The 52528-nt window shown below is 40.4% G+C and overlaps 1 protein-coding gene across 3 annotated transcripts; it reads right to left on the minus strand.

Moving 5' to 3' along the window:
- Window positions 1–1849: 1849 nt before the first annotated feature.
- Window positions 1850–41674, minus strand: Cysltr2 (cysteinyl leukotriene receptor 2). Of its 3 annotated transcripts, XM_048800919.1 has the most exons (4): window positions 41507–41632; window positions 17206–17267; window positions 8733–9555; window positions 1850–7337 (listed from the first exon to the last, which is right to left on the minus strand). In XM_048800919.1, the coding sequence occupies exons 3-4, from the start codon at window positions 9537–9539 to the stop codon at window positions 7050–7052; spliced, it is 1095 nt and encodes a 364-aa protein (XP_048656876.1). In that variant the 5' UTR covers window positions 9540–9555; window positions 17206–17267; window positions 41507–41632; the 3' UTR covers window positions 1850–7049. The 3 variants fall into 3 exon arrangements, with proteins under 3 accessions (XP_048656876.1, XP_048656875.1, XP_015339510.2); XM_048800918.1 differs by lacking the exon at window positions 17206–17267 and having other exon boundaries at window positions 41507–41674; XM_015484024.2 differs by lacking the exon at window positions 17206–17267 and having other exon boundaries at window positions 7198–9555; window positions 41507–41674.
- Between the last annotated feature and the right edge of the window lie 10854 nt (window positions 41675–52528).

The raw sequence follows: 52528 nt of genomic DNA on the forward strand, positions 1-52528 counted from the left end.
GCTGGGTCAAATGGTGGTTCCATTCCCAGTTTTCCAAGAAATCTCCATACTGCTTTCCAAATTGGCTGCACCAATCTGCAGTCCCACCAGCAATGTACAAGTGTACCCTTGGTAGTAAAATTCTTAAAAAAAAAAAAAATTCCTAGAATCTCTGTTTCCACCAAAATGGAGATTACAAAAGATAAGCAGAGCATAGAATCCCCAAGAAATGGATTCTGATCCAGCCTATGGTTCTCATTGACGAATGGACTAGAATGCGTGCACGTGCAGAAGCACACACACACACACGCACACACACACACAGATGCCTAAATCAAAGCCTGTTTAGAGTAGTATCCAGAGATATGGGAATAAAACCAGAAGACTGTTGCATCACAAATCTCACAAAAATAAAGTATAGCAAGGATAAATAGTGGTCAACTCTATTTAATGCAACAGAAAACATGTAAATTGAGACAAATGATGGGATTACTAGATTTAAAAAACATACTGACTGCTGGTACCTTTGGCAAAGCCAGTTTGAGTACAGTTAGAAAAAGCTGGATGGGAGAGGATAGAAGTGTGAGTGGAGACGGGCCTTCTTACTGGGAAATGTCACAGATTTACACCAAGTTCATAATTAAATTCCAAGTAACTCATAACCTTATTTATTTTCCCACAAAGAAGCTAAAAGCTTTCATTTCTGATTGTGTGGAGGATGATATTCCTTCAAATCCGGACCTGAGAAGAACTATATAGTCTTAACTTTTAAGTGCATTACACTATAAAGTATAGAATAAAGGGAAAGCTCCAGAGAGACAGAAAACAAAGTGAAAATTTGAACCCTGAGAAGGGCAGGGCCAACATACACGTTCACAGTGAGGCTTTTCTAAATTCTACTAAACTTGAGTTCTTGCTATTTTGATGACTTCATGGGGTGGGGAAACCTAGGGATGGATAAAGTCTAGATCCCACCCAAGATGAAAGTCTACTAGAACCGCTGTGTAACAAAACAGCCTGCGACTCAGTGGTCTCAGTCAACAATAGATTACTCTAAGGCTGACAAGGCTTCCCTGGGAAGCCCTCACATGGAGCATGTGGTGGGGTTGCAGCCAGATGGAGGTTGGGGCTGAAGTCATCTAAAGGCTTGGCCATCCGCCAGCAAGGGTTCACTCTTAGGACAGGACGTAGTGCTGGCTATTGGCTGGATATCAGCTGGGGACGTCAACCAAATCGTCTTCACGTTACCTCTCCAGGTAGCTTGGTCATTTCACAGAATGGTGGTTGAATTCCGAGAGGGAGCATCCTAAGAGCCAGTTTTAGGAAACTCAGGCAGAAGCCTCATGGCTTGTTGTTCTAGACACAGAAGTCACTTCTGCTGCATCTTATTGGCCAAACAAGTCATTAAGCCCAGCCCATGTTTAAAAGAACAGAACTAAATTCTACTTTTTAAATTTTTATTGATGCATATTTATTACACAGATTAATGGCTTCCACTGAGGCATGTTCACACATGCATATGACATAATTTGATCCATTTTAGTTCCCAAGACCTCACCTTGTAGATTGTACTTCCTGATGTGAGGAGCAGAGTGCAATTTTAAGTTCGAGACGGACTCGATGGTGTTCATTTTTGGACAAGATCTGTTACACCTCCTGAATAAAATGAAATGGAAGACTCCACGCTCAGCATAATGGCCTGTGAGAAACAGACCTGTGTCCCAAAGGAACAGCAATGCACATTGCCTGTCTGGAACCCTCCCTCCACTGGGTGATGACAAAAAATCATCTGTCCTGAAATTTTTTGATCATAATTTTGATCATGGGAGAATTTATAGCCAGAATTCATACTTCCGATGTGGTATTTTTAAAAAAAAACAAGTGTGGAATCTGATTTATTGTGGTCCCAGGATCACATTCCGATGCATCCCCAAACACCAAAAACATGGTAGGTATAAATGCAAAACTTCTCTCAAAGAAAGTCGAGATAAGCCTTGAAAATCCTCACGAAGAAAGTTCCAAAGAACAGGGACCCATAGTTCAAAAATCACAAAACATACCACATCACCATGGGTAAAGATGGCGAAATGATAGATGGTAGAATCAGACCATTAGAGACTTCATGGTGGAATTATTAGATCCAGAGTATAAAATAAGCACATTTATGAGATTATAGGCCCAGGCCTATAATCCCAGTGACTTGGGAGGCTGAGACAGAAGGACTATAAATTTGAGGTCAACCTCAGCAATCTAGCAAGACCCTCAGCAACTTAGAGAGACCCTGTCTTTAAAAAATAAAAAGCATCGAGGATATAGCTCTGTGACAAAGCACCCTTGAGTTCAATCCACAGTGACAACATTTAATTAGTTAGACATTCATTTCTAGAAATGAAAAGTCAAATGCAATCATCTCTCCTTATCCTTGGGGAATTGGTTCCAGGACTCGACACCAACACTAAAATCTTCGAATGTTCAAATCCCTTGTATAAAATAGGGTAGTTATTTGCATATAACCTACACAATTCTTCCCATGTACTTCAAATCATCTTTGGATTATTTACGACACCTTATACAATGTAAATGCTATATAAATAGCTGTTATACTGTATTGTTTAGAGAATAGCAACAAGAAAAAACCTGTATGTATTTATCACAGACATTTTTTTCAAATATTTTTCCATCAGCTGTTGGTTGAATCCATGGATGCAGAACCTGCAGATATGGAGAGATAACTGTAATAGAAATTGAAAAATGCAAAATAGAAATGAAAAAAGAAATGGATTTACACTGAATTAGTCGTGACTGAATCCAAATTAGGTTAATAAAAGAGAAACCTATACCTCAACATATCTTGGTACTATTTCACAACACAAAAGACAGAGAGAAGATCCTAATGACAATCAAGGAAAAAAAAACTCATTTGTGAGGCAGTATCACATGACAGTTTAGTGCGGTGGATAAGAGTGTAAGGGTGAAGGGTAGTTGGTAGGAACCTGAGCTCTGGAACATATTGGCTAGGTTTCAATACTGGTTCTATGAACTGCAAAATTGCAAGTACATTTTGGCAAGTTACCTCTCTATGACTCAGTATCCTCCTCTCTAAAGAATAATCAATAATATTTTCCATTCATTTTATTATCTGAAAAATGCACACACACTTTTGGGAAGAGACCTAACTTTAGTAAATCCTAGCCTTTGCTATTCAAGGAATGACAGCAACAAGCTGCAGAGGAGAGTGACCCTGGCTAGCAACCTGGAATTCTGAATTTATCTTTATCACTGTTCACTCTTTCTTCTTGCATTTTGGACTGCCCACCTGTTATCAATTTTCTTTTGCCAAGAGTACAAACTTTGTAATTGCCTTTAGTGAGTGAGGGTTTATTTGCAGTTAACTCCTTAAATTTTCTTTCCTTGAAAGTCGCATGAAACCCCTAGGTTTAAACAGGTTAAAAAATCAGACTATCTCAAACACTTCCCATGGGAGTTCACGCACACTGTTGGCAGAGGTATGAATTGGTAAAACCAGTTGAGAAAAGAGTAATACCCAGAAAATATAGATCTGGAGAATATTTTATATGCATGCACAGAGAGACATGTATAAGAATATTCATAGGAGCATCATTCCTAATAGCAAAATATGGACAATAACCCAAATCTCCATTAACAGAAATATGGATAATTAAATTGTGCTAGTCATCTTAGCAGCAGTGCCTTGACTGAATCTCAAAATATAAAGATGAGTGAGGGAAAAATGGTTTCTATATTATTCCATTTCTAAAAAATGCAAAAATATACAAAGCTAAATAATATTTTCCATGGGATACATTTTTGTGATAAAATGGTAAATAGAAGCAAAAGAATCATTAGCATGAAATTCAGACTGATGTTGATCTCTGAGATCAGGGATATGGAAATGATTATGACAGTACTAGTAATATTTTTTTTCTCATGCCTGGGAGTAAGAACAGAGGTGACAATTTTATTCTTATTTACACATTTTTGTTTGTATGAAATATCTTGTAAATAAAAGATAAGTGGAAACTTCTAGTCAAAATGACTTCATAGAATCATACTTAATTTCAAGAACATTAATTAATATCAAGATGTTAAGCACCTGTCCCATCAGGCGAATGGGGAATTCAGTCTTATGCATTACAAATGTCCCCCAATTTGAAAGTCATACAACAGTTGGATATTCCCTAACTTGCAGGTTATGCAAAACTTGAGGTCCTGCAAGAGTCAGTTCATCAGGGAGACCTCTGGTCATCAGCCACAGTTCCACACCCATCCACAGAGCCATGCTATAGATCATCTTTATGTCCAGTACACCCCACTGTGTCTACCCCACAGTTGGGATGCAGAGGCTTAGGGGCTGGGGTCTGGAGGCTCCTGGGCTTGGAGTTCAGTCTCCTCAGCACATCATACAACTAACCTTTCACAGGCCTTTCTAGTTCCCCATGTGAATCAGCCTCTGTTTTCAGGTTGTGCTTCTTTCATCTCTCAGTGGATCTTTATGCCGGTGCTATACTTTAATTATTAGAGTGTCAAAATATATATCAACATTGTAATAAGCCCTTTGTCATTGTATTTCTCCTTGTGGCTTTTTTTAGCCCTAAGTAGCTGCCCCATCTATTGTGGAAGAAAAGACTTGAAATGAAGCTCTCTCATCTTCAGATGCCTTGGGCTACCCCCACCTCCCCATTCTCCCTTGCTGGGTCTCTATTTTCAAACTCTTCTCCAAAAAGAAAAGTGAGCTGGGTAGCGGTGGTGCATGCCAGTAATCCCAGTGACTTGGGAGGCTGAAGCAGGAGGATCACAAGTGCAAAGCCAGCCCCAGCAACTTAGCAAGGCCCTAAGGAATTCAGAGAGATCCTGTCTCAACTGTCTCAAAATAAAATACAAAAAAGTGCTCGAGAGGTGGCATAGTGTTTAAGTTCCCCTGAATTCAACCCCTGGTACCAAAAAAGAAAAAGAAAAGAAAAGAAAACTGAATTCTTAACTGAATTCTTTAAAGAAAGCCATCATCTTTGCCAATCTCCTTTCATAACCCATTTTTGGCCAGTATAACATCATCTCTACTTGAGAATAAATTGTAATGATGAAATCTACAACAGAGAATTGTTCATTTAACATAGTTACAGAATATAACTGGCACTTGCTTCTTAGGTCCCCATTGAAAAAGCACCCTTCCAGAATCATAATTCTGCCAAAGTTTGCACAACAGAACTCCTTTCTCCCAGTTGAGCAATTTGTAGGTTTGCTTGAGGAGATATTGAGTCCCTCAAACAAAAAGATCTGGAATCTCTTGGCTTTTACTTTCTTAAATAAAGACTGCTGGGTTTGTTTCCTTTCCCAGGGGTGACATTTTTTTTTAACCAAATCAGAGGCTTCTCCTTGGTTGGAAAGAGGAAAAGTCTTGGGGAAAGGGAAAAATAATTCACTAAGCTTCTCCCCGCCCCCTCTCTTTTCCATATCAATGTTCTTATTCCTTAAAAAATTAAGAATTCATTTGAATTTTAAAATTAATTTAACTTAATTTATTTTATTTTATTTCAGCAACACACATTCACAGACAGTTCAACAGTTCTGAGAAGGGAAATCTAAAATCCCCACCTCACTCTCCCACACCCAACTTCTATTCAGAGATAATCTCTGTCCATTCTTCTTGTTGCTGTTTCTGGTATTTACCTCCTATCGCTAAATAACATACTGTACAGCTGTTTATTATTTCCCAGCTTCAGCTGGGATGCTTTTTCTCTGATGAAAGATGGGAACTCAGGTTTCTTACACCCATCTCTCACACATGCACATCATCTCCCCTATTTCCTGAAAAAAATGATATCACAGTATTTCTGTATGTATATTACTCACTTTGTAACTATTATTCACAGCTGAGCCATGTAGTGTACTGTGGTTATTTTCCTTCTCTGATCAAGTTTCTTTTTCACTGCAATTGTGTACAATGAGTCAAAATGCATTTTGCTATCATATATACTTACTAATTAAAATAAATTAAGAAAAGAAAAGAAAAAAAGAAACATTGCTCACTACAAGATCACAAAAATTTACACTTACATCCCCTTGTAAGAATCTTGGATTGATTTTTTCATCAATTTTGAATTGGTTTTTGTTTATGGTGTGAGGTGAGGGTTCCAATAAATTCTTGAGCCTCTTCATATGGACATCCAGTTGTTCCACTGTTATTTGTATTTGTTATATATATATTTCAGAATTAAGATAAAGTGAAAATATTTTCTTGCTAAAGAAAAAAAATAGAGAATTCATCATTTTATTAAGCTGTGTTAAAAAAAAACTATTGAAGAAAGATCTTTAGGCAAAAAGATAAGATCCCAGATGAATCTCAGAGATGCAGAGTAGAACAAAAAATAATGAAACTTGCAAATAGATGAATAAATTAAATGAAATTTAATCATAATTAATGCAAGGATGATAAAAAATGTTGAGGTCTTTCATTCTGAAAAGGCCTCTATCTACTCTCTCATTTATTTGCTGGTGTCTTTCACATGAGGGCCTTTTCCTCAAGTGTGCAGTGGTCACTGATGGCCGTTCATAATCAGGGGTGATGTCATAACAGGTTGATTTGATACTCTTGTGAGTGAAAGGGATTCACTGCATTGTAGGCTCTGAAGTCAGGTAGAAAACAAAGCAGATGTCCAGCTTTGAGGCTAGAGGATTCCCAACCTCTGTCAGCCTTTTTTCTAGGATTGTGTAGTTTCCCTGTAAGCAGAAGCCCCAGGGTCCTGCCTTGACAGGCATCTGTCTGTCATCATTCTGGTCGCCAAATAAGGGAAGGGCACTGGGTCCTCACTTTATCATGAAAGCTGTCTTAGTCGCTCCAGAGCTTCAGAACATCACTTCCCTCCAGCCCTCCACTGTGTCAGGGATCAACTCCAAAGAAAAAAAAAATCTTTATTTTCTTGTGAGAATGAGGAGGAGCATATTCCTGGTGGGAGAGGGGAGCTCCTATTCAGCCTTCCAAAAAGTGTCCCTGGAGGTTTGCAAGGGTCCAGTGGGTAGAGTACCTGGTCAGCCCTTCTGCAGGGAGGTTTTTAAACTCTCACTAGCTGTTTAAACTGAGGCACACTTCTCAAAGTCTCTGAGCTCCCATTTCTCCATCTGTGAAATGAAAACTCCTCCAGAGTTGAGATGGGAGGGGAATGAATGTGAAGTGCCTGGCACAGTCTGCCTGGCACAGGGAGGGCACTCAGCTGTTGGCAGTGCAGTGTCCTTGATAGTGGTTGTTGGTAGTGGTTGGCAGGATCCTTAGCCTGGTTTCTGTGGACAGAAAGGATCTCCTCCCACGTCCGGTGCTTTAGTTTCCACTCTCTGCTCATGTCCTGCTGAAGCATAAACAGGACTTCAGGGGTGCAGCAGCCTTTGCACCTGGCTTTCCACTCCTCCCTTTCCCTGAGTGCGCAATCCAAACCCTTAGCATCACCTCCTTTACTTTGGCTCCCATCCCAGGGAACCCACAGCGGGAGTAGTGATTGCAGTGACATCAGTCCAAACCCAGGTCTCAAAGTAAAACAGATAGTGTCCATGACCCTGCCTTCTCGCCTGTTCCATGCCTAATTTCTCCACCCTCTACATAGTGCCCCGGCTCCCCCTCCTACTCCTCCTGTCCTTCCTAACCCCAGAGCAAGAAAGAGGCAAGGGAAACATTCCTTGTGCCTTCATTGTGCAAGAACCCTTCTCCCAGGGCAAAATGAAATTCCTCTTTCCCCTCTCTGACCTCAATTCTTCCCCCTGCTTCTCTCCCACTGTCCTTGTTTGGGGCCTTGGTAATTGCTTTATTACAGGGCATCCTTTCTCTTCACAATATCTTTGCCTGAATTCTTTTTTTCTCCCCCCTCTGGTACCCAGGATTGAACCCAGGGATGCTTAACCACTGACCCACATCCCCAGACCTTTTTCTATTTTATTTAGAGACAGGGTCTCGCTGAGTTGCTAAATGCCTTATTAAGTTACTGAGGCTGGCTTTGAACTCACAATCCTCCTGCCTCAGCCTGTGGAGCCACTGGGATTACAGGCATGCCCCACCATACCCAGCCTCTGCCTGAATTTTAGGATGCACTTCTTCTCTGGGGATGCACTTGTGATGTTCTGGGGCCTCTGGTATATTTGTAATGGGCTGTATCTCCAAGATTTATAGGGATGGGGAGCTGGATATGCTGGGGAAGTTAGAGATGTTTTAAAATTAAGAATGTAGAATGCCTGATGGGCCAGAGATCTGGATACAGAATCTGATGGAAAGCAGGCTCCACTGTGCTTGACATTTTCCCCCCAGTCTGAGATTTCAGCATTTAAGACTCTACTAGGGGGTTTCTCCTCCTACATCGTTTAGACTCAGCCACTGAAACTACACCCAATGAAATGTCCTAAGTAGGTCTTATTAACAAAGGTCATGGTTAATAAGACATGGACATCACATTTGTCAAGAGTGACGTAATGACAATGTCATCTGGATGCTGAGTGAATGAAGGTGGACACAATGGTACGTGAAGGAGCCTCATCTAAGGACCTTACACCCTCGTTTCCATTTTCAGCCACGCACAAACAGGAGAGCTGCACTTTGTCGTTGCCCTCTGTAGGTGTTCTTTTCTGAACACAGCCCTTAATTTATCCTTGAAATTCTCCCCAGCAAAGTAATAGAGGAAAGGATTGAAGCAGGTGTTGGCTGCCGCCAAGGCCAATGTGATGACCACGGCTTTGTGCAGCCCGTCCCTGCACACCTTCTCATCCCAGGTGACCAGGTGGAGGGTCCTCAGCGAGTGATAAGGCAGGAAACACAGGAGGAAGATGATCAAGGTGATGATGATGGTGATCATAGCCTTCCTGTGAGAAGCCCGCAGACCCAATTCCGAGAGCTTCACCTTCGACAGGACTCGGATGATCAGCAGATAAGAGATGGTGAGTGTGAAGAACGGCAGCAGGAAGCCCACCACCAAGGCAACGTAGTTCATGATCAGCAGATTGTTAATTTTTTTTGGATCCAGATCCAAGCATGATATGAGCTCGCCCTTTGGCTCGGAGCCTCTCTTCAGCAGCATTCCTGAGGCAATCATGATAAAGAGCCATATGATCCCACAGAGGATCCAAGCCGTCCTGAAGCTGGTGACATGGAGAAGCCGGAAGGGGTGAACGGTGGCCAGGAAACGCACAACGCTGAGCACAGTCAGGAAATAAATGCTGGTGTACATGTTGACGTATAAGGAGTATGACATGATTCTGCAGGTCAGGTCCCCAAATATCCAGTTGGAGCCTCTGAAATAGTAGTCAGCCCTGAAGGGCAGAGTACTTGTGAACAGGAGATCGGAAATGGCCAGGTTGAGCATGAAGACATTCACAGATGAGGATTTCTTATAAGTCTGCAGGAAAACATATATGGACAAGCCATTTCCCAAGGATCCCCAGACAAATATGATTAGGTAGGTGATGGGGTAAAATTGTCTCTTGAAGGTTTCAGTCGTGCAGTTCCCCATGTCCTGGGTTTCATTTGATGCCATTTCTGATGTGGAGCTGGACAGAAGCCAGGACATGAGTTTTCTCTCCCAGCTGTGTTAAAAAGGAACATACACAAAAAGTTACTTTAGGCATTTTCTTTTTCCTTCTTGCTCATCGATTACATCTTTCCGGGTTGTGATGAAATAGTAGAGAAATGTAATGAAATAGAGAGAAATAGTAGATTTTCCTTGAATCTCAAATTGAAAAATATTGGTATGTCTTTACAATAGGCTGTATTATATTTCATGATAAGTTTCCTAATGTATAATATAGAGAATAACCATTATTTGGCTGGAGCCTCCAACTTGGGGAACTTTTGGCCTCGTGCTCATGTTGGTATGAGTGCCTTCCTGCGATACTGCAGCCTGAATCCCCTGGACAGCAGATTCCTCATCAGAACTCGTGGGAGGCAAAGGGAAATGGCATGGCATTTCTCAAGTGCTTAAAAGACCTTCCAGACTAGAATTCTCTATCAAGCAAAAATATCCCTCAGGCATAAAGGGGAGATAAAGACTTCTCAGATGGCGAGAAAACTAAGGGATTTGTTTTGTTTATTTGTTTGCTTTTTAACCACCAGAACTACAATAAAAGAAAGGGTAAAGGTAGCCCTTTAAACAGGAGGGAATTAAAAACAAGAATAAAACTTAGAGCAATCAGAAAAAGTAGACTTCCCTTCTTAATACACTCCGATGGGGTTTTATATGGATGTAGAGGAATTATTTAAGATAACTATATTATCCATGAGGAAGACTAAAGAGACATAAAGGAAGGTCAAGTTTCCTCACTTCATTTGTGCTGAGAGCCACGGCCGAGTCTGTATGGCCCCTGGCATTTTGCCAACAGTATTGATTGACAGGCGAGGCATTACTATCCGCCTCTGCCGCAACTTTTGAGTTCTCGCACTATTTTGGAGTTCTCGTGGGGATTTCCGGGGATTCCCCGAGAGTTCCCATTGGTTGGGGAAGTGCAGGAGGAGGGATTTCCGAGAGAGATTTTCCGGCTGGGGGTTTCTGGAGAAGCCTCGTGGCGTTCGGGAGGATTCCCCGGGAGCTGTGTGAAGTGTTTTCCTGCAGTTTAAAAATAAAGTTTGTTCCTGCTTCAGTGGCTCGTGATTTGTGCCCAGCCAGACTGCGGCACATTTGAATGGATAAAATTATGGTGCTAATAGACTGTGATGAGTAATGTTTGCATAATGAGACAAGTAGGTCATCAAGAAAAAAGCTATACGAAGAGATGTACTCAAAAACCCTACAGAAAAATAAAAAAGGAATTACAAAATATTTCAAATAACCAACATGAAGGCAGGGAAAAGATGAGACAAACAGAAAACAGAAAAAAAATGGCAAATTTATCCCCAATATCCAATAGTTACATTAAATATAAATGGTCTAAGTATACCAATTAAAAGAGAGATTGGCTGACTGGATTATAAAAAATATGACCCAACTATCTACTCTCTACAAGAAATTCACCTCAAATAGCGGTATTGGCAGGTTGAAAGTAACAGGAAAGGAAAATACATGTCATTCAAATCAAAGAAAGTTAGGAATGGCTCTATCAGTGTAAGATAAAGTGAACTACAGAGCAAAGCAAGTTATCAGAGACAAAGAGGAGCATTATATAAAGATAAGAGCATTGTCTACCAAGAAGACTCACAAGTTCCAAAAGGGTATTAGTCAAACAAGAATTGCAAGATATGTGGAGCAAAAGCTGGCAGAATTGAAAGGAGAATTGACACTAGTATGGCAATATGTAAATCAATGGATGTGTAACTGATGTGATTCTGCAATCTGTATTTGGGGTAAAAATGGGAGCTCATAACCCACTTGAATCAAAGTGTGAAATATGATATATCAAGAATTATGTAATGTTTTGAACAGCCAACAATAAAAAATTAAAAAAAAAAAAGAAAGGAGAATTGAATAAATCCACAATTACAGTTGGTGACCTCAAGGCCCTCACTGAACAATGGATAGAGAAAATAGACAAAAACTCAGCAAGAATACAGAAAAACCGAAAACACCCCTAACCAACAGAATTTATTTGACACTTAGAGAACACGTCATCCAACAAGAGCAGGATGCACATTCTCTTCAAGTGACCACAGAACATACACCAAGATAAGCCACATCTCAGGATACAAAGCAAATCTCAACAGGTTTAAAGAAATTGAAATCATACAGAATGGGTCCTCTAACCACAATGGAATCAAGCTAGAAACCAACAGCAGAAAGGAGGAAAATCTATCAACACCTGGAAACTAAAAAGAAAATTCTAAATAATTCCTGGGTCAAAGAGAAAGTCTCAAGGCAAATGGAAATAGTTTGAGCTCTTTTTTTTTTCTATTCATATCCCTTTAATTTCTTTCTTTTGCAGGAAATCTCAAGGGAAGCTAAATAATATATTTAACTGAATAAAAATGAAAGTATAACAAAATTTGTAAGACAGTAAAAGTGATATTAAGAGGAAAGTATATAATACTAAATGTATATATTATAAAATAAAAAAGTCTCAAATCAATAAGGTAAGTTCCACTTCAAGCCAGCCTCAGCAACTTAGCAAGGCCCTGAGCAACATAGTGAGTGCCTGTCTCAAAATAAAACATAAAAAGATAAAGGGATGAGGATGTGGTTCAGTGGTTAAGCACTCCTGGGTTCAATCTCTGGTACCAAAAACAAAACAAAACAAAAAAAAAACTAAAAATAAAGCCATAAAAAAACCAAAAAAAAAAAAAAAACCCCAAAAACTACCACCAACAAAACAAATCCAAGGAAGGAGGAAATAAAGAGTAGAAGTCATGAAATTAGAAACAAAAATAGAGAGAAATCAATGAAATGAGGGTTATTTTAAAGATCAATACAATTGGCAAACCTCTAGAAAGTCTGTAAAAAATAGAGCAACAACAAATTACCATTATATGAAACAAGAGATATCACTAAACGAATCTGAGACAAAGAAAGAATCACAACAGAATACTATGAACAACTCTATAGATATAATTCGACACTTTGTATTTTAGGAGGAATTAGTCCATGGACTAATGGAGATGGACTAATTCCTCTTAAAATATAAAGTGTCCCAGCTTACCCAATGTTAAATCAGTGATTTGAATAGCTCAATAACTATTAAGGGAATTAAAAATGTTTACTTTAATATTCTCAAAAAAGAAATCTCTAGATCCAGATGATTTCACAAAAGAACTCTATCAACTATTTAAGTAAGAATTAACATCAATTACACACTTTCTCTTCCAGAAAATAGAAAAAAACCAAGATTATTCTAAAATTTGTATGAAAGAGTATGCTTTCTATTTATCTTATGAAGTCATTACTACTCTGATACCAAAACCACACAAAGACAACATAAAATAAGACAAAACAAAACAAAACCTACAGGTCAATATCCTCTATGAATATAGATGCAACATACACTTAGCAAAATATTAATAAATAAAATCTATCACAGTGTAAAAAGAATTATATACCACGACCAATTGGGATTTATTCCATGGATACAAAACTGATTTGATATTCAAAAATAGTCAAGTAGTCCATACTAACTGACTAAAGAAGAAAAACCACATTGATCACATAAATTAATACGAAAAGCATATGACAACATTCATGATCAAATCCCTTAGAAACAGAGTAATAGAGAAGAATTTCCTCAACTTGAGAAAAAAATATATATATGAAAATCCTACAGGTAATGGAAAAAGACTGAAGCCTTCCCCTCAGATTAGGAACAATACAAGGATGTTCAGTCTCACTGCTCTTATTCAATATAGTGCTGTAAATTCTAACTGGTGAAATAAGGCAAAAAAGAGATAAATATCACACAGATCAGAAAGGAAGAAACACAATACCCTCTAGTTTCAGATGACATAATTGTATATATAGAAAATATCAAGGGATCTATCTGCAAAACACATGCATACACACACACACACACACACATGTATGCACACACACCTTCTAGAACTAATATGTGAATGCAGCGAAATTGTAGAATACAAGAGAAACATACAAAAATTAATTATCTTCCCATAATATCAAAAGGGAACACGTAGACCCACTAAAATTACAAATGCAATCCCTTTTTTAAAAAATATTTTTTTCATTGTCAATGGACCTTTATTTTATTTATTTATTCTTATGTGGTGCTGAGAATAGAACCCAGTGCAGCACACATGCTAGGCATGTGCTCTGCCACTGAGCCACAACCCCAGCCCACAAATGCAATCCCTTTATACTCACTCAAAAACCAGATGAAATGCTTAGGTATGACTCTAACAAGACTTGTACAGGACTTTCCTGCTGAAAACTACAAAATGCTGATGAAAGAAAACAAAGTTCTAAAGGAACAGAGAAACAGCCCTGTTCATGGATTGGAAGACTCAACAGCATAAATATTGTCAGCCTTCTCCAAATTGATGGAAAGAATTAATGAACATCTCAATAAAATTCTCATCTCATCTCAATAAAAAGTTAGATTTTTTTTTTTTAGAAATGAACAAGATTATTCTAAAATTTGCATGGAAAGGCAAAGGAACTAGCATAACTAAAACATTTTAAAAAGAATAAAGCAGGAATAATCCATTTACCTAATTTTAAGACTTATTTTATAGCTACAGTAATCAAGACTATGTGGTACCGGCTGAAGAACAGACAAGAAGATCAATAGAACAGAATAGAAATCCCAGAGATACACTTACACAAATATGCCCAAGTGATTTTTGACAAAGATGAAAAAGGCAATTAACTGGAGAAAAGAGTCTTTCAAAGATGCCGAGCAATAGGATGCCCGTGAGCAAAAGTATAAACCTTGAACTAAACCTCACACCTTAAACAAACATTAATTAAGATGAAACATGAACTTAACACAAAATGTAAAATTATAAAATATTTAGGAAAAAAACAGGAGAAAATCTTTGGAATCTAGAGCTAGGCAGAACCAAAAACAGAAAAATCAACAAATTGGACTTCATCAAGATGAAAACTTTTTGCTCTACAAAAAAGTCTTATTAAGGGACACAAGCACAAGCTACAGATGGTATGAGAATATTTGCAAACTGCATATTTAACAAAGGAATATATGAAGAACTCTCAAAACTTAACAGTTAAAAATACCATTAGAGGGCTGGGGATATAGCTCAGTTGATAGAGTGTTTGCCTTGTATGCACAAGGCCCTGGGTTTGATCCCCAGCACCCCTCCCCCAAATATGATTAGAAAATGTACAAAAGACATAAGGGGACATTTCAGAGAATATACACATAACAGACAAGCACATGAACGATTGATTGATATCACTAAACCTTAGGGAAATGTAAATTAAAATCACAATGAAATATCACTATGAACCTGTTAGAATGGCTAACATGTAAAATAGTGACATCACCATTTACAAAGAAACTGGATCACTCATGTATCACTGGTGATAATGTAAAATGATACATACAGTCATTTTGGAAAACAATTTCAGCAATTTCTTTATAACTAAACATGCAACTGCCATATAATCCGATAATTGTGTCCCAGGCATTTACACCAGGGAAGTGAAACTTACTTTCTTTTTCAAAAGAAAACCTGTCTATGAGTGATTACAGCAGCTTTATGTGTAGTAGCCCCAAAGTTGAAATACCCAGCTATCCTTCAATGGTTAGACAAACTGTGGTACATATATACCATGGAGTATTACTCAGCAATGAAAGAGAACTATTGATACATAAAATAACTAGGATAAATCTCCAGGGAATTGTGTTGCATGAAAAAACAAACAATCTCAAAAGATCACCTGCAGTATGAGTCCATTTATATAACACACTTGGAATGACAAAATTATAGAAATGAGAAGATTAGATCAGTAGTTGCCAGGAATTAAGAAAGCAGCAAGGGTAGGAAGAAAGTAGATGTAGGTATAAAAGGGCAATTTGAGAAATCTTTATAGTAGTGGAACTATTATGTATCATTAATTGTATTAAAGTCAATATCCTGTTTGTGATATTATACTATAGTTTTACAAGAAGTTACCACAGGGAAAAAGGGTACAAGGGATTTCTGTGTTATTTCTTACGCCTGTATAGGAATATGTAATTATCTCAAAAAGAAAAGATTAACTAAAATTAAAAGTTTAAGTGTGGTTTGAACCGAATATCCTGGGATGGTTACAGAATTTCATCTCAAAAGAACTGCTCCATAATTCTTTTGTTAGATCCATAAGGTCCTCCCCCCTCCCCCTCACCCCTGCAACCTGTCCACACTCCATAGCTGCAGAAATAATCTCAGGAAAGTGGGAGAAGACCCTCAGGGGCCCCACCTCAATTAGTAAGGAAGGCGGCTTATTCAATTACAAGTGTGTGTCAGGGGTCCCAGGCTGGGGAACAGTGACAGGAATAGAGTTTCACCAAGATCCACCTGAAGTCCTTGCTGCCTGGAACAAGTGCCCTCCCCTCCAGCATACCCCTGAGACCCCTGCCCATGGCTGAGAGAAGTTCACCCTGAAAGGAGAGCTAACAGTTTGTGAGAACCTTCAGCGGAGTGTTCATCTTTCTCTCCTAGGAATAAATCTTCTGAAGGTTTTAGTTATGATTGGACTTGTAAATCTGATAAGTTGGAAAGTTTGTTTTCTAGCTTCTAGCATCTCTTTTATGATCTATTGTCCTGAATGTTGTTTGTCAGTAAGAGGAAAAAATCTATAAGGAATGGCCAAGCAGAAGCCCCCTAAGTCTGCCGTCCATCTGACCCCTGGGCTGGGAGTTCAGCATTCTTTGCACAAACTGTCCTTTGGATAAACTTTGTGTCATCATTTCAAAACTTTAAGAACTTCCTCTGCCTTATCTTTGTGACTGTGAGAACTACTTTATTTCATTTTTTTTTAGCCCTGATTGGAGACAAGTGACCTTTGCCCAAATTCTAGAGACACAAAGTCCAACAGGAGCCACCTTTACAATCCACTGCAGCGTTAGTGGGCTCTGCTCAACCGGAAACTGCCCTCCTCCAGGCCAGACACCTCTGCCTTCAGCTTCCTCCCTGTAACCCGGGTCTACGTGGTTATGTCCCTCTGATGGGTACAATTTCACCAGTGACAATCTGAAATTGCAACGGCTACTTCGGGGGACCCTGATATAGACTATTTACATGAGGGACACTTTCAAACAAAAAGTGAAGAGATCTTCATGAGAAGATTGTCTTGTTTACCAAGAGATATTCTTTTTTTTTTCCTTTTTCTTTTTTTCTGAGAGATTGTTTTGTTTAGAGTTGGAGACACAGTAGCCGCCCTTTATGTCCCTTCTTTGGGGATTATTAAGTGCTGACTTTTCAATTATGTTAATTGGTAAAGTTGCCAAAGACCTAAATCATTTTTGAAAAATATTTATTTTTTAGTTGTAGGTGGACACAATACCTTTATTCTATCTTTTCGTGGTGCAGAGGATGGAACCCAGTGTCTCATGCATGCTAGGTGAGCGCTCTACCTCTGAGCCACAACCCCAGCCCCTTAAATCATTTTTAATACAAGTTTTTTTGTGTGTTATCTTTGTAATTTGCTCTTCTCTAGATAACTTTATTCCCTCTCTTTTCGGAGGGCGCCTAATTAGGCTTTTTCAGTGCTAATTTTCTTTTTCATCTGAAGCAGTCTCCTCTTTTTCTCTATTCCGCTTCCCCTCTGTTCTCCTGTCCTAGGAAATTAATGGTCACCTTACCCAAGAGTCCTTCACTTTTTATGTGCACATTCTTAGAAGATCCAGATAACCAGTCAAAATCTCTGGAAAAAAAAAAGAGTTATTAAACTTTGTATCTTTCTGTGGAGCTTGAAAGTATATTTGCATGAGAGTCTTCATTATTGTAAGAAAAGAAAAAAAAAAAAAGCATGATCTTCAAGTTAAAAGAAGTATAATTTTTTGCCATGAGTCACAGTCTTCAGAAAATTACCTTACTATGAAAATTAATAACAGCACAGTATTTTGATTTGGACAAGGCCAGGGTTGAAATTCTTTTGATTAAACTGGATTTCCTACATTGGTCGTATGCTTCTACTATTTTCATAACTTATTTAAAACTAATATTATACATATAAAAATTATATTAATACTAATGAATGCCCTTTCAAAGGTTTAATTTTATGAAATTCTTACAATGTGATAAGTCATGAGGATTTAATGTGTTAGCTAAAATTCTATTTCCTGATCCTTAACTAACTTTAAGGTTTTAGACAAAGGGTTAATTAAAAAGTTTGCCTAGGTGATTTCTAAATAAGGAAAAGATACAAATACTGATTATTAAGATCGTTTTTAACTTTATTTTTTTTAATGGCAATAGACTAACAAAATAAGCAGAAGCCTTTGAATGATAGTACATGTTTATACATCAAAATTGCTTAAATTGTATGAAATAAATGTTACTAGACATCATCTAAACCATTTCTCTCTGTGTGTATAGAAAAGGAAGGTTGACAACTTGGGTGAAAGATGATTATTAATATAAATGGTTAATTCAGAGTGCTATGATTTGAATATGGATAGTAACCCCCAAAGGTTCATGGTCTTGTTCCACAGGGTGGGGCTATTGAGAGGTGCCACAGACTTTTAGGAGATAGGGACTAGTGGAGGATCCTTAAGTCGCAGGGGATGAGCCCTTGGAAGGGGATTGGAAACCCTGATCTCCTCTTCCTTTTTTTTTTTTTTTCCCCTTACTGGCTAATGAGATGAGCAATTCGCTCTACCATGTACTCCTCTCTTAATATTCTGAGACCCAAATCAGCCATTTAATCATGGACTGGAACCACCAAAATAAATCTTTTCTCTTATTATAAGCTAATTGCCTTAAGTATTTTATTATAGTAATGGAAAGGTGACTAATATATAAAGAAATACAAATATACATACAGGATAATGAATATGATTTTCTGGTTAATTAGGAACGTTAGTAAAGTTGAAACTATTTATAGAGATAGTAAATTTAATATGACACACATTGATTTATTTAGTAGATTTAATTTAAAAGCTGTAGTTAACACTTCAAATTCATTATTTATTTGTTTACTTATATATTTGTGTGTGCCTAAATTGATACATGTAAAGGCATGTTAATAGAGTCTTTATTACAGATTATTAATGAATAATGTACAAAAAGTAAAATTAGAATTTGGGTCTTTTAAAATATAAAATGATTAAGTTTTTATGTCCGTGTGAATAAAGGTTTCTTTGCAACATAAAATATTGTTAACTTTCAATCCTTTTGACATAGTTTTAAATAATTTTTAAAAAGATTTCTTGTTTTAACAAAAATAAAAATTCCTGTTAACTATTGTTAACTCTGTGTTTTCACAATGTTGCCTATAGTTATTTCTTGACCCTAGATATATATGCCTTGTATCTGTGTCCTCGAGAAACTATTCTTGATTCTTTTATTCACAAATTCAGGGCCTCAAATTGGAATAATCAAGCTATTTGGAGCCTTAACTATCTTTGAGTTTATTACAATGGTCACTAACAAAGATTTTCTTCTTTACCCTATGACAAAAAGGACAAAGGGAACAATTAGAAATCTAAATATCCTTTGACATTTAAAAGTATTAAACTATTACAAGCTGGGTGCAGTGGCACATGCCTATAATCCTAGACACTCAAGAAGTTGAGGCAAGAGAATCACAAGTTCAAAGCCTGCCTGGGCAACTTAGCAAAATCCTATCTAAAAAAAATTATATATATATATATATATATATATATAATATTTTATATAATAAAATATATTTATTATATTAATATTATGTATAATATTAATATAATAAATTATATATATGTATAAAATTAAAGGGTTGGGGATGTAGCTCAGTGGTAGAATGTCCTGAGTCCAACCTCCAGTAGGGAAAAAAGTAAAAGAAAGATAATTCTGGATTGCTTAGTCACCCAATCTCTCATGAAGTTTTATTATTCATGAAACATCAGCATGCATTGCCAACACTCTAAACCCAGTGATCCTCCTTTCCTCATCTGTAGAAAAATGTGCCTATGATTGGGTACCTCTGTGAGGGAACTATCCATATCTTACAGGAAACTTCTAGAGTCTCTTTGGATACCTCTGACTTAACTTTGATGTTGGTTCATACTAAAACACAAAAGCTAGGAATTGTCATGTAGGTTATGCTATTGTTGACGTTTCCCTTGAAATGCAGCTTTTCCTATAAATAAAATAAGTTCCAATGGCTAAATCAATTGCCCTCCCACAGACCTGCCAGCTGACAAAAGATAAAAGGAAACATACTTATATTTATTTAAGGTACGTGAATTTAGATGAGTCAGTCCATGCATTCAAAACACTTTAGAAATAAAAAGATCTCCTGAGACTAAAAAAAAAAAAAAAAGAAAGAAAAACCTCTCTAAAATAGACGATGGATAAGAAACCTTGAGCGACTTGCCATTACCTAGGGAGAGAGCTATAATGAAAATAAAGTTTAGCAAAGCTTCTTCATGATATTACTACAAGAGCAGAGATAAACTGACAATGATCTTAAACCAACATCCAAGGGATGATTAAAGGGTATTTCCAAGGATGTCCCAATGCATGCCCTGCCCAGATTGGCACAATCATGCTAAGGCTAGAGAAGTAAAATGTGATGACCCACGGCTGGAGACCACTTTGAACTTCTCCTACAGGCCTATGAAGATGTTCTGGTTATTGTCGTCTATTCTCATGCCGCAGTCCGGCTGCAGCAAAATAACCGGGGGGTGACGAATAACTTGTGTAAGTTGATACAGCAGGAGTGGAAGCCGTTTATTGCAGGACAGGAGCAGTATTTATACATTCCACACAGCTTATCTAATTAGCATAAACTAGATACATCAGTCAACCAATCAGGAATCTCCACACTTAATGGCTTGTTTTTGTTACTTCTCAAACCACTCCCTCTGGCATTTTGCCAGGCACCATCCAGACTTGTTTACAAACTCTAACATTCCCCTGGCAAAATGCCAGGTGTTATTTTGACTTGTTTACAGACTCTAACATTCTCAGAATGTACTAAGGCTTTTCTTTGCTGGAGCACCATGTCTATGATGGTATAAAACTTTTGTTTCATTTTGTTTTCCCAATTTGGGAAATCCCAGCTCTCCTCTCCAGGAAGAGAGGCAGACACATATTTCACTGGTATAATTAGTAAATAACAGTGAAGTTTTACCTTCTACATGGAAACTTCTCTGTCCTTATCATCAACAAACACCACAAAAAGTGATGAGGACTAAAGGAATTCAAAAGCCCTCAAATGACCAAGGGCCACTGGATTCCATTGGCCTGACCGCGGTGAGCTCAGCCTCCTGCAGGTCAAGCACATTATCTCCTTCTGGGACAGAAGAGGCTGCCCCGTGTATTCAGGATTGCTTCTAGTCCTCGATTCTGTCCTGTTACAATCTGAGGGGAAGATTGCCAGGAAGCTCTAGTTTCAAAATAGCCCCCTAAGCAGCCTCTGTGTGATCTGAACCCGAGACTTTTGTTGTTTTGGAAAAGACAACAGAAAAAAAGCCCTTAGACCCTGATGGAAAGAACATCACTGGGTACTGTTATAAAGGCACAGCACAAAGACTCCAAAAGTTTAACCCTGGCTTCATGTCTCCGGCTAAAACATGTATCTAAACCTTGCATCCCAACTACTGGAAGACTGTTCCTTTAAGAGTCCTCAAGCTTAAGATTTTTTAGAAATTCCTCAGAAGCTGTTAATTTACAGTAATTTGCCTCCTGTCCAAAACAGCGTGACAACTTACTAACTACAGAAACAGCTTTTGACGGGGAGCGGGGAGAATGACTTTTCTGGCTTTTTAGCACACTGTTTTCTTTCCTTTTCTCTGCTGACTTTCTTGTCTGTCATGGTACCTGGGCCACCTCCCTTAACTGACATAATGTCCCTTATCTTCATCCTACCACTTTTGACTCTAGTGGTCTTTTGCCACTTTAGGAAACAAACAAAGCTCTCTGGTGCATTTTGTCCAGACAATAGATAACTGTTTTGAATTTAATTGATTGTGGATGGGATTTAATAACTGGCTTAAGTGTTAAAAGATAAATATATCTGCATATCCCTCTGATGTGTAAATTTCTCTTACAAAATTTATACCAGATGCCAGGCTTATAAACATTGTACATTGACCCCACATCAACCAAAGACTTCTGCTGAGGTCTTTATAACCCTATCAGCAAAACCTAACCCTGCAGGAATGGGGACAAAGATCTGGCCTCTCCTGGATAAACACAGTCACTCCATTTCCCTGAGGGATGTTCCAGACTGCTTTGCAAGATCTGACTCCTCTGAAGGAACCTGTCCATTTCAAGTAACACTCCCCGACAACCAAAGATCAAATTGAGTCTGTTGTGATTCATGATTTAAAAAAAAATATTTTTTTTAGTTGTAATTGGACACAGTGCATTTATTTTATTTATTTATTTTTATGTGGTGCTAAGGATCAAACCCATGCTAGACGAGCACCCTACTGCTGAGCCATAACCCCAGCCCGAGTAATCCATGATTCTTTTTTTTTAATATTTATTTTTAGTTATAGGTGGACACAATATCTTTATTTTATTTTTATGTGGTGCTGAGGATCTAACCCAGTGCCTCATGCATGTTAGGTGAGAGCTCCACCTTCGAGCCACAACCCCAGCCTGATCCATGATTCTTAAATGCCCATTATTAATCCAGTGTGCCCCACTAGGACAGTCCTTATAGGGACATCAGGCTTACTCCTGCCTGTCACACATGAGCTTATCTGTGTAGTCAGGATAATTGTTAGAGAATTTCAGATGTTTTAAACAATCATCCCTTCAGTGAATCATGTTTTCCCTAAAAGAATCCATGACATCTTCAAGGCAAGCTCAGGCTCCTTGAGAGCACTTGTGGAGGGTGACCTGACTCCTAGATCTGCAGGCCTTGCGAGCAATGACAACCACAGCTGGGATCACATAAGTGGAAAGGACCATCCAAAATTTGTCTCGGAGCCAGGAAAAAGTCACAAATTATACAACTTCCACTCCGGAAGCCCAGTTTTAAATTTAAATCCATTAGGCAGAGTTGTCATGGATAATCACGTTGTCCCTAATTTCTTCTTAGCTAACCAAAGAGAAATTTATGTTAGAGTAAACACTCTGGCTGCACCTGCATAAATACTACAGTCTGTGACTCAGGGGCAAAAGGACCTCCTGCATGTCTAGAACAAAGGAGGCAGATTTGAGGAACATATTTTAATTTGTTGGGTGTAAAAATTTCAGAATCTGGGTCCTCAATTTCAAAATCTGTTACAAGAACTAATAACCATGTTTGTTTTCTGAAAAGTCCTGTTTCCCTGAATTCTATCCCCAAATTACCTAACACGATCACAAATCCTATGATAATTCCTGTCTAATGCTCTTTTTCTAAGACATCTGTTTTCAGTTATTTTAATTTAGAATCTTTAAGTTGAAGAGCACCCTTTTGATGATTAGGAGAGACACAAAAGAAAAATAAAAATTTTTCTTACATAAAAGAAAAATAAAGATTTTTCTTATTAGATTCTGGAGGTCAAGCACAGGGAGGTCAGGAAGTACAGGCGGGGAGAGAGAGGGACCACTGGCCAAGGTCTTTATTGGTTCCTGGGCTTCCTGTGGGCAGTTCTCATTGGTGGATTTAAAGCAAGCAGACATGAGTTCCAGGAACAACACTGTGAGTAAGGTTGTCCTTGTGACATGTCTTCACAGTCCATATGGAACATGGTCAGCAAGGCCAGTCAGAAGGAAACGTTAGCTATCCTATAGGAAGGGGGTCCCTGGAGGTGGTTGTATAAGGCAGTTATCTGGATTGAGCACATCCTATAGGAAGGGGGTCCCTGGAGGTGGTTGTATAAGGCAGTTATTATCTGGATTGAGCACAGTGAGGACCTGGGGGATGGAGTGGAGATCTGCAAACAGTGGCAAGGGTGACTGAGTCCTGGTTTTGGTATAAATAAGTTAAGCTTGTATTTAAAAGGGATGTTTAGGCAACATAAAATTATAAGAATTCACTGTACCAATGGTGTGCATTCTCCCCAGATGTAAGTTCATACACCCAACTTCGTTCAATTATAGTCTTGTCTTAATGGTCTTTCTCTAGAAGACATTGTCCCTGAGAAGCCACATAATGTCAAAAAAAAGGTACTGTACAGCATTAATTTACCCTGCCCAAATAGATGGTTTGTAAATGTATTTCTGATGCAGCAAGAATGTTTTTCACTTGTTCTTCAGAGAAGATGGAACTCACAAACATGGTCAGTGTGAAAATGATATAATGAAAGAGAGAGTTTATTTTTTTTCCCCTTTCATTGAGCACTTTCCAAGGTATCTTCCATAGAACATGGATTCCACAAGATGCTTTGAAAAGAAAAAGCTTCCATAATCAACGCGGCTTGAAAAACACAGCCAGCTCTAATATCCCTCTCTTAGAGATTCATAATGCATTGGAAAGGCTCTTTGGGATCCCACAGAAAAAGATTTGCATAGAGTTTCCCTCCCCAACTTTTTTTGACAGTGAAAACTTTTTTGCACATTAACAGATTCTAACTCCCTGTAATTTATCTAGAATATGATTTTGTTGAATGAGAAAGGGAGCCCCCTCCTGATGGACCAGATCAACTAGCAAGGGAGTGGGGGCATGTGGGGTTAAAGTATTTGGAATCAGGGAGCCTAAGCGTTTATTCTTGAATAAATTAGCATTTTGGAGCACCCTTACTTCCTTTGTGAAATGGAGATTGTATTTGGTTCCTAGGGCTACGTCAGCAAAGTACCACACACTGGGTGACCTAAACCAACAGAACTTTACTTTCTCACAGTTCTGGGGGCTACAAGTCTGAAATTAAGTTGCAAGTATGGCCAGTCTTCCTCCAAAGGCTCGAGGAAAGAATTCTTCCTTGCCTAGAGTTCTTCTAGCTTCTGCTAGTTCCCAGCAATCCTTGGCATTCCTTGGCTTACAGACATTCTGCTCCAAACTCATGTCTCATCACATGGTGCTTTTCTTCTGTGTCTTCACATTATCTTCCCACTGTGAGTGTCTGCACCTCTGTGTCTTCTCTTAAGAACACCCAACATGTTGATCTCAGGGCTCATCTCACCCAGTATGACCTCATTTTAACCTTACATCTGCCAAGAACCTGTTTCCAAATAAAGTCACATTCATAGGCACCTGAGGTTAGGACTTGAACATATCATTTGGTGGGACATGATTCAATCCATTTCATAGAGTGGCCATAAGTGTTATATGAGTCAGTGTGTGTGCCACGTAGGGTACTTGGCACAGGGCAATTGCTCCCTCACTGTTCCAAACTCATGAATGAATGTAGAGATGATCTGACTTCAACTTCTATCATTCCATTGGCCACCAGGGATGAGGAAATGAAATGAACTCTCCCATTCACATGAGGTGTAAAAAGACAACTCCTGTTGGTGTCTCTTAAAAAGGCCCACTCTACGGGAACACTGACTACTCTCAGATTATTCTGACATGTTTATAATGAAAATCTCTCAAGACAACATCACTCCATGATCCTGATCTATTCCTTCCAAAGAATAATTTGATGTTGGAACCAGGTATAAACTTCTGTAAGAAGTTTATATCTAAGAAGCTGAGAAGGGTCTGGAACAGTAGAATAGACAGCAATCGAATATTCAAAGTCTTTAACCATGAAGACCACCATTGCTCCGTCTAAAGTCCAGCAGGACTTGGGTTAAGGTAAGAAGGGAAGCTGGAGAGTGACCCAGTCCTGGACTCCTCCCCTGGGAGGAGGCCTGGTCAGTACAAGCAGGCCCTGAGTCCTAGGGAGCATGTTAGGTAAAGTCTTGGGCACAGAGGTGGCTCAAGCCAGGGATGCTGGGACAGAAGGCCATATACCCTAATGAGTTGGGAACCAAATCTCAGGAATGAGAGGAAAGCCTAATTTTAGAATCAAGGCACAAGATCAGAAGCGGATCATCACTGAGGGTAACACTGAGTCCCAGAGTTGTTTTGATTCCTTGGCTTGAGGTTGGGGTTGGTGCTGGGCCTCACAGGGCCTACCTGGGTGGGGTGGGATGGGGTGACAGCTGCCAAGCAGCCCCTGTTGGAGGGAGAGGATAACCGAAGAAGCTGAGGGTTTTGATACCAGGAACATCTTAATTTCCTGGAAAGTTAAAGAGAGAAAACACAGCATCACCCTTCCTAGAAATATCATGTGGTTAAAGGACACCTGCAGAAATAGGGCCAGCCCAGATTCAAAACTGCATGTAGCTCCACATTTTTTTCTTGAGAAACCTTTAAGATATTTTGATTGTTTTTTTTTTCCTGTCTATGTAAAATACATGTGACTATGTCACACCGTAACCATTCCCTAGCCAGTAAAACAAACAAACAAACAAACCTTAAAAATAAAAAGGAAGAAAACCTCCCTATTAGATGTAACTGTAAAAATCAGTCAACCAGACAATTAAGTATGCAAGAGGAATCTAATAAATATATGAAGAGGTAAATTCAAGGGAAACTGGAAAATAATTGGGTCATGTAATTTCCACTGCCTTTTTTTTTTTTTTTTTTTTTTTTTTTTTTTTTTTTTTTNCATTGATTTACAAATTGCCGTCCTAGGAATGGGGCAGGATTGAGCATGTGCACAGCTTCCAGTACTGAGAGGAGGCTCAGAATCAAAAAAGAGTTAAGGCTTGCTCTCCTGCAGCTTTACTATAGTGGAACAACAAAGAAGAAACAGGGATCAGCAGTAGCAGGTAGGGATTTCATACTTGAGTAATGAAGAAACCCCACACACAGGTTTTCAGTGACCAGTTAAAAGCTGATGGGGATAAAGAGCTTACATTGATATTTTGCATATTTTCCTGGTCATAGCAAAGAAATTATTTTTATTTATGAAAAAATATCTTTGATATATTCTCCTGGGATTATTAGAACTTGGCACAGAGACCTCCCTGACTATGGACAGTCAGTCACCTTGCATTCACCAGGTGTGTTCACCTTCAGTCCTTACGTACAGACCGTGTCCTGCCTACAGAGCCCTAAAAGACCAAAGTGCTCAGACACAAACATATAGCAGCAACACATTGACTCAGAACAGTAGCAAGCAAGGTGCAGTTAGACACTCAGCTGCCCTGACCTGGTATATTATCTACTAAAGAGCAGATGATCTTCTCAGAATGGATGTTGGTGCAGTGTGCATTGTCTTTATAAGAAACTATTGATGTGATTTTGTGTAGAGTGGCCCTGAGCAAAAGGACAGCAGCATCTAACCTGTTAGAGGGTATATTTCCCATGCTAGAAGCCTCTTAGTTGCTATTGAGTGCTATTCTGAGTACTGGATGGGCTAGATGTAGAAATCTAGGGAAAAGGGGAGTTAAGGGTCCTCCTGGATATTTTGACCTCTTGACCACTGTCTCTGAGACTACTAACTTCCATATTGAAAATCCTCCCAGTGAACTGACATCAGGACCCTTGGCTGCCTGGTTGAATCAGCCCCCAGCACTGCTCCCACTTCAAACTTCCCAGTCTCCCTGCCCAAGGGCTCTGGGAAGTGCACTTTCTCCATCAGCCCACCCCCACCTCCAGCCACAGATACTTGTCATTCAACAAGAGCAATGACCAGCGATATTGTGTTCTCTCTAGCAAGACATTCTGCCAAGCTCCTTGTGTGAATGAATTCAATTAATCCTCAAATAGCCCTTGGTACTCTTATTTGTTAACTGCTCTAGGTGTTTTTATTTTATCATATCAGAGTTGAAAAGACCAAAGTGCAGGATATGGAGTCCCTTATGTGCTCAAGGTCACTGTTGGTAATGGGATGGGGCTTGAACCCAGCTGTAAGCTCTGAGCCACAACATCACGTGTGTCTCATGGAACTGCATATACACTGTGGTGAGCCGTTCTAATTAGACCGTGGCCGCCATTAGAAGATGGCGCCGGCTTCCACTGTGGCCTGTGATAAACAACTCCTAATATGGAGAATTGGCACGCAATCCCTTACCACCCTATGAGAAAGGTCCACATGGCAGCTTAAGATTGGTATGCTGGAGGCTTTATTAGGCTGTGCTTGGGCGCTCGGCGACGGGTCACTAGAAGATGATACTTGAATCAAGGCCTGAATAAACTGCTGAAAGAAGAATCCTGTGTCGTGTTTTCCCTTGCCGGCGAGGGGTCGCGGCAATACACGATCTCTAACCTATAGAAACTTCCATCGTGGTGAATGACTTGGACAGGTTAAAAGACAAAGGTCGAAATGAGAAGGACCTTCAGAAAGAGATGTAGAGGGGGTGAGAGTGCATGGGGAAGGAGGCAGCCAGCGACGAGTTTCCTTGAGGTTCCAAGGGAAGAGGTTCAAGGATTCCAAGCAAAAAAAAAAAAAAAAAAAAACAAGACATATGCAGGCCCATAGCCCAGAGCCCATGGCAGATTTGGGAAGTCACAGTATAGTCTAGGAGAAGCAGGCAAAGAAGGCAAGGTAGAGAATGGTCCAAAAGGGGCCTGTGTCCATACTAAGGAGTTTGGGTTTATCCTGAGGGCAATGAGAAACCCCAAGATCTGGAGAGAAGATCTGTGCTTTAAATAGGTGGTTCTGGAAGTAGATGGAGGAAAGTCTGGGGGAGGCAAGCCTGCATGCAGAGAGATGAATAGGGATGTCCTTGTGATGGTCCAGGGCAGATGGTGTGAATTAACCCAAATCGGATTGAAAGGTATAGAGGAGTAACAGCTGACCCCACTGTGGATGGGCTAGATGTGGAAATCTAGGGCAAAGGGGAGTTAAGGGTCCTCTTGGATATTTGGGGAGGGGGGCAAATGGTACTTTTCATTAATAAAAGTCATGAAAGATGCTATTTGGGGAAAGAAATGAGGAGTTCCATTTGGGAATTCTGAATTTGAAGGTTTTCTGTAATAGACAAATGGAAGTGTCCCATTGCAGCCTAGAACAGTGGAGGAGCTCCGTGAGCCTGTGGATTTAGAGAACATCAGCACTAGGTGGAAGCTGAAGTCAGAAGAGAGAAAGAACTTGTGTAGGGCTGTGGAAACAAAGAAGGAAAGAGGGTCAAGAACAGGACCTTGGGGAACATCAGCAATGAAGGGACAGGTAGAGAGAAACAAAGGCTGTAAGGATGATGGGAAAGATTGGTCAAATGATAATAGGTGAATCAAGAACGTGCTGCCACAGGGGCCAGAGGAAGGCTGCTGTAAGAAGTAAGTGACCAAGTGATCGATAGGGATCACCAGAGGATTTAGCAACAAGGTTATCAGAGGGGAAGGTGCAACCTAGTCACAGGAAGCTGATAAAGGAGCAGCAGTTGAGAAAGCACCCACAGTGAGGGGAAAGGATGAGGGGAGAGTCCTGTGGCTGCTGCAAAAGACATGTTGCTTAGTATCAGAGTTCATCTGTCTTACTATGTCTTTTTTTTTTTAAGTTGTATTTATTTATTTTTATGTGGTGCTGAGGATCAAAACCCAGTGCCTCACATGTGTGAGGCAAGTGCTCTACCACTGAGCTACAACCCCACCCCTGTCTTTCCATGTTTTATGCTCTGGTGCCTCCTTTGCATCCTTCACTACTCTTGTGCTTTGGCGCCATTACTAAGTGAAGCAAGGATTTTTTGAACAGAAGCATTACAAAGCAAGATTCTCAATTGAGAGCAGAGATGGCTACTAAGTGATTTAACGGGCAGGTAGAGTATACAATGTGGATACTCTGGACAAAGGGATGATTCATGAACTGTACAGGATGGAGTGGGACAACATGAAATTCCATCATGCTATTTCTATTGGCATGAAATTTAAACTTATTATTTCTGGAATTTTCTACTTTTGAATTATAATTGCTTGAGACCACTGAAGGGGGTACTACTGCACACTCTACTTGAGATCCAGTAGTCCTGGTTTGACTCCGAACCCTCTCTTTCTAGTTGACCCTTAGCATCTTCATCTTAAAATAAGACTAACGAAGCTAGTCCTTTAGGATTGTTTGGGGCTTCAAATGAAGTTTTGCCTAGCAAGAGGTCAACCAAATGTTAGTTTCTTCCCCTCTTACCTAACTGTTTTCCCTGCTGAAATTCTGACCCATTTCTTCTTGTCCTTTTACACCTAAACTCCCTCAATTTTGTGCTTTCTGTTGATATTTCTTTCCCATGTTCCTCTTCCTAATCTACACAATATGTCTGCCCTGCCCCATCCCTTTCACCTCAGTGAGGCCCTCCTCTGAATCTCAAGTGACTTAGATAAAGTCATTAGTTCCTGCCCAATAACCAGCTCTCTAGTCATTTCTCATATTTCCTGTCTAGTCATGCCACAGAGTTGGGTCCTCACATCTTCAAGACCTCCGCTCCTCTGATTTCTGAAGCTTTATGCTTTCCATTTCCTGACAAAGCAAGAATGTCAACTGAGAGCAGAGATGGCGACTAAGTGACCAACAGGCAGGTAGTCAGTGTACCATCAGCAGCTAAAGCCACCATTGTCAAGGACTTATCCACCCTGGGGACTTTGCCACCCCATCTCTCTGACTCCCAGATGTCCCATTTGATAACTCCTGTTTTCACTTTATACTTCCAAAGAATTTTAAAGTTATCTCATTTGCTCTGCTTGACAATCTTTTAAGACAGACTGAGTTGGCATTATTATCTCAATTTTACAAATAAAGATAAAAGGCTGAGGCCAGGAGAATTTAAGGGGCTTTTCCTGAGTTCTAATCTGAACTGTATTCTCACACTTCTACCTATAGCATAGTCTCACTTGGAGCTTCTGCCTCTACCTCAAACGCTGATCTATTCTTTTCAAATAGATCCTGCTCAGCCAGTAACCATTATTAGGACGTTTTCTTTAAGTCTTCTTGCTCACATCTAATCAATTTGGCAGAATTATGGCTACAAATTCCAACCTTAATTTACAAGAATAATATCACCATCCTAACCTCAGTCTGAGAGCTGATGCCTAGAAACTAAAAGTGTCTCCTGTCCTGTAACGATTGCTAGATTTAACTCATTAAAATGACATTTTCACTTCACTGTGAACCACCTATAATTGCCTATCAGACCAAATGCAAATTCATCAATCAAAAAGATAAGGCTTCCTACCACTGGGCTCCAGTGTTCCTGTATTCTCACAAACGAGAGTCAGCACCAAACACCTGGAAATTGCACAACAAGGTGACAGATTGGCAGAAGGAGAACAGAGATCTGGGTCCTGTTCCACCATGTTCTAACTGGGTGGCCTTGGATAGACACTGTGGGGAAGCTTATTTGTAAAATGGGGATAGTGAAGACCCTGACCCTGTATCTTTGTTGTTATTGTTATTGTTGTTGTTCTTTTTTAGTTACACACGACATTAGAATGTATTTTGACATATTTATACATCCATGGAGTATGACTTCCCATTCATGATGTGGAGTTACCTGGCGGACCCCATATCTGAAGAGGGCTCCAAGAGGAACAGATGGTAATGATGCAAGTGAAAGTGCTTTGGAAACCACGAGCTGGCTTTATTGTCATTGTTCCACTGCTCCTCAAGACCAGGCAGCTCAAACCTGGATTTGCACTTCATCCACATGCCCATGCCTTTCAGGCCGCTCTCTTCAGTCTCTGGCCTGCCCCTCCTCCCCATCTCCCCTTTCCCCAACCTGCAAAGAACTTAACTCTAGCTAGGCCAAATCTTCAACATCTATATTGCTTTCTGTGCTTCACTTTCCCCAACTGACACATCCCACAGGCCTCTCTTTTTTCAATGTTCTTATCGCACTTATAAACAAACTACTGTAGCCTAAGAGTAGTTCTTCACTGCTTTGGTAGATAGTGTTAGGCAGATAATACATCACGTTGCCCTCTATAGATTATCAGCTTTATGACAGGAAGGGACAATCTCTTACTGATTTTGCATACCCTACCCTACCAAGCACATATCTGAGGGAACTTGGTGAAGTGAGAAGGTACGAATGACAGATCAAAATGACTTTAGTAAATATTTTTAAAAATGAATTTAAAGACCATGATGTCTTGAATATTGGTATAAATAAAAATAAAATAGATCTTTGTTTGTAGAAAAGGCTGGTACCTAGAGATATGAAAATCAGAGGAGTGAGGACATTTGGGATGAGAAAAATGAAACCAAGCTATAATGGGAATAAGAAGGAAAATGTTTTTTTGGGCAAAAAGATCAATGTGAAATTTCCAGTTAGCCAGATTCCAATGTCATAATACAATAAGAAATAATATCAAAACCTAAAAACAAATTATCCAGCTAGGCCACAAAAGCAAGGTTATGAAATTTGGATAACTTTTCACTAAGCAAGTATGAAATTTGGAGGTATAAAAACATGATAGCAGCTTTTAAAGATTAAGTCATTCCTAAAGAACAAAAGTCACTCAGAGGGCTGGAGTTGTGGCTCAGCGGTAGAGCACTCCCCTAGCATGGGAAAGGCACTAGGTTTGATCCTCAGCACCACATAAAAAGATAAATAAATAAAGGTATTGTGTCCATCTACAACTAAAAATTATTTTTTAAAAAGTCACTCAGAATTATTTAATTGAATTTTGTCTTTTTTTTTTTAACCTAAGTTACATAAAATTGGCCTTAGAAATCATCCGTAAGGAAGATCCTATCCCTTTTCAAATGCCAGGCACCCACTGATGACATCCATCTTTCTGCTCCCTGCACTTAGTAACTCATTGCAAAACATACAAGCTGACTTATGGTGATCCCCATAAAATAAAGACTGCATGCAGGACTTCCCAAGTACCATCTATTGGTGACTTTGGACTTGCCAATTTGTTTTTCACTGAAGGCTCAGAAGAGCTCACTACAAGTGTTATCTGTGGATATTAAAAAAAAATTAAACATCTTTCCTCAGCTTTAAGAGGGTCATTTTATGTTATCAAACATAGAAAATAAGTTTTGCACAGTATTTTTTACTCATAAATTCTATATAAAATGTTGCACACAATTTAAAAACAGACAAAACTCTCTCACTTTGAGTGAGAGTCCCTTGGTTTTCATTGTGAAAATCATTAGAACTTACAGACTAAATATTTAGGCTGAGATGTTATAAATCCCAGTGTGATAGTGGCCAATCTTATAATCCTTCAAGTAGATCCTCACAGGCTTAAATCTAACCATTCTATTGTTGTGGGTTTGAATTCTCCACAGTAGGAGAATTCTGTTTTAATCATCCACCCTGCAATCCACAACTCTCCCCACAATCATGATCTTAATTTTATCCAAAAACTTTAGAGCATAACTTGGATTTTAGCTCCCTTTGTGGATTTACAAATAGGACATTCTTTTTATAGTTCATAGAAATGTTCAGAAGAGAAAGTTGGTGGAAGGTGAGAGAGTCAAACCTGCCACTTACTAGCCATAAAGTCTTGGCCAAGTGATTTGTCTTCTCTGAGCCTCAGTTTCCTCATCTGTAAGGGGCATAATGTAAGTGGCTCTCACAGCCAGTGGGCACACCATGATGGTAACTATTATTATTAAGCTCAAATTAGGGACTTAGGAAAAGTATTCAGGAGGCAAAACTTTCTCATATAAAAGCAAGGGCTGGGGGATCATTTAATGACAACAATCATTGTGGAAGGCATGACAGCGCTTGCTCTCAGCTGCACAGAAGCAGTAGGAGAAAAACAGGGAAAACCACAAACTCAGAAACTGAATCCTGGTCTTTCCTTGATTAACTTGATGAAGTAGGCAGGTAATTTTATCTCCCTGTGTCTCAGTTCCTAATCAGTAAAATGGAGATAATGATGATGCTAGTCCTTACTTCAAAGGATTGATTGTTGCAAGGATGCATTGAGATGGTATATAAATAGCACTCAGGCCAGCGCCTGGGCCATACAGAGCACTGGAAAAAGCTCCACGATAAGTGTCAGCCATTGTTATTGCAAAGGCTCACAAACCAGTTCCCTGAAGTCATGAAGAGAGAATGCAGCCTTCCACACAGGACAATTCCACGGCACGTTTGTCTCTCAAAACCCCGGTGACCCCTGAGTCCTGAGTTAATGTAGTCCCCCAAACAGAGAAATATATTTTCAATCTATCACTGAAAATCTATTCTTGCAATCTGAGCTGCTAACCCAGAACTTAGCTAGAACAGGCCTCAAATGTCATGTTAGAAATGTGGTGTTTTGGATGGAGGTGTTTCGGTCCTAGCAGAAATGAGATTCTGCTCTCAGAATTTTTTCAAAGAATTAAAATGAGTTGAGTTCTTGGAGACCAAAACAGAAATACAGATAAAAAAAAAAAAAAAAACAAGACTGAGATTGCAACATCTTTTGAATGAGGAACTGAGCTGGTCTCTGGGCTCCCAGAGTACGTGGGGTAGAGGAGTGACCCACTCAGGGCCCTGTTTCCATGGAATCAGCACCTTGGAGAATTTTGCTGCTCCATTTCTTCCTCTGCTCTGTCACCCCCAAAGTGCCTCAAAGAGCCGTGGAGTATAAGCCACTTCATGGGCCACCAGACTAATGACCCTTTGCTTGCTAAATGCAATTTGCTTTCACACATTGCGTGACTGTGAAGTTACCACCTTAGCCCATTGGGAAAAGGTTTTGGGGCAGATCTACTGTAAACCAGACCATTAAATAAGCATTTATGGCTCTGGAAGTCTCCTGGGGAAGGATTTCTCCAATTCACTTTCTCTGTACTTTGGACAGCTCTGAGGTAGGCAGGAACTTCTCAGGAAGGGTCCAGGGACTCCATTGGTCACCTGTAGGGAGACTGGAGTCTCGCCCCTGGGGCCTGTGCAGAGTTTGCTGCATTCTTGCCCTCCTCTTCAGAGTTCCTGGAGTTCAGATGCCACATTTGGAAGTCTTAGAGCTCACAGGGCCCTCTTTTTTGGATCCCAACCAAACTGTGGCTTGACTTGCCCTGGTGTTGAGTGTAAAGAAATCTGGGCATGTTACTCATGGGATTGCACAGATTTCCAGGGCAGCTTGAAGCTCCTGAGGAGCAGTCTCTGACTGTTTGCCATTGGAGGAAGATCTAAGAAAATCCTGGCAGGAAGAATGGGCTAGTTTTAGTGGGCAATTGCCAAGACAGGCCAGCATCCCTGTGGGGCACCAAATGCACTGGGAAGTTTCTTTCTTGTCATTGCCTCATCTAATGATGGTGGAGGATGCCATGTTACCATACCTACTTCACCATCTCTCCTCAAATTCCTCCTCGGGAATCCCCCAGGGTTGAGGTGGGGCAGGGGGTTCAGAAATGTGGGAGGTTGATAATCTATTGTTGATCTGTCTGAGCTTCCTCCTGACTAAATTCCAACAGGTCCAGAGAAAGTTTAGAACACACACATATCTTCTGAATTTCATTATGGTGGTTTTCTATTTTAGTTCTAAAGACCAGACACACCATGCTGTATGATATAGTTTTCCAAATAGAATGCTTTTTTTTAAAAATCATAGTACTTGAGTTGTCAACTTCAGTGATTTCTCCCCATTACTTATCCACATGTGCCCTTCAGTTTATATCTGCTTCCTTCTCTTTCTAGCACTTTCTCTGACCCATGAGAACTCCTGGGAGCCACCAGGGTCTTCCTTGCCTGGGTTCTGCCTGAGGTCCCTGGGACTTCTGAAAACTTTGTTAGGCCCAGCTTCTGGGTGGGGCTGGATACACATCATGCATTGACTACGGCCTTCTTCCACTGAAAGAAGAACTTTGCCCAGACCACAGAAATGTGTGTTAAAATGACATCCGCCACCATAAATATAGTGTACCTGGACAGATGGAGGAAGGGACACCGAAGAAGAAGACATATATTGTCAAAGCTGCCACAATGCCTAGTTTGGATGATAGTTTAACAATAGCTGCCTTTTTTATATCTTTTGCTGACAAACATTTCCCCTCCATTGTTCTGATTGGTCAGTTTGCACATTCTCCACTGAAGTTCCTTTCTTGAGAATTTTCCTGTGCAAAAAGATGCCTAAGAATCATAGACAGATTTGCAGAGAACTGGCAAAATTGGAATATTTCACGACTTCATTTTTTCTTGTGTTATATTAAGGGACAAATGCTCCCTTAATATAACTGGCCCCCAGAACAACTGGTCCCAAGGGCTGTCTCAGAAGCTGAAGCCTGACAGAAGGCCAGCATCCAAACACGTGATGAGGCTTATGATGCCTCAGAACACAATGCCTGGCAGTGTCTCTGACATCCTTCATCCCACCTCTGCTTTACTAATTCCTTGTTCTCTTTCCATTATTTTTCAAATGCTAACTTTTCTCCCATCTTCATCCATATTCAGCCACCATGATAAACAAGCACAAATCAATACAAAGAAAACACATATGGAGAGCTGTGAGCTCCTTGGAGATATGACTTCCTTTAAAAAAAAAAACAACAAAAAAAAAACATCTGAGCAAGGAAGGTTGGAGATGTCTGTTATTAACCCAATAACCTAAGTAAGGCCACAGATTTGTTCTGCATCTGAGCCTCTGATTCCCAAGTGTTCTGATTTCAAGACAGAAGAAAGATCAGCAAGTGCTATCTCAGAAGCTATGATGGTTGGATATTATTTAATTATTTAATTTGAGTGTTCCCCTAATTTCCATTGTAGTTGAAGTCTTGTTTTGCAGGGTGGCTGTGTTGGGAGTGCTGTGGACTTTTGAGAGGTGGGGTCTAGTTCTTAGGTCACTAGGAACATGTCCTTGAAAGGGATTGTGGGACTCCAGGCGCTCACACTCGTGTTCGATCTCTCTCTTTCTCTGCCTCTCTCTCTCTCTCTCTCTCTTTGCTCTGTTAGAGAAGTGACATGACAGCTTACTCCAATACATGCTCCCACCGTGATATGCTGCCATCCATGGCCTTCACCAGAGACCAATGCAATAGGGTGGTCTAATCTGCGACTTTAAACTTCAAAAAGTAGTAACTCAATAAACCTTTTTTCTTCATAAATTTAGTTGATCCTGGTACTACACTGCAGCAACACAACACTGACTCATATAAAACTTATTCCAATAAACTTCTAGGGGTTGGTCAACATCAGGACCCTCCCTGTCCTTAACCACAGTGCCTAAATGACATGACTCGGGGACTGCCCAAAGGCCCCTTTTCAAAGTAAAACCCACATTTTTTTCTCTTCTCTCCCACTTAGGCATTTTATATTTCACTATTAGATTAATTTCTTAGAGCAGAGGAATTGTTTACAAAGGTATTTTGTTAAACATCATCTGTGTTTACTAAAACTATATAGAGATATTGTAATATCATGCAAAAGCTTTAGAATAAATCTCACAGGACTGAAATCCTAACTCACTTTTTTTCTCTTCTCTCCAAACCAGCTGTTTGCTACCTGCCTGATCATCAGCAAGTGATTAATCTCTCAGAGTGAGTAGAGAACCATGGGAGGGAACACGGACAGCAGCTGAAAACAGTTGTGCTGCATTTGGAGCACGCGCATGCAAGAGGAAGAGAGAGGCTTGCCGTGTGGGGGTGTCTCTTTTGCCTACATACTTTGAGCCCCAGCTCAGCCCCTGGCTATCCTTTACCCAATCTCAAGTTTCTTTCTAAATAACACTTCCAGAAAAAGCCTTCTTTGACTCCTCCAGGTCTTGACTGGCTGCAGCTCCATGGGTTTCTCCCCAGTATCTCTCCCAGGGTACATCAGTGGCCTCCTGTCATCGCCTCCACCAGAACGTTCACCCACTGCAGGCAAGAAGTGCCTCTTGTCTACTGCTATTAGCCTTAGCATGGCGTGCAGCACATAAGGGTGTTCAGATAAATGACCACTGAGTGAGCCAATGAAATATTATTCAACCCTCTCATGTAGGTCTCACAGTGAACATTTTCTGGGAGGAAAAATAAAATCCACCCACCCCTTGGTATTGGGTAATGAAATGCTATTGGTGTATTTTTCCTTACAAACTTTCTGTCCCTGAAATTCAATTCTAAGATCTAGGAACAGAAGATAGGGTCAATGGCATGCGGGCAGGGGGCAACCACAAAAGGTACCCAAATGGTACTACGTTCTCAACTCTGAAAGAAGTGACGCTATTTAATCTCGGAGGAGAGCAAATTGTCTTTCTGATTCTGTGCCAACAAATTTTCAGTAGGGTTTTGTGCTGTTATAACTAAAAAGGGGAGCCGCCTTCAAACCTCTTGGAGAGTTTACTAGAGAGCAGAATTATTAAGGGAAGACTCAAAAAGAAACCAACTTGCTGTAAAGACTCTGCGAGGGGTTGGGGGACATAGATCAGTAGTAGAGCTGTCACCCTGCACGTGTGAGGCCCTGGGTTCCTGTGATGTCTTCAAGAACTCTTTAGACCATTGTGTTTTCTGCACCAGAGAGGCAGACAATGTAAAACGCCATCTCTCCAGGCTCATGAGAGGAGTCTGGATGGGAAATAGATCCAATTTAAGATCTAATTAAAAAGAAACAAACTTCTTTTAATAATGGACAGTGAATAAAATAATTTTGGACAGAGTTTTTTTTTTTTTAATTCTTCCAGTTTTAGTTAAATCTTTAAATTTCCAAAGTAAATGGGTTGCCCTCCCCTGGCCTTTCCTCCTCTCTTCCTCCCTCCTTGTTCTTCTTGGGGTCAACTTCTTCCATTTCTTTAAGTCTCTCTCCCTTCAGGACTTTGGAGTTTGTACTAACGATGCAGAAATCTCTGTCTAGCCCCAGCTCTTCCTAAGGATCCATCCAGTTTTGAATTCTTTGTCTTCAAGTTAGTGCGTATACCCTCGTCATCAGCCCCTCAGTTAATAACCAGACTTCTTTTTCAAAGGTGCCAGACTATACTGCCACCAAGCCATCAATCCAATTAGAAAGGTTTGGCTTTAGATATCAGCAAAGATTACACTTTTCCCCAAAGGCCAACTAATAGAATCAGATTAATAAAATTCAAAACATAATTTTAATTGAACATTAAGGCATTAACATGATCATAAACTGTAAATAAAGTCCCCATTCACTGATGAATTAATTGATTTGCACATTCCCGTTTCTCACAGTGAGTGAGTAGAGAACCATGGGAGGGAACACGGACAGCAGCTGAAAACAGTTGTGCTGCATTTGGAGCACGTGCATGCAAGAGGAAGAGAGAGGCTTGCCGTGTGGGGGTGTCTGGTTTTATGCAGAGACACATGGTCCAGTCGGGGGACGAGGCCTGCACAGAAGTAACTCCAGTACAAAGAAGGAAGTGGTCAGAGCCTGGAGCAAAGCATTCAAAATGTGCCGGGGGGAGGGGGGCTCTGAGGGGATGTGAAAACCTCTCTAGCAAAGCTCAGCAACCACAGCAAGAGGCTTGCCTTTCTATGCATTATCCATCTTGGCCATTGCATTAGCCAGAGTTCTCTGGGTGATTGCACAATCCCTTGTGGGGCTTTTATCTTGCAGGCTTAGCTTTGGGGGAAAGTGTGCTTCCAATATTTGCTGTGCAAGACAAACTAGAAAAGCAGAAGGGTCCCTTGAGTCCGGAATGCACACAGATACTAACAAGGCAATCCTGACACATGGCAATGCGTAGGAACGCCCACTTTCCTCCCAAACAGGTGCGTGTTGAAAGGAGCTGCTCTTAGACCCCAGGCAGATGGGGAGCTGGACAGTATGATGAATGAAAACATGTGCTTGTAAGTTAAAAAGAAACTGGGTTCAAATCTCAGCTCTGCCTTTTGGTCACTTATTACATTATCCTTCTGAATTTCAAAACTGTCATGGGTCAAGAAAGCATTTGAGTGAGAATCAATGAAGTAAATGGATGCAAAGTGATTGCTTAGATCCTGACACGTGCTAAGAACTCAGTGCTAGCTAACCATCACAACAATGTGATCAGGAATGTACAGCACTCAGAACATTAGCAGGGAGGCTTCTGTGTGGCCAAGTAAAAAGACCATTTCATTTGGAATAGAGCCAACCAGAAAAACACAATTCTATTTAGTACTTTACATTTTTCATTATACACACAGTGCATGCTTATGGTAAAAAAAAAAAAAAAAGAAAATCAAGATGAAATAAATTACAAAGTTTACCACCAACCAGATACATCTAAATTTTGTGAATTTACTTCCTTTCATCTTTCTTCAAATATACATAATTGTGTTTAAACAAAAATGGGCACATATTGTAATGCTGTTTTGTGCTATGGTTTTTCCTTGTCACTGTGTCATGTCATGTCTTTCTTGGCCAACTAATAAGTGACAATGTCATCATTTAACTGACTGAAGGCTATCCAATTATATAGACAAAATAATCTGTATTTAATCAACTTCTTACAATAGCTGTTATTCAAGTTGTAAGAAGGGAGCCCTGTGCCCTCTGCACAAGTACTGGTTCCACCTTGGGAAAGATCCTGTGTTCTCTGGGCTTCATATTTACCACCTTTACAGTAAGAATTAATGCCCTCCAGCACCCAGAGCTATTTCATGGATCCAAAGAACTGGTGTATGTAAACATGTTTCTAAACAGAAAAGTACTACGTGAATGTTTATATTCATCAAAGAAGATACTAAACATCTATTCCCTTCTGTGTAATTAAAACAAGAAGAAATTTGATTAACACATTATCAATTAAGTTAGGATAAATTTTTAAAAAACAACAAAAACCTGCATCCCTGCTGTAAGCTAGGAAAGCAGTAGCAAATGCTTCAACTTAATTTAGCTGCCTGTTATCTGTCCTCTGTTCCTGGGGAGAGAAATCAGAAATTCTTTCCAGTTTTTTTATGAGGACTTGGGATCCAGAAAAGATAAGTGGCATGTCTATGATGTTTCTAGAAAACCTGAGAAACCTCCTGTCACCTATCATCCCAGTCTCACCCGCCTTTGCTTTACCTCAGGTGTGCCTATGACTGGCTGATCATTAAATGTCCACCTTATGCTTAATGAGAAGGTTGCAAAAGACAGGAAGACTTACTGCCTCAGCAGGTACTAGCAGAGCCCGGGCTTAATTTTGATCTGTTTTGAACATTCTAGAGCCTCAAATTCTCTAACTTTGAACTTCCCAAGCAGGAGAAACAAATCCCTCTCCTTAAAGCATTAGCAAATTAAAGCTCTCAGGTAGATGCTTGTCTCAAGAGTTGATGTGTCTGAGACAAATGAGAGAAATTTCTACAAGTCTTCTGTTTCCCACAAATTAACTCAATGATTCGCATGGTTTAAGTAGCATTGAGAGGCAGGTTTTCATGGCTTGCCTGAAATTGCATCCTTTTCTTTTAACGTATATTACTTTCAGGTAACTGTCAAAGACAGGAGAATATTTCAAATAACCTCTGTCAACTTTTGCTGATTATAATCACCTTAGAATTTTTTGGAAGACAAAAATCTACAGACGGACAGACTGATCCCCCAAGGCTAAGTTTCTGGGGGCAGTTTTTTAATCTGCTCCAATTCAGGTGATTCTGGCTGAATGTGCAGCCAGAGTTGAGAAACACTGCCCACAGAGAACAGTCTGCAAACTCACATCCCCACACCTTCCACTCACAGTGCCTCTGAGCAAAACCACTGAAATACACATCTTCAAAGCTAACCTCCTCTCCCCCCACAGCAAGACTCCAAGTGAGAAAAAAAAATACATCTTCTAGAATAAAATGATTCCATCTATGTAGAATAGGGAAGATGCTGTGTGGCCAAAAACAGAGGAAGGCGTGGGTAAAGTACGATAAATCTCAATGCAATTTATGCAGCAATTTAAAATTATGATTATGAAGAATTCATAGCAACATGGATAAAAACAAAAGCTGTGATCAAAGAAATGAACATAAACTTATGTATATTGTATGGGTACAACATGAAAATCAAACTCCATGCACCAAACATACACACACGAGAGAGAGAGAGAGAGAGAGAGAGAGAGAGAAAGAGAGAGAGAGAGAGAAAGGAAATAACTCCCCAAATGCCAATAGAAGCTATATCTTGGTGATGTTTTTTGTTCTCTTCTCCTTTTTTTTATACTTTCTTGATATTTTTTAAACTACCATATGTATGGTAGAAAAAAAAATTTAAATTAAGAATAAAGAAGTGATAATCCAGGCACAATTCTCAACAATGAATTAACAAAGCAACAGTAAAAATGCCCACCTGCAGGTCTCTGCCCTCGGTGCCTTGCCTTCTGTCTTTCTCCTGCCTTTCTCCTCCAAGTAATTCAGCTTGATCATTTAAGAAAAAAAGTGAAACAGCAGATTGTGCTTTATGAGCAGTGTCAGCCAATAGCAAGAAAAGAAGGAACTTTGTTCAGTGGGTCATCTGTGCTTTGTGGAAGCTGGTGTGGGTGTTGGCAATGGCTTATTTCTTAAGAGGGGAAGGCTTTCCGTTAGGGACTACCTCTAAAAGACAGAGCCCTGGGATTGCCCTGCTCTCTCCTGCCTCTCTCCTTCTCTCTCTCTTTTCTCCTCTCCACTCTTCACTCTCTCTCTTTTAATCAGCATCTTTCACATGATCAGGGGATGTGATGGACTAGAATCAGGGGGGCTTTAATGGCTTTTAGTTTTTCTGAACGGTTTCTGTTTCCATGACAAGAGGGACACAACACTGCCTCCTGCATCCAGACAGCTCTGTGGCATTATTTGGAGAAGACCCGTCACCCACGCGCTTTCTCACTTCCACTCAAGAGGAGGTCTTACTTATTGTGCCGAAAATTCTCTGTGAAGCTGACCGATCACCCCCCTGTTGCTCGTGTAAGATGTCTTCTCAGTCCTCATCTTCCTTCCTTTCTGGTTCGCACAGTTAACCAGGAATATCTTATTGAAACTTTCTCCCTCTTCTTTTTGGTTCTTTTTCTATCAATTTTCCAAATGTGAGTTTTCTGCAGAGATCTGTCTTCTGCCCTCTTTCCAATCTCTTCTCTTGCTTTTGGCTACTTTATCCACAACCATGGCCAAATTTAATATGACCTAAATAAAAACTTTCCTTTTTTTGTGGGGGGTGGTTATCAGGGATTGAACTCAGGGGCACTCAATCACTGAACCACATCCCCAGCCCTATTTTGGATTTAATTTAGAGACAGGGTCTCACTGAGTTGTTTAGAACCTCGCTTTTGCTGAAGCTGGCTTTGAACTCACGATCCTCCTGCTTCATCCTCCCAAGCCGCTGGGATTATAGGTGTGAGCCACTGCACCTAGCCAAAATTTTTCTTTTCCTACCCCACGCCTACATTTCCCTCATATTTCCCATCTAGCAAATGGTATCTTGTGATTCATCCAGTTAATTCATCTATAAACTTAGAAGTCATTCTTAATTTCTCTTTTTCCCACAGCCCACTTCTAATCTAATAAACTCCATTTGTCTGCCTTAAGAATTATGTCATAAATCCATCCATTCTCACCATCCCTATCCCTGTTCAAACCCTTATTGTTTCCTGGATAGAAAACTACAGTAATGGACTGGGGATGTAGTCCAGCAGAAGAGCGCTTGCCTGGCATGTGCAAGGTCCTGGGTTCAGTATCCCACGTGTGCATGCACCTACACACACAAGCCCAAACACACACACACACACACACACACAGAAAAGTTGAGAATGAATTCAGTAATATTAGGCAATGAAATGATATAAAAGCTTCCAAATTGAAATAAATAAGTAAATTATTTCTGTAGATATCATCTTTTATCTAGAAAAACTTCAAGAACATACATGCAAAGCTGTTTAATAAACAAATTAAGCAAACTTGCAGAATACAAAATCAACACACAAAAATCAGTTACATGTCTATACATCAACAATAACCAATCCAAAAAGAAAATTAAGAAAAACAATTCCATTTACAAAGCATTAAAAAGAATATAATACTTAGGAACTAACTTAACCAAAAGGTGAAAGACATGGGCTGGGGTTGTGGCTCAGTGGTAGAGTGCTGGCCTAGCATGTGCAAGGCCCTGAGTTCGATCCTCAGCACCACATAAAAATAAGTAAATAAAGGTATTGTGTTCAATTAACTAAAAAATAAATATTTAAAAAAAGGTGAAAGACTTGTACAATAAAAACTACAAAACATTGCTGAAAGAAATTAAGGGAAGGCATAAATACACTGAAAGACACCCTATATTCATGGATTGAAAGACTAAAATATTGCCAAAATGTCAATACTATACAAACTAATGGACAGATTTGGTGCAATTTCTGTCAAAATCCCAATAATGTCTTTTGCTGAAATAGCAAAATCAATCTTAAAATTCATATGGAAGGCTGGGGTTGTGACTCAGTGGCAGAGCACTTGCCTCTCACGTGTGAGGCTCTGGGTTCCATCTTAAACACCACATAAAAATAAATAAACAAAATAAAGATATTGTGTCCATATATAACTTAAAAAAATGTTTTTAAAGATATGGAATCTAAAGTGACCTCTGAGTAGCTAAAATAATCTTGGAAAAGAATAGCAAATCTTGAAGTCTCACATTTGAAGATTTCAAAACTTACTACAAAATTACAGTAATCAAAACAGATACATAGACCAATAAAATGGAATGATTTTTTTTTTTCTTTTTGGTGGTGCTGGAGATTGAACTCAGGGCCTTGTGCATGTGAGGCAAACACTCCACCAACTGAGCAACATCCCCAGGCTGGCCAAATGACTTTTGACAAGAGAGTCAAGATCGTCTAATTAGAAAGGGCAATCTTTTCAACAAATGATGCTGAGAAAACTGTATAGCTGCATACAAAAGAACGAAGTTGGATGCTTACCTGGCACCATGTACAAAAATTAACTCAGAATGGATAAAAGACTTAAATATAAAAGCTAAAACTATAAAAATTTAGAAGAAAACCTAGGGGAAAGCTTTTAAGACTTTGGATTTAGCAATGATTTGATTGTGACACAAAATTCACAATCAAAGAAAAAAATGGACAAATTGAATTCGATCTTTCTAAAAACTTTTGTGCATCCTAAAACACTAACACAATAAAAAGGCAAACTTCAGAACAGGAGAAGATACTACAAATCACACACATGATAAGGGAATAATATCCAGAATATATAGAGACTCAAACAATTAAAACAGGCAAGGAACTTGAATAGACAGGTCTCCAAAGATGGTATCTATATGGCCAATAGACACATGAAAAGATGCTCAGTACTGCTAATCACTGGGGAAATGCAAATCAAAACCACAATCAGATACCCCGTTTAAAGATGGCTATTTAAGAGCAAACAAAATAGCAAAATAACAAATGTTGGCACAGGTATAAAGAAATTAAAACCCTATGTGCTGCTAGTGGGAACATAAAATGGTCTAGCTATTATGGAAAACAATGTGACAATTTCTCTAGAAATTAAAAAACAGAATTACCATACTACTTCTGCAGAGTTCCAGCCAACTTGGGACAGGAAGGTGATAGATGAGGACCAGAGAGGGGTCTCTAAAGCATGGCTCCAGGATCCACATCTCAGAATAGTTCTGCCTTCACCGTTCAATCCCAGCCCCATTCAGGTCCCATTCCTGTTAGATGCTCATCTATCAAACTGAGCTATTTGTTTAAATCCCCAAATAGAAAGCACTATTTTAGGGTACACAACAAGGAGTTCAGCTGTGTTTTGGTAGAAATTAGCCAACTCTTCCTGATAATAAACAAAGATGGCCATGTTTGCTTTGCTTGTTATAGCTTATTTTCTGGGAACTAGAATATAACTTCAGCATGTTGTGAGGAAGTGGTGTCTAGGCATGTTGAACACCTAAGTTGCAGCACGAGTTAATGTCACTCCAGACCTAAGAACCCAGGGCAGAGGGCCGAAAAGCTCAGTGACCATCTGAAATGCTGCCCACCCTACCCAGCCCTCCTATGCCTTCCTCTGCCCCCAATGCTATGAGAAAGCAGCCCTGGCTCTGGCTACACCCTCACTCGAGTTTTCTTCTAACTCTTGAAACCACTGATTCTAGCTCCCTGCCCCATTCCTTCCCAGTCCTGACCCTGGCCTGGTATCAAGTGCTGAAATTGAGAATCCTTCCTCTCCCCATCAGTACCTCCTTCAAGTGCCCCAAATCTTGAAACTTGGAGAAAAATAAAAAGTACCTCTTCCTTCAAAGTTCTATGCTGCTGCTGCTGTGACAATAAACAAGAAAGAGGCCCCTGGAACCATTATATGCATGTCCCATAGCTCTCCAGCAATGACCATGCCCAGAACAATGTGGAGGTCTTACTTCACATCCAAGAACTGGGGTGAGGGTGAGTAGGTAGGTATCTGTGCAGCCTTTTCACACAGCCTTGGAGAAGGGGTTGGGGCCAAGGCCGCTGCTCTGGGAACAAGGCTTTTCCTGAGCTCGAGACTGTGTTTCCAATATTCGATTAACCAACCAGAAACTTACAGAGTACAAATAGTGTATGGCATTACTTATCTCACCTTTAGGGGGAAAAAAGCTAAAAGCTTGATAGAATATTTAATTCTGTAAGCAGTCACTATAGATTTTTATTTCTCCAATAAAAGTCTAATAAGTTGACTCATGGGGCCATCTTATTAAAATAAACAAAGTGAAAAAACTTTCAACTCTGAACCCCCAGAGCTACCTCACATGTACCAGATTCTCAAAAAGCAGAACATGGCGTGTCAAGAGTGTGAGAAAGAGGATGAAAGAAACAGTCGTTTTTATCCCCTTTCCTCTGAATTCATAAACCTCAGGGAAAGGAAAGGACTTTTTGTTTTGTTTTGTTTGTTTACAGAAATCTTTGATTTTTGATGGTTTGATGTTATTGTTATTGTTGTTATTATTATTTTACTTTACAATGATGCAAAAAGAATTTTCATACAGTAGAAACTGTACTTTGAATTTTGATCTTGATCTGTTCCCAAGCTAGTGATGAATGTTCTGGTCCTTCCTGGAGATGCCGGACTTTGGCAGCAGAAGTGACCCACGGTTTCCAGTCCGCCCTGCAATGACACTGGTGCTTTACAGTGTGCTGTGTTGCTAACCTAGGATCTTCTGTGGATCAGATGGATTAAATGCATTTTCAATTCACAATGGGTTTCTCAGGACTATCTTGTCACCTGTGGAGGAGCTTCTGTATCTTTAGGATAGCCAGGGATCTCTGTGCACTCCTTAGGTAGTAGCTTCACTGATAACCGCCTTTTGGACACTCTCTATTCAGCTTGGCCAGGTGGCAACCACATGTTTTCTTACAAGAGGCTGAGGAGTTTCAAGAGACCCAGTCAACATCCCTTGGGATGGAACAACCCCTTGTCCCATGGCATGACTTACATAGTAGGGATTAGGTACAACATTCTTTGTTAAGGGCATAAACATCTTCATTCTTCACTTTCCTGAATCATGCCCTTCCTTCCCTCCCTTTCAGCCAAACTTTACTCTTACCCCTAAAACTCTCCTGCTATTCATCCAAGGTCTTTCTTGTACCAAGGAAACAAATTAATTAAGTGACTTAGGGAACATGGTGACTAAGGATGTAGCTGTCTTCATCCATTTTCTGTTGCTGTAACAAAATATTTGAGACAGGGAAATTCATAAATAAGAGAAATTGATTTGGCTCATAGTTCTGCAGGCTAAACAGTCTAAGGGCATGATGCCAGCATCCAATCCACATCTGAAGAGGGCCTACTTGCTACATCATTATAGGCAGAAGGCATCCCATGATGAGACAGCAAGTAGGCTAGCTCAGGTCTCTTCCTCTTCTCATAAAGCCACTAATGCCGTTATAGGGGCCCCACCCTCATAACCTCCTCTAATCATATTTACCTCCCAAGGGCTCCCAACTACAAATACCATCAACATATGAACGTGGGGACAAATTTCCAATGCATGAACTTTTTTTTCCTCTTGTAGTACTGAATATTGACCCAGAGGCTCCTACATGCTAGACAAGCACCCTACCACAGAGTATATCCCTATTTCTTTTTAAATTTTATTTTGAGATGGTGTCTTGCTAAGTTTCCTAGGGTGACCTCAAATTTGTGATCCTCCTTCTTTGGCCTCCCGAGTAGCTAGAGTAACAGGCATGTGCCAACACATTAACACACAATTTTTTGAGGGACATACTCAAACTATGACAATAGCATTCTAGAAAAGGACCACAGAATTAGAACCTCAGCAAAAGGCATAATACAGAAGAGATTCTAGATGCACCAGTTTAGCTTCAAATCTGTAATCGCTCATTATTCCTTCTTGTTTCTTCCAAATCCTAACAGGGGTATCATGATTCCCTACTTGACTAACGCTTGAAGATCTCTCTTTAGGATTCTGTTCTATTATCTGAGCAGATGAGACAGTCCTTCTTCACTTCCACCTGTGTGACCCTCAGCCCAGGTGGCATGTAGCCAGGTAAGAATACCAGACAGAATCAAGAGACGGCCTGGTCCTGTCTCAGCATAACTGGTTGGATGGTTTGGAAACTATACTGGAGACCCTTCTCTGTGTTTCCTTCACAATAAAGGACCATGAGGTTCTGGGAATGGGGAAAGAAAGAGAATATAAGGTTAAATAAGAACAGTTCCTGAGCTCAAGGAATTCCTATAGTAAACCTCATTTATTTGCGTTGAAAACCAATCGGAGTACCGTGCCCCCAAGACAATACGTTGGTGTATTCCCTGTATTTTTCTGGGTTGTTGTTTGCTCATTTGTTGCATCCTTTGTTTGACATAAATTTATTTCCCATCAACTTTGTAACACAAATATTTTCCCATGTCAGCCCAAATATTTCAATGACTAGATCACATCCCATCAACAAAATGTGCCAAAGTTGGGAAAAATCAATTCCTTTTGTTTTATTTTTCCCCTGATACACGAATCTTTTCCTTGTTTAGGATGGTGGACCGTTGTGATTGGCTTGGGGTTAGTTTCAGTCAGAGAATGTAGAGAGATTTGCAAACATGAAGTGTAGCTTGAAAGATGAAGAAAGAACTCTGGGAGAAAAATGGCAAATGAACTACCCGCAAAACCCTAAAGAATGCTCTATCCTCTACCTCCCCTGGGTTGAGGCTGAGTTTGAAGCCAGAGTTTTAAGCACTAACATTGGTGACACAAAGAGAGGGCCATCCCTGATAACATAGCTGGTGTCTAAACTCAGGACCAAAGCACCTCATGCTCCCCAAGAGAGCCTGTAGGGTGCTTCTACCCAGTTCTGAGAAGAGTGCATGTGCACTAGGAGCAGCATTGATATCTAACTTCCTCCTGGGCTTGGCCCAACCAATGCCCTTAGGCATTTAAACACTAATTGCAATGGCAGCAGGGGTGATTGCTGTAGTAGAGCTGCTCTCTCTCTTCCATTGCCATCTGCAGACAGGAAAATGACTTGGTGTGTTAATTTTTTTATTGTTGTGACAAAATAACCAAGAAAAAACACTTCAAGAAGTAAAGATTTATTTTGGCTAGTGGTTTCCAAGGTTTCAGTCCATGACCAGCTAGTTCCATTGTTTCTAGACCTGTGGTTAGGTAGTACCTGATGGTAAAGGGCATTCTGGATCAAAGCTGCTCATCTCATAGCAACCAGGAAGTAAAGAGAGTAAGAGAGGAAGGGGCCAGGACAAGATACATATCTTTCCAGGGCATGCTCCCAGTGGCCTACTTCTTCCTAGGACCTACCTCCTACGTTTCTATCACCTCCCAGTAGCCCATTCAATTGTGCATGCATCAATGGATTGATTCACTAATGAGATCAGAGTCCTCATGATCCAGTTACTTCCCCAAAGGCTCACACCTGAGTATTGCTAAAATGGAAACCAAGCTTTCAATACCTTAGCCTTTGGGCAATCCAAACTATGACATCCAGCTTTAACAGAAAACTCAGGAACACAGGAGAAATAGAGAGGTATGGGGAAGTTTGGGGACAAGGACAGAAGGGGAAGAGATAGGTTGAAAACAAAATAGAACCCTAAATGAAGACTCCCAAGCCAGACCATGTCATTTGGTACCTCTCCCACCAACAGGCACACCTGGCATATTTGCCCTCACTTTTCTTTATCACATCTCCCCTACTCTGCTTTCTGTGGAGTTGGGGTGGGGGACTCATTCTAAACCTCAGACCCCCTGCTGACTCAGATTCTGACTGTACTTGGCACAGGTAGGGAGAAGGAAGGTGGAAGAATAGGAGAAAAAAAACAGAATATTTAACCCTATGGATTCTTCAGGTGGCATTTCTGACAGCTTTGGTATATCCTCTGGGGATTCCAGTTCCTGCCCACCTTGCCAGCCAACCACCGGGTTGGAGAAAGCCATCTCCTTTCCATGTCCCTGTAGCCAAGGTGTGGTAATGGCTTCTGTGTGCTAGTCTCAGTGTTGAATCTGTCTACAGCTTGTTAGCTCTTTCGTCACCTGGGTAATCCTTCCCTGTTTTAAATTTCTAAATGGACTCCAAGGTCCGTGGGTCCCTGGGGTCGGCCTACACGGATGCACTCTTGGCTCTGGGAGGGACACACATTTAAATGCTCCAGCAGCTGCTGGACATCTTCCATCTGCCAGGCCCGTGATGAGCACCTGACACGTATCTCTTCACATATATTGCAATGATCCTGTGTGTTAGATATTGTCCCATTAGACAACATCTAAATGATGAGGAGGCCACATTTCTGAGATGCTAAGTGATTATACGTCTTCTTACCCCTAGTGATACAAACCACAGCTCTCTCTGACATAAATCCATTCCACCACATTAGGGAATTTCGGCTTGCTAAGGGGAACTAGGGTCTTCTCTCAGCATTGTTGAGCATTTATATGATGTTTACATTAATTTGATGCTTTATATGTTTACATATAAAGATGGGGGCAATGGGTGCCTCTTCTACTGGGCATGTGCAATAAAATGGACACCAGCTCATGTCCAAGAAAACGATACTAAGAAATGCATCGTGCACTTACTATCAAAGGAGTGTTTCGCAGTGGCTTTAATAGCTGGCGACTTCAGAATCCTGCAGAGCCCAGGAAATTGCATTATTTCATCCAAGTCATTAGAGAGGTCTTAGGCACCATGCCATTTATGGCCTGCTCAGCCTGTTCAATTCACTTTGCTTCTCACAGATGAGCCTTAAGGCTCCAGCTGATACTGTCCCGGGTGCCATCAGCGCTACCCTCTGCTCCGGAGGGGAGGGGCAGATGCTATGGAGGGGAAACGGTTCTGCCTGGGAGGCCAGCCTGGGTTCCATGCTAGTGGGGTACAGTGGGCACATCAGAGAAAAGCACTGATGGGAAACAGGCTGCAGAGGGGCATTCTGAAACCCTGGTTTCTCACACCCCAGGGAGTCAGTGTTTATCAACTCCTACCCATGAGGAGGCCATCGTTTCTGTTTTGAGCCTGTTAAATAATTGGGAGCCTAGAAGCATGAAACCCCAGGAAAACTAGAAGGGTATTTTAGGGGACCAGCTTGATGTAAGGCTGTAGTTTCCTCTCTTTGTGTAAAGTGATAGAAAAGAATAAATGAGTTTTTTTCTTGTGGGCCAGAACCAGAACATCCTAGGTATATTTGGGGGGGGGGGCGTAGAGGGGATACCAGGGGTTGAATCTAGGGGTGCTTAACCACTGAGCCACATCCCCAGCCCCATTTTGTATTTTATTTAGAGATAGGGTCTCACTGAGTTGCTCAGAGCCTCGCTTTTTGCTGAGACTGACTTTGAACTCATGATCCTCCTGCCTCTGCCTCCAGAGCCACTGGGATTACAGGCGTGTGCCACCGTGCCCAGCCCTTAGGTATCTTTTTATCTCCACCATCTACACTGTGACTGGCACCTAGTAGGTGCTTAATAAATACTTGTTGTATGGATAAAGAAGGAATAAAATAATCTTGCCAACTCCAAGAAACACACATAGTCTCCTCCTTTCCTTCATTCACTCTTCTACTCATTTGTACAACACACCTTAAGCAGAGGTGGGCTAGTGCCCATGCTAGACGAGGGGCATAGGATGATACCCAAGACTTGGGTCCTATCCTCAGAGGATCGCTGCCTGGTAGAGAGAGGCAAGAGGCAAACATTCACTCGTGTTGGTAGGGCCTGGAGGAAGGAATGGTCAATCCTAGGGCCCAGCAAACACCTACAGGTGCCTCTGTGTGATGAAGGACCTTTCTGGGTATTAGAATTACAATAAGGTAGACCTTCCTTATGACCTGCAGCCTGAGGCCAGGGCTTCCCAGTTGCTAAAGCAAAGCCTGGACTTCCATCACTCTCCTTGTAGGCCTTGGTCTGGGGCAAAATGACCCTGCTGTCCTGCTGATCCTGGTCAGATATTGCCAAGAGAGGGCACATCAGAAAAGGATTGCTTTAGGCAGAAGGGCATGAACTAGCTCAGGGAGAGAAGCAGGTGCACCGTGGAAGGAGTCATGGAAGAAACTTTAAGATGTTCTGCAGGGAGGTCCTGAGCAACAGGCCAGCCTGGGCTCCAATTCCCGTATCACTGTTTCTGGCTCTGTGTATGGGTACGCATGACTTACCCTCTCTGCTATAGACTGTGCTCCCACCAGAGTTCATATGTGGAAATCCTCACCCCTGAGGTGGTGGGATTAGGAGGCAGGGCCTTTGGGTAATGATTAGGTCATGTGGGTGGAGCCCTCACAAGTGGGATTAGTGCCTTATAAAAGAGGCCCCATAAAGCTCCATGCCCCTTCCTACATGGGAAGATGCAGCAAGAAGACCGTCATCTGGAAGCCAGGCATGCATGATCTCAACCCACACCGAATCAATCATACCCTGATTTCAGGCTTCCAAAGCTGTGAGAAATAAACTTCCGTTACTTCTATTCTACCCAGTCTGTGGCATTTTGTTATAGCAGCCAAAATGGATTAAGACACTCTCTGAACCCCTTTGCTCCCCGTGAAATGACAATAATAATTCAGCAGCACAGTGAGGCCCTTCTGAAAGTCAAGCAGATGAAGAGCTTAGCAGGGCCCAATTATACAGTAAATTCTTCCAAGTTTTCTGAGAGGACACAAAAACTAATTAAAAGTCAAGTCTCCCCTCCCAACAATCTATAATCCCTTTAAAAAGTGTTATTGTTCCCATTTTTTAGTTGAAGAACAGTCACATAACTGTTCAAAATTATCTGGATTTCAAGACTCTCTGCTTCTGGAGATTGACCCCCTTGGCACTCCCTGACACTTGAGGACCCAAGTAAGACACTGAGGTGGATCTAAAAGCCTCTCAATAAATGTGTGTTCTTTTTTTTTTTTTTTTTTTTTTTAG

This window comes from Marmota marmota, unplaced genomic scaffold, assembly GCF_001458135.2.
Source record: "Marmota marmota marmota unplaced genomic scaffold, marMar, whole genome shotgun sequence".
NCBI classification, from domain to species: domain Eukaryota; kingdom Metazoa; phylum Chordata; class Mammalia; order Rodentia; family Sciuridae; genus Marmota; species Marmota marmota.

Coding starts and splice junctions, on each gene's coding strand:
- Cysltr2 (XM_048800918.1), bottom strand. CDS start 41,583: ATGATCAAGCTGAATTACTTGGAGGAGAAAGGCAGGAGAAAGACAGAA. Junction 9,556..41,506: donor CCGAGGGCAGAGACCTGCAG/GTGGGCATTTTT, acceptor TTTTTAACACAG/CTGGGAGAGAAAACTCATGT. Junction 7,338..8,732: donor TGGTCACCTGGGATGAGAAG/GTGTGCAGGGAC, acceptor ATGCTTCAGCAG/GACATGAGCAGAGAGTGGAA.